General features: G+C 51.4%; 2 protein-coding genes across 2 annotated transcripts; both read left to right on the forward strand.

The window, feature by feature from the left end:
* Positions 1–7,458: 7,458 nt before the first annotated feature.
* On the forward strand, positions 7,459–32,200 carry XPNPEP2 (X-prolyl aminopeptidase 2; the record flags this gene model as incomplete). Its single annotated transcript, XM_079727370.1, has 21 exons — positions 7,459–7,507; positions 9,778–9,848; positions 11,283–11,393; positions 12,337–12,400; positions 13,405–13,509; positions 13,753–13,839; positions 14,852–14,998; positions 18,284–18,385; positions 19,061–19,142; positions 19,426–19,621; positions 20,393–20,482; positions 21,841–21,950; positions 22,637–22,714; positions 23,821–23,892; positions 25,870–25,930; positions 27,232–27,301; positions 27,796–27,900; positions 28,312–28,371; positions 28,881–28,957; positions 31,612–31,701; positions 32,006–32,200. The coding sequence occupies 21 exons, from the start codon at positions 7,459–7,461 to the stop codon at positions 32,198–32,200; spliced, it is 2,022 nt and encodes a 673-aa protein (XP_079583496.1).
* Positions 32,201–42,250: 10,050 nt separating this feature from the next.
* SASH3 (SAM and SH3 domain containing 3) lies at positions 42,251–54,905 on the forward strand (the record flags this gene model as incomplete). The annotated part of the gene is made up of 8 exons (XM_079727644.1): positions 42,251–42,307; positions 49,783–49,878; positions 50,502–50,648; positions 52,046–52,187; positions 53,419–53,567; positions 53,689–53,898; positions 54,034–54,184; positions 54,715–54,905. 8 exons carry the CDS (start codon positions 42,251–42,253, stop codon positions 54,903–54,905), a joined length of 1,143 nt encoding a protein of 380 aa, XP_079583770.1.
* Positions 54,906–66,021: the final 11,116 nt, after the last annotated feature.

Genomic DNA, 66,021 nt, shown 5'->3' on the forward strand with positions numbered 1-66,021 from the left:
CCCAAGCCACAGCTGGTGTGGTCCATGAGTTTGGAGCTGTTGTCTTCAGCAAAGAAGGCAAGCTGCTAGAGCCAGCCAAGTTCCCATCTACTCCTCCTTCTTGAACACTCCACAATCATTTATTGAGCATGAGCATTTGCTGTGTGCAGGGCACTGTGCTAAATGTTGCACATGCATTATCTTAATGAATCCTAGCAACAACCTTGTAAGTAGGTAAAATTATTATTGTCTCCATTTTATAGATGAAGAAACTGAGACTCAGAGAAGTGAATGTCTTGCTTAAGGTCACAGAGCCAGGGAGTGGCAAAGACGTGAAAATTGCCATAGACTCTAACTAGTTTGTCTGCCTCTACTCTCTTCCCTCCAAACCAGCCTCCACACCACAGCCAGTGGTTGAGAACACAAACTTTGTAGCTGCTCTAGCAGCTCACCTTCCTCACTGAAGGAAACAGCTCCAAGCTCATGGACCACAGCAGCTGTAGCTTGGGTATGTCAGGTCTGAATACAGAAGACTGTATGAGCACCAGTTTTGATTAGGGGAGAGTGGAGATGTTGCAGAAGACAACCACAAAGATTTTTAGATGTATTTAGGAGGTGGGTTTGACAAAATATGGTGACTGAATGTGAGGGAAGTGAGGAGGGAACGGTCTGAAATGACTGTCAGTACTCTGGCTGGGACAGCTGGGTGGCTAGGGATGCCAATCATGGAGTTGGGAACTCTGGAGATCATTGGATGAGGAACATGTTGGGGTACAGGAGAAATGAAGAGGTCCATTTTGGAAAAGGTGAGTGTGAGAGATCCAGGTGGAGATTGTCAGTGAGCAATTTGTTTTATGAGTCTCGAGCTCAGGAAAGAAGTCTGGACTAGCATCAACTTAGTAGATGGCTGAGATATTCCAGGGAGAGTGAGCTGCAAGAGAAAAAGAAGAAGGCTGAGGCCAGAGCGCCAAAATTTAAGGCAAAGAATATAAAGGAGTGTAGGTAGAGGACTAAGAAGCAACCATGGAAAACCAGGAAAAATTGTCAAGGATGTCAAAGAAAGGGAAAGTTTCAAGAGGAGGGAACGGTTCTACTAGATCAACTACCACAGAGAGGTCACTACCCTTAAAATGGTCCTTTAAATTTTGTCATTAGAAGGCTGTTCTGGTTATCTATTGCTATGTTTAAAAAAAAGTCACTCTGGTCACAAATCAAGCCTTGGTAAATTTAAGAAAATTGAAATTGTATCAAGTACCTTTTCCAACCACAATGCTATGAGACTAGATATCAATTACAGGAAAAAGTCTGTAAAAAATACAAACACATGGAGGTTAAACAATACACTACTAAATAACCAAGAGATCGCTGAAGAAATCAAATAGGAAATCAAAAAATACCTAGAGACAAATGAAAATGAAAACACGACGATCCAAAACCTATGGGATGCAGCAAAAGCAGTACTAAGAGGGAAGTTTATAGCAATACAATCCTACCTCAAGAAACAAGAAACATCTCAAATAAACAACCTAACTTTACACCTAAAGCAATTAGAAAAAGACTAACGAAAAACCCCAAAGTTAGCAGAAGGAAAGAAATCATAAAGATCAGATCAGAAATAAATAAAAAGAAATGAAGGAAACAATAGCAAACATCAGTAAAACTAAAAGCTGGTTCTTTGAGAAGATAAACAAAATTGATAAACCACTAGCCAGACTCATCAAGAAAATAAGGGAGAAGACTCAAACCAATAGATAGAAATGAAAAAGGAGAAGTAACAACTGACACTGCAGAAATACAAAGGATCATGACAGATTACTACAAGCAACTATATGCCGATAAAATGGACAACCTGGAAGAAATGGACAAATTCTTAGAAAAGCACAACCTTCCGAGACTGAACCAGGAAGAAATAGAAAATATAAACAGACCAATCACAAGCACTGAAATTGAAACTGTGATAAAAAATCTTCCAACAAACAAAAACCCAGGACTAGATGGATTCACAGGCGAATTCTATCAAACATTTAGAGAAGAGCTAAGACCTATCCTTCTCAAACTCTTCCAAAATATAGCAGAGGGAGGAACACTCCCAAACTCATTCTATGAGGCCAGCATCACCCTGATACCAAAACCAGACAAGGATGTCACAAAGAAAGAAAACTACAGGCCAATACCACTGATGAACATAGATGCAAAAATCCTCAACAAAATACTAGCAAACAGAGTCCAACAGCACATTAAAAGGATCATACACCATGATCAAGTGGGGTTTATTCCAGGAATGCAAGGATTCTTCAATATACACAAATCAATCAATGTGATACACCATATTAACAAATTGAAGAAGAAAAACCATATGATCATCTCAATAGATGCAGAGAAAGCTTTCGACAAAATTCAGCACCCATTTATGATAAAAACCCTGCAGAAAGTAGGCATGGAGGGAACTTTCCTCAACATAATAAAGGCCATATATGACAAACCCACAGCCAACATCGTTCTCAATGGTGAAAAACTGAAACCATTTCCACTAAGATCAGGAACAAAACAAGGTTGCTCACTCTCGCCACTATTATTCAACATTGTTTTGGAAGTTTTAGCCACAGCAATCAGAGAAAATAAATAAATAAAAGGAATCCGAATCTGAAAAGAAGTAAAACTGTCACTGTTTGCAAGTGACATGATACTATACATAGAGAATCCTAAAGATGCTACCAGAAAACTGCTAGAGCTAATCAATGAATTTGGTAAAATAGCAGGATACAAAATTAATGCACAGAAGTCTCTTGCATTCCTATACAGTTATGATGAAAAATCTGAAAGAGAAATTAAGGAAACACTCCCATTTACCATTGCAACAAAAATAATAAAATACCTAGGAATAAACACTCAATAGGTGTGGCTCGCGGGCTTTAGAGCACAGGCTCAGTAGTTGTGGCGCACGGGCTTAGTTGTTCCGCAGCATGTGCGATCTTCCTGGACCAAGGATTGAACCCGTGTTCCCTGCACTGGCAGTAGATTCTCAACCACTGCGCCACCAGGGAAACCCCAAAGACCAGCTTCTATGAAACAAACTCTTACCTCCAGCCCTGTGGCCAACCCTACACATGCATGCATGCGCGCACACACACACACACAACCGAGGCAGGGCTGGCTTTTTGTCAAAGTGGGGCAGATGTGATAGAAGGAGCACCCAAAAGCACCACAGCAGCCTTCTGGGGACTAGACAATTGCCCCTCCCCATCAAGGGCATTCCTTCCAGATTAGGGATGGGGGGCTAGTCCACACATTGTTGGGGTTTGGTGTCAATTCACCAAGCTTGTACTGAGCCCACTCTTTGCTGGGCTCTGTCTTGGATTTTGTGGTGCGTACAGCCATTTATAATAGCAAGCTCCTGCTCTCAGGGATGGGTGACCTAGGAGGGGAGAGTCAGGAAAGCAAAGGGTCAAGGCAAGCTTTTAATACAGAAGCTCAAACAAAATGCTATGGAAGCCTCCAAAGGGGAGGGATGAATTTGAGATGGGGGTCAGGGCTTGGTGGACAAGGTGACTTTTGAACTAGACTCTGATGTTTGGAGAGAATGTGGGCAGGAAGAGATGGGTGATGGGACATATAAGGGAGGAAGGCCTTGACCTCTGAGCTATAGAGATTGAATTCTATCCTGAGGACAATGGGAGCCGTGGAGGAACTTCAGGTGGGGGCGACAGTGAGGCCCAATGGAGGGAGCAGGGGCTTTGAAGCCCCCAAAACCAGGTTTGAGTTGCAGTTCTGCCACTGATCAGCTTGGACCTGGGCCACGCCACTATTCTTCTCCAGCCTGCCTCCTCTTCTGCAGGTGAGGACTGCCTGTCTCCCAGGATGGTTGACTAACCTGATGGAAGGGTAGAAAGGGGCTTTGGAAGCAGCAGGCATGTGCTTTGCCCACATGGCAAAGGGGGGCTGGTCTCTCAGCCTTTGAGGTCACATCCACAGCTAGGTCCGAAGTCCCCTCCCACCTGCAGAACAGCAAGACCATAGGCTCCCTTTTGAGGTTTCATCCTCTGTATCTTGGGACATCCCCAGTGGGGTATTTCACAATGCTCGGAGCACGCTTGGGTCTCCAACTTTCCTGCTGCCACATACTGCTCCCGGCCACGGTGCCACCTGCCCATGCTCTCTCGGGCTGCTGTTTATGTCAATGCCACCAATCTGCCCCCAACCCACCCCATGACCACTGCCTGCAGTGCCACTTCTGTGCCTCTCCTGCCAATGTTCGCCCCAATGCTACTCCCCGAGGCTGTCAGGATGCCCTCTGCGGCTCTGGCCTGCTGGCTCCCACTTCGCTCTCAGGCCGTCCTTGGCTTCTACTCTTCCAGAGGGTCCCACAGCAGGGCTGCCTGTGGCCCTGGTGCTAGAGTTCCTGGCATGCTGGTCGCTTTACATGCATTTTTTGTCATACACATGAGATGGGCTTTGATTGTGATCGGCATGGTGGCTCAGGGCATCCGTTTTCACCAAGTGGGAGAAAATGCAAGTTAGGTACGTGCATTCTGATGAAGTCAGGCAGTTCTGGGTACCCAGAGTGGGCAGACCTAGGTCAGAAGGCAGGATGGCAAGCCTAAGATGGGATCAGGGTGCCAAAAAAGAGGCAGGGACAGGAGTGGACCTGAAGAACAAATTCTCCAGTTTCAGAATTTGGCCTTTTGGCTGGCCTTGGAGAGATGGGCTGCCTGCACCACCACAGCCAGACTCCAGTGAGCGACAGTTCATTGAAACAGTGTTGACACAAGGACTCTTGGCCATCCACCCTTCCCGCACTGAATCACTCCTTTCCACATCAGGCCTGTTGCCAACCTGGGTTCAAGTCCCCCAGAGTGATGAGTAAAGACATTGGTTTTGAGATAAGAGAGGAGCTGAGGGTGAAGGGAGGTGAGGTCATCATTGCCACCAGGGCCAAGACAGGGACCCTGGGGACAGAACCACAGGGCTGAGTCCTGTGTGCAGCCTCTGAGACCATCCCAGGGCAGAGTCCAGCAGATGGGGGAGGGATGTCTGCTCAGGTTATTTTTTTTCCAAGGTTGGCACTTCAACCCAGCTGATCTTTGCTAAAACATTAACTGCCATTTCAGCAGTGTTGAATGCCGGGGCAGAAAGAACCAGGTACAGATGAGAATGGTTTGAGTTCTAGTTATGCATTTGATTTAACAAACTCACACAGCCTTTACTCCTTGTGGCAAGCAGGTTCTGAGAGCTTGACAAACATGAATGCATTTAACCCTCATCATATTCCTAAGAAGTTACTACAATTATTACCCATTTCACAGGTGAGGAAACTGTGGGCTCAGAGAAGTGACATCATTTTGAAACTGTGCAACTCAGATTGGGACTTGAACCCATAGCCTTTTAATTGAGATCACACACCTGGTCTCAGGACTTAATGAAGCTCAGGTTCTTGATGTCTCATCGCAGAAAGAATTCAGTGAGACAAAATGATAGGTAAGAAGTGGATTTATTTAGAGAGAAACACACTCAACAGAAAGAGTGTGGGCCCTCTCAGAAGGCGAGAGGTCTCGAAATATGGCGTGGTTAGTTTTTACTGGCTGGGTAATTTCATAGAGTAATGAGCAAGAGGATTATTCCAAGTATTCTGGGGAAGGGGCAGAGATTTCCAGGAACTAGGCTACCGCCCACTTTTTGATCTTTGATGGTCAGCCTCGGAACTGTCATGGCACCTGTGGGTGTGTCACTTAGCTTATACTAATGTATAACAATGAGCTTATAATGAGGCTCAAGGTCCACTGGAAGTCAAATCTTCCGCCATCTTGAACCTAGCTGGTTCTAACGAGTTTTTGTCATGTCCTATGGCTATGTCATTCTTTTAAAGGTTGTGTCCTGCCCCCTTCCCTCCTGTTTCAATTTGCCCAAGACTGTGAGGTTAGTGGGTGACCTGGCTCCCAGGTCACTGGTCAAGGCAGGGCTGTTTGTCCTAGAAGGCTGTCTTCCAGGTCCCTCCCCTGTGTGACCCCATGAAGTCTACCTGCTTGCGGTTGCGGATGGCTAACACAGTGCACAGGGGAGGGAAAGGCCTTTGGAGGGACATTTCCCCAGTCCTTTGGTCTCTGGGCATAACTTCATCCCCAGTCCTAGGCTGTCCTCTGAGGCTCTGGGCTCTGCCTGTACTTTTATTCCTGGAGGTGGAGCTCCCTGAACCTCCTCACTCATTTAGACACCCTTCCTTCAGGGAGTCCCACGAAGGCCCCCCTTCCCTCTTCGAAATGATCTATTTTATGATCCTTGGATGGATTACTTGAAAGCTGCCTTAAACTTGCTATGGATGTAAGCCGAGTGTAACTGCGTTAAAAATAAGATCAAAAGGAATGGGTGGTTTGCCTCTGGGGCCCTCCAGGCTAGGTGGAGCGCCTGCCCATTGGGTCTGTTTGTCTCTAGGAAGTATTCCTTTCTGGTCTAGGGGTGTAGACGGCTCTGACTGGGGGCTGCTTTGGCGCTGGTGCAGTGAGCTGCCCTCTGATGTGGTGGGTGGACACAGGGCTGGCCTCAGTTTGCCCACTTCCCCCAGAGGGAGTCATGTTCGTTGGCAGTGACCCACACCGCAGGGGAACAAAGACCTCTTCTAGAAGCTATGGTAGAAAGGGCATGTCCAGTTAACCAAATTTGTCTTCTGGGAGCCCCCAAACTCCCCTTTCTGGGTCTTCTTCCCTCTTCAATGTCGTCCCCTGACCCCTCCAGATGGGCCTTTGGGCTTTCATTCCCTCGGGTGCATATGGCACTAACAGCTGAATGGACTCCACCGTCCCCACCATCCCAAGAGAAGGGCAGTCTTCCCCTCTGCCAGTGACTGCTGCCACTTTTACAGAAGGGACTCTCCTGAGGGGACCCAGCCCTCAGTCCAGGAAAGTCAGTCTCCGGCTGTAACTAACTTCTCCGAGGGGCGCAGTGGGGCTTCACAGGCACTGGGAAGAGAGGACACTGGCTTTTTCTGAGTCAGGCCAGCTCAGAAGAGGCGGAAGGATAAACATCCATCTCAAAGCAAAAGTGAGGCTGTAGCCAGAGCCTGGGGTGAGGGAGCTAATAGGAAACAGCTTGCTGGAGGGAGGGGGACAGAATTCGGGAATGGCCGGGGCTGGCTGCTGAAGAGGGGGCTGGGAGAAGCAGGCTGATTGAGACCAGCTGCTCCTCCTCTGTCTCAGAGATCTTTGGACTCCGCCCGGGGCAGGCTCACACCCTATTCTGGGTGACAGGGAGCCAGCAGAGGCTGCCTGGGGCAGTCGAGCCTTCTCCACCCAGCCTGACTCCTGGAACCCTCAGAAACCAAAGACCAGAGGACTCTCCATCCACCAGCTGGACACCTCCTCCCCATTGCCAGCCCCCACCCCCTGGCTGCTCCCGTCCCGGAAAGGCCTGGAGGAAGAGGCCAAGGAAACAGCCCTGCCCACTCTCCCTTGACCCTCCATCCACCCAGCACCGACATCTGAAGACCTCATGGCCGGGGCTCCCTGGGGCTGCTACCCCTGGCTTGTCCTCCTCTGTGGTATGTGCATCCCCCGTCTCTCCCTCCCATGCTGGGAGGGCAGGTCCAGCTGGAGAGCAGTTCTGGCCTCTCCCCTGTGGGCTCAGAAAGGGTTGGAGTGAAGGCTGGGCCTAGGTTGTCTCTTTTTTTCCTGGTCCCTCTCTCTGTCTTGAGGAAGAGGAACCCCAGGGCCAGTCCTGGGGACCCTCAAGACTCACCTCAAGTCTGGTTTGGCCTGTTTCCATTCCCACCTGTTAAAGAAAAAATGATTCTGGCACTTGTTAAAAGAGTAAGGAAGATTTTATTCAAGACTATTGCAATAGGGGCGCTGCAGTAGGGGAGAAAGATCAGGCTCAACTCCGGATACAGCAAAGATGGCTGAGGACTTCTTGTCAATGAGCAGAGTGAGGGGGTCAGTGGATGGAAAATTGCCAAGAGGAGACATCAAGGGTGAGGAGATTCTTGCTAAACTGACTTAATACGATCCTTGCTGAAGGCAGGGTGATCAAATATCAAGGATGGGAGATGAGAAATTTTATCAGATATCAAGGTTGATGAGATACTAACGGTGGGGAATTCTCTCTACACTGACTTAGCAGGATTCTTGCTAAGACTGGGCGATGCAGGCCCAGTAAGGACAGGATGGACTTGGAAGTCAAGGCCTAATGGAGAAGAGGGATTGGTGGAGTCTAGCTAAAGTTTGGTCTTTGTCACCCTATGGTGTCCTGTTTGTACTCTTTAGTCACAGCTAAGTGCCCAGCTCAGCATCCTCCACATCCACTCCACCCTGGCCCTAGGGAGGCCTCCTTCCCTTTGCTCTGTGGCAGCAGGACCCTACTCATTCATTCAGTACCCAGTTCCTGACACCTCCCCAGTGTCAGGCCCCGTGCCAGGGACCACAGAGTGGTTCGGCTGCAGAGCCTGCCCTTGGGAGCCACAGCCCTGACCTCAGAGAACAGCAATTGGGGTGTCTAGAGGGACATGGGTTGGCTGTGTCTTGCTTCTTATGTTGGTGTTTTAGCGCCACCATTTTGCCAGATATCTGTTCCTACAGAAATGAGTGTTCATTTTCTTAAATCAACAGGGTGGGTCTCATCTCTCCCTTGAGTTTATGTGACCGGGAGAGACAGTGAGGCAGGGCATTCATGGTGTTAGAACCCAGAGGTACTCCTTCCATCTGTAGCTCAACCCACTCAGAAGGGAAAAGTAGAGTGTCTCCCCAGACTCAGACCCCCATTACCTCTGGGGAGATTCCCTCCCTAAAAGGTGGGGTGCTGGAGGGAAGGCCTATCAGAGACCCCTGGACTTTCAGGGTGTGAAGACCCAGAGCCTGCAGGACTTAGCCCAGTGCCTGGCACACAGCAGGGGCTTAGGAAATGTTTGCTCAATGAATACTGGGTGACTCTTTTTGGGACACACCAAATTTGCGGCAGAGCCCCAACTGGAAACTAAGTCTCTATACATTCTGTCCCTTCTGGGGCACCACCCTTCCACGGTTGGCTTTTTTGTACTCAGATGGCCTGGGTTCAAATTCCTGCTCTGCCACGGACTCACTGTGGTAAAACTTGGGCGAGTAACTAAACGTACCTAGGCCTCAGCTTCCTCTTCTGTAGAAAACAGACAATAATACCCATCTCCCAGGGTTGTTGCAAGTATCAAAAGAGATACTATAGGTAAATGGCTGAGTTCGGTGTCTAGCACATAGTAGGAGCTCTTTAAATGCTAACCCACCTTTCCCCACCAGGGGACGATGTCAGCCTGGGATTGCCTGGCTTCTGTAGCCTGGAATGAGAGGCAGATACTTGGACCGTAAGAAATGGTAGAAGTGGGCCTTGAATTTAAGTAAACCCAATATATATATAATTAGATTTATAGAAGGGTAAAACGAAGGTGGGGTTATTATTTAGCGAGATGCTCTAGAGCATTTAAGAGAAAATCTGATTACAAAAATTTAATTTACACACAACTTTTCCAGTTTGGTAGATCCTGAAAAGACCCAATTAGATTGGAAGGAAAAAATTGATTTAATGAGCACTAAAACCCACCCAAAAGTGGCAATCACTTGTCGATGAAACAAGTTTCTTTGATTGTGACCCAGGGTGCCATCCAATTCAGCCTGATTTCCTATGAAATGTAATTATTTTTATCCTCAAGTAGAGTTGGACAGCATCTCCTGCTTCAAAGGATGGAGGCCCTGCGGGGACCAGGAGGGGGGTTGGGGGAACATGTTCCCGTGCTCTCTAGGACCTATCCAGTCTCCAAGTGACCCTGGACTTTTCTTTGGTTTCTAGCCTGTGCCTGGGGCCGCCCAAAGTCACTGGACCTGAGAGAGGATGTGAGAAACTGTTCAATCAGCCCTCCGGTGAGGCCCTGCCTCCGCCCCGCCCGGGCCCACAGCTCCCACCTTCCTCCCCATCCCCCATGGGCCCAGCTGCTAGCCTCACCCTCTACCAGCCTTCCTCCTGATTTCCGGACTCTGGGGCCACTGTTTCTGATTAACCTCCCTCGGGGCGGGCGGCGCATTCTCAGGTGTCTGACATCTGCCCCCATCCCTCTCTCCCAGCCATTCCCACGGCAGGTCATCTCCTTCCCTTTAAGCCTGAGCCCAGGCAGCCCCTGCGAGAGGGAGGGAGGAGGCCCCTAGCCAGCCTTTAGCCGAGGCTAGCTAGACAGAGGCCAGGAAGAGGATGGGAGGAAAGAAAACAACAATTCTAGAGGAAAGGGGAGGAGGGTAGAAGACAGAGGGCTAGAAGAGCCAGCGCAAGGTCAAGAGGGGGAGGCCTCGGGTGTGAAGACTGTGAGAAGGCCCAGCGTATTAGAGCTCGAAGGTCATCAGCTCCCTATGTGGAGACCAGAGGGATTCTTTCCACAACTAGATGAGAGTGTGAAAGAGCTTCTCCAGACAGGAGCAGGCCAGAAGGTGAGGGCTCATGGGCCTGCCAGCAGGTCACTAAAGTCTCAGGACAAATGGGATACATCCGCTTGCCTCGTCCACTTTATGAGACCACTGGGGCAGGCAGGTAGGTGGGCAAACCACATTATTTTTATGTTAAAATAAACATGGATGTATCCTGGAGTAGAAGGCAAAACAAAACAAAGAGCCCACACTTTTTATTTTTAAGATAAAATAACCTTTAACAAAATGTCTGGCTTGGAGACGATCTTTCTGGACAATGTCCCAAACTGCTGGGGGTACTCATTCACTCTCCTCTGCCATTTGGGACCAGTGAGTGGAAACTTGAAACAAGTCCCCAATGTAGGGCTGCCAGGTGAAACACAGGACGCCCAGTGACATCTGAATTTCGGATGATGAATAACGTGTTTAATATAAGTATGCCCCAAATAGTACTTGGGACGCACTTATACTAAAACATTATTCATTGTTTACCTGAAATTCAAATGTGACTGGGTGAGCATCCTGTATTTTGATTTGCTAAACTGGCCACTCTACCCCAAGGTATCCAAAGAGGGGCCATCCCCTGGCCTGGCCCAGTGCCAGGGCTCAGAACCCTGCACTTCTTACCCACCCCCTACCCCATCCCAGACTCAGGTCCCATTACTGTCACAAAAAGTCTCTCTCCAAGCTCTTAAACACCTCCATCTCCACTCAGCCCAGGCACCTTAATCTAGACTAATCCATAACATCAGCTTCTGCCCCATCCCTCTCCAGGCTGGCCCAGCCTACCCAACCCCAATCCCTGCCTAAGGAGAGGATGGGGGCCCCGGCGACATTTTCTCTAAGCAATGTGTGTCTGTGTGTGTGTGTGTGTCTTGGTGTCTTCCTGTCACCTGTCAGTACCTTCCAGTTACTGTGGTCAATACCACAGCACAGCTCACAGCCCTCCGCCAGCAGATGCACACCCGGAATATCTCTGCCTACATCGTCCCCGACACGGATGCCCACATGGTGAGAGATGGCTCCTCCCACCAACCCCCCACCCCCACACCTGCCCCGAGCCAGGTCTGGCCTAAGAGAACAGGCCACAAACAGGACGCTGTTAAGAATCGGAAGATGGAAGACAGAAAAAGGATTTGACAGGCAAAGGGAAGGAAGTGGGGAGCTTGGACACGGGCTTTTTAGGGCAACTGAAAGAATGTATTCCTTTGCATAGGAGAGAAGACATTGCCAAATCTCCTTGACCTCAGGCAATGAAACTATAAACAACTTCAGAAAGATTTTGATCAGTTCCTAGATGGTGGATCCAGAATGAATGTTTAGGATACCCCTGCCCTAGGAGGTTAGAATGTGGGCTGGGAACTGAATTAGAAGAACCCTGAGCTCCCTTCTGGCTCAGCCCTTCCCATCAGCTGATGGATGGAGCGCTGAAATGATCCAGCATCCAAGATTCCACAAGTTTGGGGTGTAGGCTGGGAGAGGGGAGCAGACAGGAAAGAAGACGGTCTGAGCCAGAACTGCTTCTCCCAAAGCAGCGCCCCTACCCACCCATCCCACCCTTTCCCACCCTGGATCCACCTCCACCCCATCCACCTTCCCAGCAACAGCCCAGTTGGAAGAGAAGGCATTTTCAGTGTCAATACGATTACTTGAATTCATTTTCCCACCTGCCGAAAAGGGCTAAGAAGCTTGGGTAGGTAAGTGTCTGAACTTCTCTGAGCCTCAGTTTCCTCTACTGCGAAATGGGAATAATGAGATCTGTCTCCAAGGATTATGAGAACCCAAACACAATCATGTGTAAAGCTCTCTGCACAAGTTATTTATGATGTACCCATTGGGCTTGTAGGACTGGTTGAAACTGACTAGACAGAAAGAACCGGGATGTGGTTGGGGGCCTTCCATGTGGGGTGTGACTCCATGAAGAAGGCTAATGACGGTGTTGTTGATTTCCTAGAGCGAGTACATCGGCGACTATGACAAGAGGCGTGCGTGGATTACAGGCTTTACAGGGTCTGCAGGTGACAGCCATTACCCGGCCCTCATTGTTTCTGGTGGGAGACCCAGAGTGGTCAGAGAGGCCCTGGTGTGGCTAGTTCTCAGCAGCCAGGAGCCCAGGAGCGAGTGTCCAGAGGCCCCTGCTCCTCTCTCTGCCTCCCCCTTCACCACTCCAAAAGGGGTCACCAGGGCACACATCTCATAGCCCAGCAGCCACGCTTCTGCATGAGGCAGGTGGCCCTCCTGACTTCTTTCCTGTGCTCGCTGCCTCAGCCACAGTCTGGCCCACCCAGCACTCCCTGGGCTCCATTTCTGGGACAGTTGCTACCTCTATATCTAGCCACTAGGAGCCCACTGATTCCCTTCACACAATGGCTCGTTTGGGGACAAAGTTTTACTTTGCTGGTCCTTTTATGAATAACATCACCTCACGTGGCCAAATGAGACACAAACACAGAGGCCATTTATGGGGTCCCAGTTTTGGAATCAGCCTCCCACCTTGATCCTGGCCCCTTGAATGAAACCTAAGCTTCCCTTGCTGATCCTTAAACATCCCTCCCCTGGGCTTCAAGCTGCCTGGCTTGCCCATCACGGGCCCTTCTTCTCTTTGCAGAAGTCGCTGGGTTTGGCCTCTCTGCCTGTCCTTAGCTAAGCCCCTGGCTTAGTGTTCCCATCAGCCACCGCATCTTCATACTGACTGCCACACCATCTTTGCTGAGAGCACCTACATGTAGCATCGACTTTTGGGGATGGCCAAAAGCAGACCCCACTTGTCCTGCTAAATGCCCCCTTAGGAAAGGGCCTCAAGGCAAAGCAGAGATGCCCAACTCAGGACACACTTCCAGCTACCTTCCGCCCAACACTCCCTTTAACGTCTCCTGCCTCACTCCCTTCCAAGGGAGGAGAGCAACTCTTTCCAGAGACCCCCTGTGACCATGTCAGAGCCAGCACCGCATTGCTAAAGGGCTAACTAAAGCCTCGCTCTACACCTCCACCCTCCCCTCCAAGTTTCTCTGTTCTGCCCCAGGAATCGCCGTGGTGACCATGGGGAAAGCCGCTCTCTGGACCGACAGCCGCTACTGGACCCAGGCTGAGCGACAGATGGACTGCAACTGGGAGCTCCATAAGGAAGGTAAGAGGGCGGCACGGATTTGTTCCCCAAGCCCTGGAACCCAGACTGGGTTTGGGAAGGTACAGGTGACGGGGGTGCATGGAAGGCCATGCTGGGCCCCTGTGGGAAGCTCAAGAAATTTGGAGCCGTCCCTAATCTTTGAGGCGGATATCACGGAGGACAGACGTGGAAGGGCTGTCACAGACAGAAGCCTGGCTGGAGGGCCTGGGGTAACCTCAGTGTCCCTTCTTGTCTTTCTCGCAGTTGGCACCACTCCTGTTGTCACCTGGCTCCTCACCGAGATTCCTGTTGGAGGGCGTGTGGGCTTCGACCCCTTCCTCTTCTCCATCAGTATGTTCTTCCCTCAGTCCCTGCGTTTGTCCTCACCGACAAGGGAGATTCAGGCCCTCAGGATGTAAAGAAGCACATCTTGGTAGAAGCAGGTGCAGGGTGACTCTAAAGATAGAGTGTTTGAACTTGTAGTTGCAGAATATTTTGCAACAAGGGTGTATTCCTGGATTGTGTAATGAAAATACATTTAAAAGAATAAACATAGATTTTTTTTTTAAGTCAGGAGTGCAGAGACCCAACCTAGAAGACTCAGGGAATCGTTAAGACCTAGCCAGTGGGTAGACCGGGATGTTCTTAAACCTAGAACCATCCTCTGTGCCCTGGAACTCTAACAATCAGGGCACTAGAATCACTTGGTAGCCCTCTTCTGGAAGGCAGCTTGGAAGGGTCAAAGGAGTTGAGAGGGTTTCTGAGTAAAGAAGCAGAGTCCCTGGGACTTCCCTGGTGGTCCAGTGGTTGAGACTCTGCGCTCCCACTGCAGGGGGTGTGGCTTTGATCCCTGGTCAGGGAACTAAGATCCCTCATGGCTCACATGGCGTGGCCAAACAATTTTTTTTACAAAAAGAAGCACAGTCCCCTCCCCTCCCATCCAGGAGCACAGCTCCCTGAGCTCCAGTGCCCCCACCAGCTGGCCAGCCTGCCCCCAAGGGTGCCGTCCTCGTGAATATGCACTGAAAGGCTCCCACTTCAGATCCGGCTTCTTTGCCAGCCTTTCCAGTGGCCTGAACCTCACCATTCCTTTGGGCTGTGGCATTGAAGTTCAGTCAAACAGACAGGACCGAAAAGAGGGCCCCGCAGCCCTTGGAACTTAAAAGGGTGAGCTTAGCTAATTGACCGTGGGCAGCACTGGGGCGGGCTCAGGGCAAACTGAAGGAGGAAGGCGAGAGGGCACAGCCCAGGCTGCTTGAGCGGGACAGGAGGCAGAGGGGACAAGAACGAGCTTTGCCTGCGTCACAATTTTCCCGGAGGCATACACAGGCAAGGGACAAGTGACTCCTTCCTGCCTCTGCAGATTCCTGGGAGAGTTATAATGTGGCCCTCCGAGACTCTGACAGAGAGCTGGTGTCCATCACCGTCAACCTTGTGGACCTGCTGTGGGGGTCAGAGAGGCCTCCGGTGCCAAGTGAGCCCATCTATGCCCTGCAGGAGGCATTCACAGGTGATTCCTACACCCGTTCTCTTTCCCACCTTGGAGCAACACAGGCCCCTGCTGCTGCTCCTTTGGCTGAAAAATTCATCTTAAGAGGTCCCAAAGCAATGGTTCCATGTGCACCTGAATAGATTGGGATGCTTTTTTAAAATGCAGGTTTCTAGGCCCCATCCCCTCAGAGAGTCTGAATCAGAAGTTACTCGAAGCATATTTAGAAAATGCTGGAATAAAGAGTGTCAGGATTTGAAGCAAGAGGGAACGGGAAGGGGGGAAACAAGGGAGTCAGAGAAAGATGAAAAAGAACCTACCCCTTTGAAGAGAGAAAAAAACATGATATGAGCTGCTTGTCTGGTAGTGAAGACTGGTTTGTATTGAATCATTCAGACCTTGACTTCTGGTCCTCCAGTGATGAGGAATTTAGATGTAAGATGGCTGGGGTCAGATGGGCTGGCATGGACAAAGGAAGCAAAAACTAAGCTCAAGCTCAGACTGTGGCACAGATTAGGGTTCAAGTGTTGGCCGGACCACAAAGGAAAATTAACTGACCCTCAAAATTCTAACATCGATAATCTTGACCCCGTTGACACCATCTAAATATGTCATAAAAGAACAGTGTTCTCTGTAATTCTTGTAAGTAGTAACTAAACTGACTGGACCCAGGCTACTGAGTATAAATCAATGTCTTGGCCACCACCAGCCCCTACCTTCCTAGGAATTCTAAACAAGCCCATAGACTTGGATTCCTAGAAACATTGGGCAATCTGAGAGGTCCCTTTCCACACACAGGTCTATGCACACTTCTTATTTGGAAAGAAATCCCCAAAACAGGAGAGAAATTTCAAAATAGTGAGTCTGATGAAACAAGTCAAAATTGTGTCCAATTTTCTTTATCCATTCTGATGTAACTTGCAGAAACTTTCTGCATCTTGACGCAGTTTTTAAAGAAACTTGCTATCCAAGACAGTTCCATCATAAATAAAACTCATCCCATTCAGATAAAGAAGGGTGCAGTTATGTCAGGAAGAGGAGTGGATAAAGGGGAAAACCTTCCAGGGACTGGGAGAGAATTCACGTGGGTTTTATCACTTCCCACAAGTGAGAGGAAGCCAAGCCATCACAGGCTGCTAGTCTTCAAGGAGAAGCCATCCAGAGCCAGAACTGGGCCTGGAAGCCCAAGAACAGAGTCTCTAAGTTCACAGAGACAAGAGAGACTTTCTCTCCAGCCACTCACAGGTTTTAAAGGGGGCAAAGAGCAAAGGGAAGAACATGAAAAGTTCAAAGATACCTGTGTGTATCAAACAATTTAAATTGGCTTTCATTTGTTGTCTCAAAAATGTATCACATCCATGAACCTTGAAAACATAATTCTAAGTGAAAGAAGTCAGTGAAGGCCCCATATTGTAGAATTCCATTTGTGTGAAACATCCAGCGTAGGCAAATCCATGGAGACAGAAAGCAGATTAGTGGGGGCCGGGGGCTGGGGGGAGAGGCAAATTGGGAGAGACTGCCTAATTGCTACAGGGTTTCATTTTGGGATGATGGAAATGTTTCTGGAATTAGATAGTGATGGTAGTTGCACAATTTTGTGAATGCTCTTTTTTTAAAAAAATTTTATTTATTTTATTTTATTTTTGGCTGTGTTGTGTCTTCGTTGCTGCACGCGAGCTTTTCTCTGGATGCGGCGAGCAAAGGCTACTCTTTTTTTTTTTTTTTTTTGCGGTACGCGGGCCTCTCACTGTTGTGGCCTCTCCCGTTGTGGAGCAAAGGCTCCGGACACGCAGGCTCAGCAGCCATGGCTCAGGGGCCCAGCCGCTCCGCGGCATGTGGGATCTTCCCGGACCGGGGCACGAACCCATGTCCCCTGCATCGGCAGGCGGACTCTCAACCACTGCGCCACCAGAGAAGCCCAGGGGCTATTCTTTATTGTGGTGCACAGGCTTCTCATTGCGGTGGCTTCTCTTGTTGCAGAGCACGGGTTCTAGCCACACTGGCTTCAGTAGTTGTGGCACGCAGGCTCAGTAGTTGTGGCTCGCAGGCTCTAGAGCACAGGCTCAGTAGTTGTGGTGCACGGGCTTAGTTGCTCCGCAGCATGTGGGATCTTCCCAGACCAGGGCTCGAACCCGTGTCTCCTGCATTGGCGGGCGGATTCTTAACCACTGCGCCACCAGGGATGCTCTGTGAATGTTCTTAAAGGCACTGAATTGTGCACTTTAAAATGGTTAAAATGATAACGCTTTACGGTATGTGTATTTTACCACAATACAATAAAATAAACCTAGAAGAAGTATCGCACCGAAAGCTTTGGTTCTTGATGAACAGTTTTACCTGTTTGCATAAAGATTTTTTAAATTGAATTATGTTGTTTATGCTAATCTCTCAGCCCAACTAGGACCCTTAATGCTTATGATCTTCTGCCCGCAAATTCCTATCCCTGCCTAGGGGCAGACTCTTTAGAGGGATTACAGGGAGCAGGAAAAAAAGATGAAAACCAAAGTCCTAGAACCAGGATACAAGCATCCCAGAAAGGACAGCTCTGTGACACTGAGTTTAAGGACAAGGTTGGAGACTAACAAGGTTAGCAAGATAGTCCAATGTCTATACTGATTAAGAGTGTGAACCATGTAGTCAAACAGACGTGTGTTCAAGTCTCAGTTCTGCCCCTTGCCAGCTATGAAAACCATAGATAAGTCACTTTACCTCTCTGAAGGCTCAATTTCCTTATCTGTAAAATGGGCCAAGTAAGGATTAAAACAATGTACACAAAGTGCCTAGCCCAGACCCAAGTGGCTTTAGTAAGTGCTGGGGTTACTGCGAGGAAGAGGATTAAACATGGCCCAGCCCTATCCCTTTGCCCTTCAACTAGGGCTGCTCCCCTGATCTCTGTTTTGCATGCTTATTTATTAATCAGAAAGTTATACCAGATTTTCTATACACCAAGACACAATTCTACATACATTACAAATACTATTAATTCGGACCTCATAACAACTCTATTGAGGTAGACACTATTATTATAATCCATCCCCATTTTACAGATGTGCAAGATAGGACACAGAGGGGTTAATTTTCACAAGGTTGCCCAGCAAGTAATGACAGAGGTAGGATTTAAACCCAGACAGTCTGGGTCAAGAGCCCATGTCCTTAATGATTACACAAGCAAGAGTTTGGTTAAAGAAAGGGTTCTACTGCTTCTAAAGGAATGGAAAACTATTGCCCTAAGGGAGCCCTCTCAGGAACGCAGTGCCAAAGAGAAGGTAGATCACTTCTGCTTTCTTTTGGCTCTTTTGCTTCTAGGAAGCAGCTGGCAGGAGAAAGTATCTGGCATCCGCAGCCAGATGCAGAAGCATCGTGAGGCCCCGACTGCCGTGCTTCTGTCTGCACTTGATGAGACGGCCTGTGAGTATAGATTTGTGGATGCAGGGGGGGTGCCTGCGTTCCCGCCAAGCCCCAAGCCTCCTGGGCTCTGCAGCACAGGACTCCTCCCACAACGACCACTGACCCATGGGTTCTGAGAGCTCCGTGGTCATGGCCTGTGGGAACTAAGGTGAGGGCAGGAGCTCACGTCTGCTCACTAAGGAAACCAGGAAGCCCCGTGCAATCTGGGGCCAGCCCCCGGGCCATCAGAGGACCAGGAAACCACAGAAGCAAAGGCTTCTGTCTCATGAAGGGGAGGAGGCCCAGCAAACACCTCCCAACCTCCTGGCCCCGAGCCCAGGGCACTCAGCTTCCCGGCTTTAGCACCCTGTGCAGCCCTATTCTATCCCATCGTGGCTCAGTGCTTCTTACCTGACCCCAGCTCTGGGCTTCAGGTATTCTGGGAACCCACTGACACTGTGTGCAGACTACTGGCTGGGTATCTGCCTTTCTCTGGGAGAAAGTGCCCCTAGCGCTCATTAGTGCTTCAGAGACCCTGCCCCACTCCGGAAAGACTGAGAAACATTCAGGGGCAGAGGATGCGGGCGTGCGGCTGGGGATCCTTGGAGGCCAAAGCCAACAGTAGGGCAAAGGTGTCACGTGTACTTGCGTCAGGCAGGTCAGCCTCAGATAGTCCCCATCAATTCTCTTCCCCAGGGCTCTTCAACCTTCGCAGCAGTGACATCCCTTATAACCCCTTCTTCTATTCCTACACGCTGCTCACTGACTCCTCCATCAGGTAGGGCTCGTCCTTGGCTTGCGGTCACGGACGTCCTCTAATTCCTCACTGCCCCAACATGCAGCCTTCCGAGAAGCGGGGTGCCTGCCCCAGAAGGACCCTCGAGGAAGCCTCCGATCAGCTTTTCCTGACCCCCTTGACCTCTATTCCCACGTACTCCAAACCTGGTCTGCTCAGCTGCCTGGCGCAGGCCTCCTCTGACCTCCAGGAACAAAGGGCCACTGGTCTTTTGCACCTTCCTTAGATTCTCTCTGGACCCTCCTGGTGTTCCCTGTCCACCTAGGTTATTTGCGAACAAGAGTCGCTTTAGCTCTGAGACCCTGCAGTACCTGAACTCTGGCTGCACGGATTCCATGTGTGTGCAACTCGAAGATTATGGCCAAGTCCGTGACAGCGTCCAGGCTTACACCTCAGGAGTCGTGAAGATCTGGATCGGGACCAGCTACACCTCGTATGGGCTCTATGAAGTGATACCCAAGGTGGGTTTGCCAGGCACCATCCTCCCTACCCCCCAACAGCCCTGATAAGTCTCAACCTAACAGGGGGTGGGGGGGACAGCCCCTGGGCCATTCTGGCAGTTGGTCAGTCAGCAGTGGTGCACTGAGTCCCCTTTCTAGGGGACTTTCTTTCTAGGGTTCCCCAGGAAGAGACACAACATCTGTCCACAGAGAGCTCAGAGATTGTCAGGGAGGCTGGGGGAGTGCAGGCTGGTAGAGCAGAGGCTTTGAGGTCACCAAGCCTGAGACTGAGAACTGGCTGTGCCATGACCCTGGACAAGTGACTTAGTCAATCCGGCCTCCGTTTCCTCACCTGTAAAATGGCACTAAGGGTCACAACCTCAAAAGAGTCACTCTGAGGAGACTTAAAGGAGACAGGGCATGTAAAGCCCGGTGCCTAATGCATGACAGGCGCTCAGTAAGTGGTAGCTGTCATGATATGAGATGTGCAGGAAACACACTGTCAGAACAGCCCGTGGCTGGCAGGGGCCAGGCTCGGATCCAACCCAGAGTGCTGCTGGGATCCAGGACCAGGGAGGGAGGAGGAAGGGAGGGAGGGAGGGAGAGAGGGAAGGTTAGGCTGGAAGGGAAGACTGGGAAAGCCCTGCATAGTCAGAAAGCACACACGGGAAGGGCATTGCCACTCCAGGAGACGTCAAGTCTCATCGGAGCTGGAATTTCCTGCCAATCCTTTTCAAGCACCACCGTGCCCTAGAGAGGGCTCCCAGACCGCTTCCTCTCTGCCCCTCACAGGAGAAACTCATAGCAGACACGTACTCCCCAGTGATGGTAACCAAGGCGGTGAAAAACAACAAGGAGCAGATCCTCCTCAGGGCCAGCCATGTAAGTCCATGGGCAGGCAGACACACGAGCCTCTGGGGAGCTCCGGGTCTGATGGGTTAGAAAGGAGACCCTGCTGGAGGAGCCTGAAGAAGGCCCTCAGTGAAACAGAGACGTGGACACCAAACTCCTGGGCACCCACCTGTGCTCCACCCTGTTGTTCCTAGGGTGGTTCAGTGGTTTAGAGCCTGGGCCCAGGAGCTATGGTATCTGAGTTCAAATCCTAGTTCCTCTACCCACCACCTAGCTGGGTGACCTTAGGTAAGTCACTTCACCTCTCTGGGCCTCAGTTACCTCCTCTGTAAAATGAGGATCATAGCTGTAACCCATAGCAGAAGGTTGTTGTGACGATTAAAGATATATATCTACATTGTATAGTATAAATAATATATAATAAATAATGTATGTTTAAATATATTCATTGTAGTACATAATTAATATAAATATATATAGTGTACATATATGCATTTATTTATCTAATATGTACCTATAAATATATAATAATTACATAAATATGTGATACTTATATAATGACTATATAGTTCTATATGTATAAGTATAATTATGTAATTATATATTTTTAATATATTGCTTTGAGCACTGCCTGGCACATTCCAAGTCTTAAATAAGTGTTAGTTATAATAATTCCTTCACCCCAGGGAGAGGATGGCTTGCCCCTTTGGATATTCCTGTTAAAATTAGGATACACTGCCTCATTTTTGAAAACTTTTCTTGTGGAAAATTTTAAGCATATACAAAAGTAGAGGAGGGCTTCCTTGGTGGCACAGTGGTTGAGAGTCCGCCTGCCGATGCAGGGGACATGGGTTCGTGCCCCGGTCCGGGAAGATCCCACATGCCGCAGAGCGGCTGGGCCCGTGAGCCATGGCCGCTGGGCCTGCGCGTCCGGAGCCTGCGCTCACGCAACGGGAGAGGCCACAGCAGTGAGAGGCCCGCGTACCGCAAAAAAAAAAAATGTAGAGGAAATAGCATAATGATCCCCATCACCATCACCCAGCTTCAATAATCATCAGCTCAAGGCCAATCTCATTTCCTCTACAACCCTACATTCATTATCTCCACTCCCCATCCTCGGCTGCTGGACGATTTTAAAGCAAATCCCATCTATCATATCGTTTCTTCTATCAACATTTCAGTATCTCTGACAAGAACTCTTTTCAAAACATGACCACACTCTGATCATATATATAAACATTAATAAGAATCCCTTAATATCATCGAATAGCCAGTAAGACCCTCATGTTTTTAAAGCTCATCTCCCAGAGCAGTCCCCCCATCTCCTTCATCCCTGAGCCCCGGATGAGACCATTCCTCGGCCCGCCTCTCTGCCTGCCCTGCTCCAGGTGCGGGATGCTGTGGCTGTGATCCGATACTTGGTCTGGCTGGAGAAGAACGTGCCCAAAGACACCGTGGATGAGTTCTCAGGGGCAGAGCTGCTGGAGAAGTTCCGAGGGTGAAGGACCACAGCCATCCTTTTCGGCTGACTGTCTTAGCGTGGGGGTGGGGGAAGGGAGGGGGGGATTGGTCTCCTTATGGGGGAAGGAAGACCCTCCTTGTATCTGAGGGCCCCTCTGGAACAAGGAGTGACAAGTTCTTGGGTGGTCGTGGTCGGGAAGCTGGGCAGAGGTGTTGGATGACATTCCCCAGCTCTGCGGAAAGTGGGACAACTTGAAGGGCCACAACCCAACAGCGCCCCCTAGTGTCTGCTTCAGGCCAGCTCAGGCCAGGTAGGACCTTGGACCACTTGAGAATATCAGGTTGGGGAGGGAGGTTCCCTGAGGGCACACTTAGCCCAGGATGCTGCTCCGGAGTTGAGGGAGTTATCAGATACAGGGAGCTAGGTTTCTTCACTCTTGCTTTACTAGGAACTCACTTTGGGACACAGGCCTTGGTTTCCCCATCTATAAAATGGAGGTAGAGGAGGAAAAATCGGCCTCTACAATCTGCTTCTCTGACCGTGAGTGGTCTATGAGTGACAGGTCAGAGCTTGGGAAGTGACAGGAGGTGGGACTGGGAAGGCCAAATGGAGCCTGGCTGAGGTAGAGGCAGCTGTCACCTTCACTTGCCCTTGTTGGATACCCTGGGCCCAGCCTAGTCCCTGAGCGCATTCATTGATCATTCCTGTCTTGTCCTTTCCAGAGAAGAAGAGTTCTTCTCCGGATCCAGTTTTGAAACCATCTCTGCTAGTGGCCTGAATGCTGCCCTGGCCCACTACAGGTACTTCAGAAGAAAGACTTTTCTGGGGCTCTGTGGAGGACCTGAGTCCACATTTAAGCTCTGAGGCCTTTAGCATTGTGGAGGCTGGAGGTGGGGAATGGAGCCCAGTCGGGTGTTGGGAGTCTCCTTTGAATTAAAAGACTTGATAATTTCCCTGCTTGAGAGGTTGGGACTTTGTGAGCACTCTGGGCAGAAGGATCTGGAAGGGAGATGGTGGGGCTGCTGCTGGATGTTTTTCCTTGGCTTCCTGTGAGTTATTTAATCCTTAAAGCTCACAAGCACATGGGGAGAAGGGCCCATTCACTCTGCCTGAACCAACCAAGGTGGGCCCAAGATGTAGGCTGGCCAGATGTTTGGCTCCGTACAAAACAAACACCTGCAGGCCTGCCTGATGCAACTTGGGGGTGGGGGGGTCGAGCCAACCAGAGGCCTCAGCCTGGCAAGGACAAAGCAGGGAGAGGGCAGACACCCTCCAGTGGCTGGCCTGACCCATCCCAGAATTCCCTCCTCCAGCATCCCCAAGCCTTCAGCTGCCTTAGCCCAGCCCCTTCTCCCTACTAGAGAGTAACAGGGTAGGAACTCCTCAGCCCTACCAACTCCTGCTCTCCAGCTCCACCCTCGGGTACCCTCCCTTCCTGTGCCCTGGCTTCTTGGGGCCCTCTGCTCCCAGAGGTGGCAAGAAGTTAGAGAAAGCCTTAGACTCAGCATCTGGGTTCAGGCCCAGCTCCCTCACGGCTTTCCCTCAGGGCCTTCTGTGAGCCCTTTCTCTGCAGACCTGTTTCTCCTGATGTAAAAAAAGATAGCTCAGCTGGGTGCTCATTAAAGTTCTCCCATCTCCCACCTTCGGGGCTCTTTCCTTTCTCCCCTCCCTGGGGACCAGGGCCTTGCTCAGGGAGGTGCAGGATGAACAGATGTGTGCTGAGGACATTAGCAGCAGAAGCTCAGTAGCCTCCCAGGGCCCTTTGGGGGATGATGGCTTCCCCAAAGGAGTTAGCTAGAAGGCCGGCTCCCAGGGGGGAGGAGGTTCCTCTGCTTTCACTCAGGACCCCCACCTCACCCAGCTCAGGGTTAGGCTGCTCCCTTCTCAGCATCTCTCCCCTTCCCAGCCCCACCAAGGAGCTGCACCGCAAGCTGTCCTCAGATGAGATGTACCTGGTGGATTCCGGGGGACAATACTGGTATGTACTCCCCACCCAGCCCTGGCCCGGCTATCTCAGCTCAGCCAAGAGCCAGCCAAAGCTTTCCCTTCCTGGGTGTGTATCCTTCATCTGAGAAAGGAGAGGCCTGGACTGAATGTGCCTGAGTATCCTTCCCATTTTCACACGTGGGGGTCCCTGCCTGGTGGGCAACAGACAGAGGCCAAAACAGTGGGGATGCCCACAGGTGCTGCCCCGTGAGAATCAGGAAGACTCCCCTTGTGCAAGTAAAATGTTTTTTAAGCCCGAACGTTATTACACAGTCCGAACAGCCGCGTTCAGCAACACTGCCTGGCTGCACAAACACAGCGCCCATATTCTCACCCACTCATGCACACCCTGGACATGTACCGCATGCCACCAGCATGATGCATTGTCCTCACCACCTCTTCCCTCATTGTACAGTGAGGTGACCATGTCATGGGGAGCGGGGGCAGGATCAGGCCTTCAAGAGCAGTAAGCAGGTGAGTGAAGCAACCTCAAGGGACACCTGCAGCACAGTTGGGACAGGGCACACCCATCAGCGCAGGGATGTGTCTGCGAGTAGACATGTGCGTGTTCTTCTGAGTGTGTGCACAACCACAGATAGGGTTATGCGGGGGGGCACTGTCCCGTGCTCCAGGACCCCACAATCTGCGTGTCCACTTGTGTGCTCTCACTGAAATTAGTATATACCCATTCAGTGAATGGCATTTCTTTAGATGTGGTACCTTTGTGCAGTGCACAACCTGAACACCTGGACATGACAGCCATGCAGAATAGACTAAGCCCATTCATTCACATGGGAGCTGAGCTGAGGTGGGCTGGAAGATTTTCCCTTCTCATCTAGGAAGCAGGTGGACTGTGGGAAACTTAGAGTGGGGGATACAAAGGGGTGCGCTGAACTGATGGAGGAGCAAGGAATAGTTTCCCATCCTCTATCCTGCGGTGAATGTGCTAATGATAAAGGCCCTACACTTAGCCTTAACGGGGCTCTAGGAGCCAGCCTGGCAGGCACTCAGCCTAGCAGCCTTCGCAGTCACTGGTGTGGCATTGTGTATACTTGAGATGGCCAGTGTGCGAAGGGGAAGTGAATTCTTGGGGCGTTGCTGGATTGGGGCGTGCTTCAGCAGGGTGAGGCCGGGGAAATGGCCATCTCACTTCCTCTTCTCTCCTTCTGAAGAACTCAGCCACGCCCTGTGACCTGCTCCCAAGGAGGAGTCCCTAGGGCCCTGGGATCATTCCTCACTGCCCCCACCCCCGGGGGTGGCCACAGCGGGCATCCTGAGGGAACGGCTGCAGATGGTGGTTGGGAGTCAGACTCTTTGGCTTCTGGCAGCTTCGGTTCACTGGGACTCTGAGCAAATCCCTGGGGCAGATCCATGTTTACAATGGAGAGAACTGTGCGGAGTCAGTGCTTGCACCAGACCTGGCCTCACTGAGGCTCAGGGAGGGAGATGGCCTCATGGCCTCAATTGCCTCACCTGTGAAATGGGGATAATGACGTCTGCTCTGCCTCCCTCCCTTCTATAAATGGCAAATAAGTATATGAATGTGTGAGAGTGTTATGATCTCTCTGGACCTCAGTTTCCCCATCTGTAAGAATGGGACCATCCCTTCCTACCTCCTAGGAAGCCTGGAGGAAGCCTTGCTTTTAGAGCCAGCCTGGCCCAAGGAAACCCATATTTACAAAACAACCAAAATGGCTGGTATGGGGGTAGAAGATGTATGTGGGGAATTGGGCCTCTCAGAAAACATAGTGATTTTGAATGTGATAGCTTTGTAGAGCCCCTTCATGCATAGATGCTGAGTTTGGGAATTGCATGATGGAAGCCATCCTCTCCCTTTCACCTCCCTCCCCATCCCCATCCCAGCCCTGCCACTCAAACCCTAGTGGAAAGCACTCGGGAAGCACGTGGCCGCGATCCCTACCCCGAGGTGTTCAGAAGAGTTGGACATGTTGATTGTCCTTCTCCACAGGGACGGGACAACAGACATCACCAGAACAGTCCACTGGGGCACCCCCTCTGCTTTCCAAAAGGTAGGCATTGGACCACATTTCCCTACCCACACTCACCCAACGGACACCCAAGCAACCACTCCGCCAAGAGCCATTTGATTGTACAGAGGCTGAAACTGAAGCCCAGGGAGGTTAAGTAGTTTGCCCAAGGTCACACAGCAAATTAGTACCAGAAAACCCAGTGCCCTCAACTACTTCCCCAGAGATATTTCAGGCCCCCAACAGGGTCTCAGCCCAAACTTATCATCATCCCATTTCAGTAACTCAATGAACAAATATTTTTTTAGTGCTGTCTGTGAACCTAGCACTGTGCTGAACAGAAAAGAGGAAGACAGGCATTCCATTCCAGGGGGAGAGAAGGGCACTAGCAAAGTCTCAGAGGTGGAAAGGAGCTGGAGGTTTGCAGGAAGCAGCGAGGGCTGGTCCACTTGGGGTCAAGGCAGGGACATGGTCTGTGCGCATCTGGGGGCTTCTGGGGGGCTGGAGAGCAGGGGGCCACATCTGTGCATTCAGCAAGTGGACTGTGGCTCAGACATTGTGCCAGAGACAGAGGGAAAACAAACACTGGACAGGCCTCAAGGAGCTCAGTTTAGCTGTTAGATCCAATGCCCCAGGCTATCATGCTCAAGATGACAAGCCTGTGTGTGTGTGTGTGTGTGTGTGTGTGTGTGTGTGTGTGTGTGTGTGTGTGTGTGTGTGGTGAAGGGGACTCACCCACGTCGCCACAGGGAGTGACCAGGAGAAGAGGCCACTGTCAGCCCACCTCCCTCCCTCTTACCACAAGGTAACAGCCCTGACAGAGCAAGGCCGACCTGCCAATTATCAGGCCTCAACCCAACCATAAGCCCTTAAGAAAACTAAAGGGTGATCATGATAATGGAAATGAAGGGTGCTGACCCCTATTTGAGCATTTAGTCTGTCGGGAGCACCCGACATGCACGAGTCTACCTAGTCCTCCCAACAACCTTATGAGCTGGTACTATGACCGTCCCATTACAGACCAGGAAACTGAGGCACAGAGCAATTAAAATCACTTGCTCAAGGTCAGATTTGTGAGTGACCATGTCAGGATTCCAGCCCAGGGAGTTTGCCTCCCCAATCCCTACTGTTGTGGCCTCAGCTCACCCCCACCTACAAGCGTCCCTGTGGACCAGCCAAAGGGAACCACATGGACCAAGCCCCAGCTTTGAGCAGGTCCCCCTCGGTCTCCTCCGGCCATCCTCCAGAACCTGGGTGAACACACATGAGCATGCACTCCCCCGAACATCCCCCAACCCAGGCCTGGGCCCACACACCGCATTCCCTCGCCCTCTCCCCATCAGGAGGCGTATACCCGCGTGTTGATAGGAAACATTGATCTCTCCAGACTCGTCTTCCCAGCTGCTACATCAGGTGGGTTTTGCAAACCAGGCTGGACCCAGAACCTCAGGCCCTGATTTCACTGCACTCAGGCCCTGGGAGGCTAGTGGGGCAGGGATTATATCATCATCCCATCCACTGTATAGATAAAATCCAACTGAGAGAGAGAAAGTGACTTGCCCAAGGTCACACAGAGGGTTAGTGGGAGAGCCAGGCCTTGAGCCCAGGCCTCCTGTCTCCTAGTCCAACTCAGGAGCTGGAGCCGGAGCTCAGAGGTGGGGGCGGTCAGTGTGGGCTGCAGCGGTCACGGGGGGATTCCTGGAGGAAGCGGGTGTCTTCACAGATGGGGAGGTCCAGGTAGTGGGTACAACGTACAGTATACTGGAGATAGGGCATGGTTACCTGCCTCTCGGGGGGCCCTCTCCTCAGGCACCATCCTGGTGGTTGGTCTGGAAAAAGAGAGCAGGAAGGGGCAAAGCCAATAGTCTGGGGTCCAGCCAGCTGACCAGAGGTCATCTCTCTTCCAGGGCGAATGGTGGAGGCCTTTGCCCGCAGAGCCCTGTGGGATGTTGGCCTCAATTATGGTCATGGGACAGGCCATGGCATTGGCAACTTCCTGTGTGTGCACGAATGTAGGTATCTCCTCAGCACTCCCCTGGAGTCCCCCCTCTAATGAAAGAGGTGGAGCGTTTCACAGGTGTGGAAATGACCAGGACCCACAGAGGTGCAGTGACCCATGCAAGGTTTCCCAGCTGGTGGGGAGTTGGTGCTCCACAGGGTAAGTGAGAAATGCTGGCAACTGGCCGCTCTGCTGGCATTTAGGATGGCCTCAGAGAGAGGATAGGCAGGTCAAGGCCCAGTGGCTGACTGGCATAGACCCCAGAGAAATAAAAGCCAGAGCCAATCTGGTCTGTACCAGTCGCAGGTAGACGGTGGACACACGCTGCTAGGGATCCCAGTTACCTGCTCTTCCCTGGAACCTGCTAGTTTCCAAGCTGGTGAGTGCAGGAGAGCTGACACTGTCCCTGACTCTCCCTTTCCAGGGCCAGTGGGATTCCAGTCTGGCAACGTTGCCATGGCCAAGGGCATGTTCACTTCCATCGGTATGGCTCTCGGGGCTCCTCCAGGACCGCAGTCTAGGGAACGCCAGCCTTCAAGGAGCACAACCCCACACAGGCCCGCCCCGGCTCCACCGCTGCACTCCCTCACCTCCCCACTCCCAGCCCCGAATGGGTTGTCCCACTCTAACCCCAAGCCCCTTCAGCCCATACCCTCATTTTGCCCATGGGAGTTGGCTTCCAGCTGTACATCCAAACTCCAGAGTCTCCATTCAAGTGCCGGGGTAACAGGACAGTGGCACACAGGGAGAGGGGAGTGCCTCCAGGACCCAAGTGGGCTCTTAGTCTTCCCCGCTGGGTTACAAGGGAGGGTGGGGAATCTGAAGCCTGGCAGTGGCCTCCGAGTAGCCACGGAGCGTCTAACAGGTGCTGGGTCTGCCCAAGCCAACAGCCGGGGGCAGCCGGGCCCTCCAGCCATTCCTCAGTCAGCGTAGGAAACCTGGGCTTGGGTCCCCTCCCCTACTAATGTCACCAGCATCTCTTGTGTCTCCCAGAGCCTGGTTACTATCAGGATGGAGAATTTGGGATCCGTCTTGAAGATGTGGCCCTGGTGGTAGAAGCAGAGACCAAGGTAAAGTGCCACTGAGGTGGGCTGGAGGTGTGGACAGCGTGGCAGTGACTCTGGGCTGCATGGGGGGTAAGGAAGGTCAAAGGAGAATTTAATGTAGGGTCATGAATTTCTTTATTCCTTAGTGCCAGAATAATTCCATAAATCAGTTTCTCAAACCTGTTTGCACATTAGAATATTAGAATCATCTGGAGATTTTTTTTAATGCTAATGCCCAGGTCCCACTCCAAACCAAATGAATCAGTATCCCTGCCCTAAATCACTGGTTCTCAATGCACATAATAATCACCAGGGGAGACTGTTAGGTATAAAGATTCTGTATAATAACAACCAACAAGATAAAATACCTAGATATAAACTTTAAAAGACTTACACGGAGAAAATCTCTACTGAGGGACATAAAAAAGATTTAAGTAAATGGCGGTCTCTGGAAATAAGCCTCAGTATTATGAAGATGTCATTTCTCCCTAAGTTACTCTATAAATTCAAGGCAACCTCAATTTCAACACTAGCTGGATGCTTTTGTAACTTCACAGAATGATAGTAGAGTTTATTTGTAAAAATAAACATGCAAAGATAGCTAGATAGCTAGGAAGATTCTGGAAAAGACCAATAAGGGAAACTAGCCTTTGCAGATATTAGCCCACACTACGAAGCAGCCATCACTAAAACAGTAAGACACCAGAGATGGGAAAGATGGAACAGTGGAACAGAATAGTCCAGAAATAGACCCTCTAATTTCCATAAACAAGATGGGAATTTAGTTTACTATAAAGCTGGTGCTTCAAAACAGTAAAGAAGAGGAAGATTGTTTGATAAATGGGCAGGGGGGACAAATGGCTAATAATTTGGTGGGGGGAATTAAACTGAAGAACCTCACTGTTACACTAAAATAAAATTCCAAATGGATCGAGGTTTAAAGGTGAAACCATAAAAGATCTAGAAGGAAACCTATCTGAATTCATTTATAATCCCAGGGAGGAAAGGGGCCTTTCAATGTAAGACTCAGGAGTCATGAAGAAAAAGATTGATAACTCTGACTCAATTAAATAAAAAACATCTATATGGGAACAATACCATATACAAACTCAAAAGATGTATGACGAGTATAGCACGTATGTCAGAGAAAGGGGGAATGTCCTTTTTACCACAAGCTTTTAAAAATCTAGTAAGACAGAAATAAGGAAAACGGAAAAAAATGGGCAAAAGACGTAAAAAGACAATTCACTAAGATCAACACAAATGGTCCATAAATGAGAAAAGATGCTCCACTTTATTCTTAAAGAAATACAAATCAAAGTGACAATAGAATACCATTTGATTGACAATAGCGAAATACTTTGATGACACCCAGTGCTTGTGAGTTTGTGGGGGAAAGAACACTCTCATACATTGCTGGGGGAAGTAAAAATTGGTACAACCTTTTGGGAGGGCAGTTTGATAATATCTATCAAAATACATATTGAAAATGCCTATACCTTTTTTTTTTTTTTTTTTTTTGCGGTACGCGGGCCTCTCACTGTTGTGGCCTCTCCCGTTGCGGAGCACAGGCTCCGGACACGCAGGCTCAGCGGCCATGGCTCACGGGCCCAGCCGCTCTGCGGCACGTGGGATCTTCCCGGACCGGGGCACGAACCCGTGTCCCCTGCTTCAGCAGGCAGACTCTCAACCACTGCGCCACCAGGGAAGCCCGAAAATGCCTATACCTTTTGTCTCAGCATTCCCACTGCCAGATATATTCCTTCTGGATATAGTCCCAAAACGTCACTTTGTATATAGATGTTTATACGATGATGTTGATTGTAGCAGTGATGGTAATCGTTTTAAAAAATGGAAGCAGACTAAATATCCATCACTGATTAAATAAATTATCATCTGCGCACTATGGACCCTTAAAAAGAGTGAGGTAGACCTCCCTGTGCTAATATGGAGCACTCTCCTAGGTTTACTATGGAAGCGGGGCGGGGAGGTGCAGAAAAGCGTATAGTAGGATCCATTTTGCGTGAATTTTTAGAATATACACATATATATACTATATGTGCCAAAAATGTTTTCAGGAAGGAAACCAGGCAGGGAGGAGACTTTCCATTTTTATTGAGTATCTTTTTGTACTTTGAATTTTCTAAGCACATACATGCAAGAGCTCTCTGGGAGATGGGAATTATGGGCTATTTCTTCTTCTTTAAATTTATCTCCAAAGATACATCAATGGATAGAAACATAGAGATATGGATAGAGAGAGAGCTGTAGATAGAGATGGAAATCAGATAGAAAGATATAAAAACCTAATACTTACCTTAAAATTATTGAAATGTAGGTTCCCAGCTCTGCTCTAGAGATTCTCACTCCAGTGATCTGGGGTGTGGACCCCAGAATCTGTCTACATGTTTAACAGGCTCCCTTGGCGCTCTGGAGGCACACACTTTGAAAAACACAGGCCTAAGTCTAAACTTCAGGAATCATGAGGGAAGCACCAAAGGCGGGTGCCTAACTGGTAGACGCGGGGGTGGCCAAGGGCACTGTGGAGGGTTCAGGCTTGACAAGGTCAGTTCCCCATGCCCAGGGCTTCTGGGTGGACTGTTCCCTCCATCCCTTCAGCCTAGCTCCTCCCCCTCGCTCACTTTCTGCCTTCCTACCTTCCCTGTGCCCCGCCCCAGTACCGAGGGACCTACCTGACATTTGAAGTGGTGTCGTTGGTGCCCTATGACCGGAACCTCATCGATGTCAGCCTGCTGTCCCCCGAGCAGGTGAGCGAGCGGCCCTCGGCGCTGTTTACCCTTCAGCCCTCGAGTCACTAACTGCCTTCTCCCCAGCCCTGGGCCTCTCTCACCTCTGCCTCCCCTAAGCCAAGACCCTCCGCCCCTTCCCCTCCCTTGGGAGGGTCCACACTGATGGCACCTATAGGCACACACTGGGGTATCCCTCCCCTGCTCACCTGATGATGGCTGGGGACCTGTGGGGACCTGGGCCTAAGTGACACTGGATGGCACCAAGCTCCCACACCTTGACAGCTTGGCCTGGGGAGGCCCTTACCCCTCCTACCTTTTGCAGCTCCAGTACCTGAACCGCTACTACCAGACCATCCGCGAGAAGGTGGGCCCCGAGCTCCAGCGACGCCAGCTGCTGGAGGAGTTCTCCTGGCTGCAGCAGCACACGGAGCCCCTGGTCGCCAGGGCAGCGCCCACCGCCTCCTTGGCCCCTCTGATGACAGTCTCTGCTCTCACCATCCTCAGCTGGAGCGTCTAGCGGCTCGAGGCTCCCCTCCTGACCCTCTCACTCAGCTCCCCTCACCCCCCAACCCGTGCCCCAAGAGCCCCTGCTGACCCATTGCTTGGAAACCACCGCCCTTAGCCTCCTTCTGCAGGGCCAAGCCCTAGGGGTGCAGGGCTTCTGGGTCACAGCTTCCCCGCCCCCCCAGCTCCCCCCCACACCTGGGCTTCGACATTTCACCCTCAGCTCCCCACCCCCAAACCCCCAGCCCCAGGATACAGGAGCCAGCTAGTCCCTTTCCTCCCATGAGCCCGGTAGGCCTAGCCTGTAACCTGGCAGAGGCTATTGTCTGCTCCACCCCCAAAAGACCAATATAGGACACTGCCCTACCCCCCAGGGGCTCCATGGCCCTGGGAGAGGCCCACCTTGTCAGCACCTGCTGGAGAGAGCCAGACCCACACTGGCTCCTGACCTGTTGGTCTCCCCGCATCCTTGAGGCCACCTCTGTCCACCCCCACTGTCCCTGGCCCTGCAGTGGCCTCCTGGCTGCAGCCCACAAGCTGAAGGAACAATTGCTGCCTCTGGGCTCCCTGCTGTGCCTGTAGAGGGAGAGGAGGGGATGGTGGCTGAGTCCTCCGGCTGTGTTACTGCCAGCCCAGGGTCAGGGAGACCAGCCAGGTGAGGGGCACATACACCAGCGCCCCACCCACCCATGTGTGAGCCTATCACTCCTAAACCCTAGGCAGACTCCACGCCAGTTGACAGCATAGGGAGTTAAGCCGTAGCAATCTGGCCATGGGGTAGGAGAGGACGCGGGGAGCACTCTGGAATACGGCCCTACCCAAAGTTAGAAACAACCTGAGGCACAGTGCCCAATCACTCTCCCAGACCTCCTGGCACGTGTGTCACCCTTTGAGCTTTCCAAAGTGCAGCCACTGGGACAAGGCTGTTAAATCCTCCACACTCTTGGATGACCTTTAACCTGTGTGGGTAGAATCTGGTTTCCCCATTTTACAGATAAGAGAACTGAACTCCAGATGGGGTGGGACCTGCCCAGGGACACACCATGTTTGGTGGGAAAGTGGCGGGGCCAGAATGGGTCAGCAGTCCAGCTCTTTTGCTCTTCGGCACTGTGCAGAATCCTTTAGCCTACCTCCCAGCCCCTTCCAAGTTTGCCAAGCTGGGGCAGGGGGAGGGTGGGGGAGAGCTGTCCCTGGCCAGCCCAGCCGTTAGCCACCTGGGCTCACATCCTGCTGAATGCTTAAAACAGCCTGGCAAGGAAGCCTGCCTCTGGGTTTTGCATTGTCTGCTCTGCAGCCGGGGACTGCTGTTACCTGTGGCTTTTGTGGTGGGAGAGGAAGGGGAGGAGTTGCGGTGGCGGCGGGGATGTGAGGCTCCCAGAAGCTCAGTTGGGGAGCACATGTGTTTGAGAACGTGCAAGTGAGCATGCGTGCGCATACGTGGATTCGCATGAATGCCACGCCCAGCCAACCACCTCCTGTGCTAAAGGACGGGTAGCCTTGTGGACCGGATGAGGGGAGCCCCATGCTGGAGGACTTGGCAAAGGTGGTCACGGAAAGTTGGGGCCAGCAGAAGTGGAGCAGAGTCGGGGGAGGAGGGAAGCAAGTCTCTGGGGCAGAGTGCTGGGCGAAGGCACCAGGCCGAGGAGTCCCCCAGACGGGACCACCAGGCCTAGCTTGCCGAGCATGAGGGTGACCTGTGACAGTTATCACCACCGATACTTGCACCCAAAGGCCACAGCTCTGAGCCATCCTCACTGAGAGCCTGTAACACCCAACAGCGGGCCTCTGTCTGCTGAGTCATTTGTTCCCCCACAGGATCGCCCCACAAAGACAGCTGCTCATAATAAAATTAGTGGCCATCGTCGCCGCCGCCATCATCATCATCATCAGAGCTACCATCCACTGAGTGTTTACTATGCTCCAGGCACTGTGCTTTACATGCATTCTTTTACATTTTTTAAATTTTATTGTGGTAAGAACATTAAACATGAGACCTACCCTCTGAAATTTTTAAGCGTACCATACGTTATCCCATTTTCCCATTTCATCCCCACAACCTCTGAGAAAGTACTTTTAGGGTTCCCATTTTACAAGTGAGAGGACAGAGCGAGGCTCAGAGAGATTAACCAAGTCGCTCAAGGTCACGCATCAAGGATATGAAAAAAGCAGGAATCAAACCAGGCAAATGACTCCAGGACCCATTCTCTCAAAAAAGGGCAAGGGATCTGGCTTTCCCTGTTTTACAGATGAGAAAACAGACTCAATCAGGATCACGTGGCTGGTGAGTAGCACTTAGCTCATGTTCTCCACACCATCCTGCTTCCCCAGGGCCTTCCCGCCCAGGCCTTTACCTTTGACCCCTGACACTTGATCCTGGGGTTCCTGGGCAGCAGGAGGGCCTGGGTGCCTGGCCAAGACCCACTCGCAGGCCTTTCAGCCCAGGGCAGCTCACGTGCCGCCCTTTCCTCCCTTTAGTGCAAGACCCAGGGCTGCGCCTCATCTCCTCCCCACAGTTTAACTGCCTCTTCTAATCCACCATTTTTGAATTCAGAAGCCTGGCTGCAGAGGGGGCCGCAGCCACCCGAGCGCCTCCCCTCCAGGGCCTCAGGTGCCCAGCACATGGAGCATCCTGCTTCAAGGGCTTCCCTCCGGATCAGGCAGGGAAACGGTCAGGGCACCCACAGCAGGGCTCCTAACACATGCAGGGCGCTTGAGACATCATTACCGAAGATAAATAAATGTCCCCTTGGGCTCCGGTCCTTGGTTTTTGTGCTGGAGGATAGAGCTTACCAAACCCCTCCTCGCCTGCTGATTGCCGCTGTGGAGCAGGCCATGTGGAAAACTCCCTTTTCCTAAGCGTTAGGATTCTAGGGTCCTTGTACCAGCTGTGTGGCCTTGCTCAAGTCACTGCACCTCTCTGGTGTTCAGTTATTCCTTCTGTAAACTACCTGGACCGCCTTCCTCATGAGGTGAGAAGCCTGTAAGATCCAGATGTGACAGCGCTCTGTAAGCCAGGAAGCCGCACAGACAAGAGATGAAAATGCTATTATCTGCCCACTTTTGGAGGGAGGTAAGGAAAACGTTTGGGGCCAAAATTTTACATACAAATTGTCAAAAGCAGACAGACTTTTGAGCAAGTATCTAATCTGTTTTCCCAGCTATGCTTCCCAGAGCTCAAGGCTCCTCAGAAATGCCACAAGGCAAAGCAGAGCCCCAGTACACCTGAAAATGATGCAATGTTGTCAATCAACTATACTTCAATTAAAAAAAAAGGGGGCTGGATGGGCTTCCCATAAAGTTGTACTGGAAGCAATTGCAGGGCCACCTCCTGGGTGACTGACTGACCTGTGCAGTCGTGCAAGGCCCTGTGCTTAGAAGGGCCCCACTCTTGATGTGATGCTCTGCTGTCACCATCTTGAAATCTTTAAGAATTTTTTTAACAAGGGGTCCTGTACTTTCATTTTGCACCGGGCCCCACAAATGCCATAGGCCGTCCTGACTAGGAGCTCCAGGACCAAATAAACAAAAACCAGGTTTGGTCCCTTCAGTGTCCAGACGGGGAAACTGCAACAGCAGCCCAGAGAAAGGAAGGAACTTGCCCAAGGTGACACTGCCCTTTGGGGCAGGAGCTGGGATGAAGTCCCCAGCATTCCTGACTCAGCTCTGTGCTGGCTCCCCTGTGCATCTCAGTGTGTGCCTCTGTCACTCCCTTACTGGCGCTAATGAGCAAAGTGAGGCCCATGGAGACCTGTTTGATGTCACACAGCTGTGACAGCAGTGGTGATGATGGGATTGAGCTACACTTTTGACCCTTTAAATCCTTTCTGGAATAGGAAAGAGCGTGGGTAAGATGACACATACATACATACCTGCACACGTACACAAAGAGTCTAAATGGTTCACTTTCAAAATGATAACTGTCGGGGTTCCCTGGTGGCACAGTGGTTGAGAGCCTGCCTGCCGATGCTGGGGACGCGGGTTCGTGCCCTGGTCCGGGAGGATCCCACATGCCACGGAGCGGCTGGGCCCGTGAGCCTTGGCCGCTGAGCCTGTGCGTCCAGAGCCTGTGCTCCGCAACGGGAGAGGCCACAGCGGTGAGAGGCCCGCATATCGAAAAAAAAAAAAAGATAACTGTCAGTTCTCTCTCATTTGCCCGCCAGCTGCTCCAGCTGTTCATGGGCTAGGACCACAGAAGGGGCGGGGCTCGCTACTCTTCACCAGCTAAACCACGTCAGCAGTGAATTTTACCAACTCACTGGGCACTTCCTCAGTGGTTGGGCACTCTTAGTGCCAAAAAATAGGAATATGAAAGAGTCAAGAGCAACTGTTTCCTCTCTGTCCATCTCTGTCCTCCAGGGTTCTCTCAGCTGGGAGTGGGAGGCACTCCCCAGCGCCAGCCCTGCTCAGCCAACCCTTGCCTTAAGGCTGGCCCATCTCCTCACTTCCTAGTTTCTTTGTGAAACAGGAACTGAGCAAGCAGCTCAAGTGAGGTAGGCTGAGAGGTTGAGAAAGCCCCAGTGGTCCCTGGCAAGGCCCTGAAGCTGAAATGCTAATTTCCCTCCCAGTGGTCCTGAGTAGTCCTAGGCTGCCTTGCTTGTCACATCTCCTGTGTTCTAGAATACCTTGGGCTGAGGGACCCTGCCCTTGACAAGGTGGAGACACACAGGATATGGGCCACCAGGTCACGGAGCAGAGATTCAGCTGGGGCCCAGGTGAGATGTAGAAGCAGGTGCCAAGGCAGGACTGGAGGCTGGAGTGAACATCAGTGGAGTCCCCCACCAGGGACCAAACTTTCCATGCACTGGGCACCGGGCCAAGAGCACTCTCTCCAGACGTGCCATCTGGGTAATGCTGGTTACACTTACACACACACACACATCACACTCCTCCCCCCTCCCCCCCCAGCAAGGCCCACATTATCATTGTCATTATCTAGAGCTCATTGCCCAAAGTCACTTGCCCAAGGTCATGCAGTCAGTAGGTGATGTATGGCGATGAATTTGAATGCAGTTCTACCTGACTCCATTTCTTGGAGATGTTATCCTGCTCTTCCTCTCCTAGAGCCCTAGACAGCTGTCTCCAGTCCCTCCCAGTCTCCCATAGAAAGGCCTCCAGTGAGTCCCGAGTGTGTTTTTATTCAAGCACCAAAGCCCAGCCTCCTCTTCTGATGCTAATTGCCACAGCTGCCTGCAGGTGTTTGTTTTTATTTGTTTTTAAACCAAGACCTTATCATGAATTCAGAGATTCAGAGATGACTGTCTTTCCCTCCCATCAGCCCCTGCTGCCAGGGGCTCCCTAGCGTTCCCAGAGCTGCAAGCTCGTGTGTACTGTCTGTGTGCGTGGGAACGGCTGCCTCCTGCCCTGGCCCCTTGCCCTCCTCTGCCCTCCTCTGCCCTCCTCCCACCTGCACTTCTGCTCTCCTTGCCCTCCTCTGCCCTCCTCTGCCCTCCTCCCACCTGCACTTCTGCTCTCCTTGCCCTCCCTGCCTAAAATGACCACCATGAAGTCTGATAAGGGCTCAGGCTACCACGATGGACTTCACCTTGGAAATGCCCAGGTATTTCCAAGGGGACTATGTGGTCTCTGTTTGAACATTTCTAGAGACGGGGAGATCACTACTTACCAGGGCTGAGCTAGTACCATCTGAATATCAAAAATGTCTTCCTTGAAAGGAACCCAAACCTTCCATTTACCTCTTCCTCGTCATTCCTGGCCACCCAGAATACATCCTCCTCCTCTACACGACAGCTGTTTGAAGTCAACTTGCTTCCCAACGCCAACCCTCTAAGCCAGATATTACAGATGTTGAGTACTCCCCAGGCTGACAAGGGCTCCCCTACAGATCGCTCCCACTTGATCAACCCTAACTCTCCATCTGTTGTGTATATGATGCCGCTTCCAGATGCCCTCCCCATCCTCTTCACTCCCCTCTGCTTCAAGGTGGCCCTGTGGCACCCCAATCAGCGTAGGGTGTCGATTCTCTCACATCCTTGTTCAGGAACTCTGCATCAGAGGCACTTGAGCCTAGTGGTTAACAGCACGGGCCCTGAACCCAGACCAAGCCTGTGCTCAAAACTCAGCTCCCATCACTTCCAAGCTGTGTGGTCTTACATAGTTTGCTGAACCCCTCTGATTCTCGGCTTCCTCCCTGGAAAATGAGGATGACAGCAGTGCCTGCTTCATAGGGTTGTTGTAAAGCCCACCGCCTGCCACGTAGTGTTCTTACTTTCGACTGGATATGTGTGGGTGGCAGGGGGAGGTGAGAATAAGAATTGTTATTATATATATAATATATATATAATATATATATAATTATTATATATATAATATATATATTATATTATAAGAATTATTCAGGAAGTTTTCCAAATGTAGATATCGCTTATCTGAACTCTTACTCTCTCAACGCAGGGTTGTACCCATTCGCAGAGTGAGGGATGCTTTCGTACATGTCTGGGTCCCATCTGCCCAATATTCCACTCATGATCGTCTACCAAATTAGAATCTCTTGCAGGGAGGTGCAGGTGGGGGGCTGCTCTACAATGACCTTTGTATCTCTGGAAGCCCAGTATCCACCCTCTGAAGGTTCAGACGGGTCTCACTATCGGTGGAACACCTCGTACCCCACCACACACACACACACACACACACACACACACACACGGCAATATTGCCGTTAAATCAAGGCTCTCCTGCCCCACGTTTATACTGGACACATCTTTGCCATAATAATCCCAATTTAAACTACTTACCCGGGTTGGGTGGGGAGCCTGTGCCGGGATTAAATAACGTTTTTGAAGTGCCTGATGCAGTGCTTGTCAAAGAACAAGTGCTGGGCAATGTAAGCTTGCCGCCCCACCTAGGATGTAAGCTCCCGGGTGCAAGGGACCTTGACAGCTATTTATCTTGCATCTCGTCCGAGTGCCTGGCACAAGGACCCAGAGCTAGCTCCTATGTCCTCTTTGCCAGCCCATTATCAAGTTTGAGGTGGCCTTGTTCACTGAACTACTGACCTGGATCGCTTCTTTAGTTGAGGGCTTTATGTACCTGGATCAGAACCTATAAAATGCAAATGTGTTGCTTGGAAGGGAAACCTATTAAAAAAGTGTTTAGGGCCCATTAGCCAGCTGGGGCCTGACCTAACGGAACTGGGGCCAGGGCAATCTGCTGCGAGAGAAAATTCCGGGAAGGCAAGTCAGGATGAGGGAGCCCAGGACCCCCGGAGTGGAGACTTCTTACCAGAAGCGACAGATATGAAAAGAAGTCAGAAGGGAAAGGCTGAAAACACCCGCTCCCTTCTGTCCCGGGGGCTGGTCGCCTCTCTGTACTTCTCTCGAGGTGCCCCTCACCCCGCCCCCACCCCGCCGCCTTTTCCCAGGCCTCGGCGAGGCGGTCGGGGCCGCCCAGCGCTGGGGTTAGGTGGCTGGCTGCCTTTGAAGGCTCTGTGGTTAGTGTGTGAGCTCGGCTCTCTGCCGGGACTGAGCAAACAGGAAGCCGGCACATCCTGCGCGGGGCCGGGACGCGCCGTCGCGGCGCAGGCCGGGAAGGTTCTGCCCGACGGCTCCCTCCCCGGCCGCTCCGGCCGCCGGCCCCCCAGGAGCCGCGAACCCTGCAGCCGCGTCCCCCACCCGGCGCCCCCGATCGCGCCCGCCACCAAAGGCCCGCCGGGTCCCCGACACCGCGCCGCGCAGCCTCAGCCGTTCCCGCGCCCGCGCCTGGGGCGGCAGGGGAGGGACTTTCAGTCTGGAAAGCGCAGGCCCGGCGTGGGGGGAGGGGACGGGGGAGCGTGGTCTTTTCTCGAGTCTACCCAGCAGGCTGAGTAGGACGCAGCCAAAGAAGTATGGTTTCAGCTTGGGGGAGAAGGACCTCGTCTTTCCTGAGCTCATCCCCACGGATGGATGCTGGGAGGGCGTAGGGCAGGCTGGAGAGTAGGGGCGAGGAAGTCGCCAGAACATCTTGGGAACAGCCTCGGATTTCACAAGTGTCCCAGAATGGAAAGCCTTAAAAAGATGCACACCTTTCTTTTAACCCAAGGATTCCCCTTCTGGAAATCTATCCTGAGAAAAAATTCGTGGCTGTACACGAATATTTACTTTAAGGATGTACAATTAGGAGTAAAAATATCAAGGCAACGTAAGTTCATCTGTAGGGGCCTAGTGAAATAATCGTGGTGCATTCGTACAATGGGCTGCTCGGCGGCCATTACAAATCATGTCGTAGAAGAACATTTAATGGCAGGAGAAAATCTTGAGCCTGTGCTCAGTTTGACAAGCAGATGCAGTGTGTGAAGTGGGACTTTAATTTTTTTAAATTTAAAAACAGCTTTATTTAGGTATAATTTAACTACAATAAGCTGCACATTTTAAAAGTATACGACTTGTTGAGTTTTTACATATGTATACACCGATGAAACCATCACCACAACCAAGATTGTGAACTATCCATCACCCCCAAAAGGGTCCTTGTGCCCCTCCTGATCTCTCCCTCCCCTCCCCATCCCCCCAAACCACTGATCTGCTTTCTGTGCAAATCATGCTGCAGAGAGAGAGACAGACAGACAGACACACACACACACACACACACACACACGCGGAGAGAGAGAGAGGTTAAATGCTCAAAAACAGAAAAAGATATTCATGCAAATAGTATGGAAGATAATTTCGGAGAATTTTTGAATTTTCTTTTTGTTTACCCTTGTTTTCTAAATTGTATATGATGCATATGAATTGCTTTTGTAATAAGAAAAAGTAATTAAGGTTATTAAAATATCTGCCACAGATAACCCACAAAGCGAACATTCTAAACTTAGCACATAGACATTCGAGAAATGCCTGCTGAAAGGGACATTTGCTGGTGGTGTGGAGTTGCTTGCAATTGCTTTTTTTTTCATGTTGATGGCTGTGGTGGTGATAAATATAAGTGGTGATGGCCAAGGGATGTTGACTCTAGGTGTGACTGCTCTGGTGAGAATGGCTGTAGGTGTGCCGGTGACAGTGGAGATGACAGCTGCAGGGTGATGGCGGAGGGGAGATGGCTCTAGGAGTTATGGTTGTAGGGGTGAGGGCATCAGTGAGCATGACTGGCTATAGTGATAGTGTCTGTAAGGGTGATAGCTATGAGGATGATCACTGTACTGGTGATAGTGGCGGTGGTGAGGCAGAGAGAGACAGATGGCTGAGGGGTGTTGACTATAGGGGTGGTTGTTTTAGCAGTGATGACTGTAGTGGTGCTAATGGCAGTGGGAATGACTGCAGGGATGATAGCTGAAAGGTGTTGGCTGCAGGGGTGTGGTGATGGTTGTAGGGGTGATGGCTGTAGGGATGATGGTCGTGGGGTAAGAGTGTCACGGGAGTGACTGGCTGTAATCTCCGTAAGGATGACAGTTGAGAGGATGATGGTTGTGACAGTGATAGCAGCAGTGATGACAACTGTAGGGGTGATGGCTGTAGGGATGGTTGTTCTAGCAGTGGTGGCTGTAGGTATGCCAGTAGCAGTGGAGATGACTTCAGGGCTGATGGCTGTAGATAGGAGTGACGGCTGTGGGGTGATAGGAGAGGTACTGATAGCAGTGATGACCTTGGTGATGCAAGGTGACTGGGAGCATTGGCCCCCCAGGCAGAGAGATGGCCCCGCTTCCGGTTTCGGGACTCTGGTCAGTGAGATAAAGGGCTTGAGTAGGCCGTATAATGTCAGGTTGACTGGCCGAAGGACCGGCAATGGTTGCCATGAGATGGCAGGGTAGGGACTTTTCTCTGCTTGTTCAACCCAAGAGCCGTCTGCATCAGAATCTCTGGAGACTGAAGCTGGGACTTCCTTCCTCCCTAGGGGCCGGCAGGGGCTGCGATTGCTGTAAGAGCAGGTCACGTGACAGGGCTTCCTGTATGCTGCTGCCGCCGGGTGTCCATGGCCCGCACCCCCAAGCTGCCAGTGCAGCAGTCAGAGTGGCAGCCAGAGGCTCAGTCCATGCCGTGCCCCCTGGACGGTGCTGGCGAGGCTGAGCAAGAGGCCTCCGCATCTCGATACCTAGGAGAGCAGGGACGGAGTATCACCAGGGTAGAGGACCATGTTGCGCCGTAAGCCCTCCAACGCCAGCGAGAAGGAGCCCAGTCAGAAGAAAAAGGTGAGGAACATCTTTGGGAACTCACTGCTTCCTTCCCTCCGCTCTCTCAACCCGTCCTCTCCGGGACTCACGGAAGTGGGAAGAGCCAGAGGCCTTCTGTTGAGTCTGTAGGTGCGGGCCATTCTCCCAAGGGCATGGGACATGGGCCCAAAGGTAACTAGAGTAACAGAAGTACAGAAGAGACTTCCCAAATTCTAGAGAAACGGAGTTACAGAATGCGTTCTTAGAAGTCTAAAAGTTGTAGGATTCAACCCGACGATGATAAGACAGAGACTTAAAATTGGGGACTAGAATCCTAGACTAGAATTCGAGAATTATAGAATACAATTCTCAAGTGGAACCCTAAGACCGTACTTAATTCTCTCTTCCCTACACCGGTCCCGCCGGCGGGAGCCATCTCACTCAAAGGGCTCCGCTGGGCCGCCCAGCCAGGAGCCATGATGCTCCCAGGGCCCCCGCCCTTTGGCCAGAGCCCAGGCTCTGCCCACATGGTTCAGCTCTGTTGTAGATCCCGGGGCCCAAAGGAGAGGGGGCCCACCTGAAGATGGGGGCCAGCGTGATTTCCAGATTTAAGGAAAGGGCCTCCAAACCTGCAGTGGGATGCTGGGGGCATACAGGTTCTTCCCAGGTGGAGAGAAATTATTTGTGAAGAATGAGAAATGAAGGTGCTGAGATGATGAGTAGGAGGGAGGGCTGAGGAGGAAAACATTCTGTGGGGGAGGGATTTGAAAGGCCAGGAAGAAAAGCAGCTGCCACAGGCAACTGAGGTGCTCATCTTCCTGGAGTCTTGAGGCCAGACTAGAAGATTCCTTGAAGGCTCTGCCACATTTAGGTTTCTCTAGTTGGATCTGAGGATTTCTAGACTTAATTTTTTGACTCGATCGTCAGATCCTCCCAGGCAATCAGCAGGTACTTCCCGCACAGCCAGCAGGAGCCTAGGACCATCCCAAAGCAGGCCTGAACCAGGTCCAAGAGGCCAGGCGTAGCCACAGGCCAAGGACCAGGGCCTTCAGGCCCTCACTGCGCCCCACTGGTTTCCCGTGGAGCCCAGTTCAGGTGCTCCGTGGGGGAGCCCCTTTGTCAGGGGAGTAGCTTCCAGACGGAGACTGAACCAGCTGAGAAGCCGAGCATCAGGGCACTGGGGTGTACATCCTGCCCCATCTCAGGTCCTGGGGTGGCTGCCACTTCCGGCTGTACTCTCCCCACTCCAACTGCTTCTCTAAGGTTGCAGTGGAGGTGGGCGGGTGGGAAAGAGATTCATGATTCTTCACACAGGCTCTGTCACCCCTGTCCAAGCCCCGCACAGCGCCAGCCCCCGGCAGACTTACCACTGGCTGTTCCTCCTCAGTGAGTGGGTCCACTTCCCCTTGCTGTCCGGCTGATGGGGGTGGGAAGCAGAGACCGCCCTACACACGCTGGGCCCCAAACCACAGGAGAGCTGAGCTGGAGGAAAGAGTCTGAGAAAGAGCTAACACTGCAGCGCTGGCACCCCGTGCCGCCTCAGGTGGAGGTGCCCGGAGGCTCACAGAAGCCAGAAGTCCTGTCTTCTTTCCCCACTTCCATTATCCAGATTCTGTGTTTGGTGACTGGGCCTCTGGGATTTCCCACAGGCCTCTCCCAGGAGAGTCAAGGCCATTGTGGCACTCTGAGGACCATGTCCTCTAGGGCAGCATCGTCCAGGCAAACCCTACCTCACCCCTGCAGAGCCTGGGCCAACCTCCAGAGCCACTCTCCAAGGCCCATCCCATGGAAGTGCCCTTAGAAAAGCCAACTTTCCAGAAGGTGGAGACAGCATCTTCCCCAGGCCCGGAGGCAGCGGCGCGGCTCCAGCACTGTGACTTGGGCAAGTCCCTTTCCCTCAGAGGCCAAGGTGACGTGGTGGAGGGGAAAGCACAAAGACAAGAGAGGCCTCCGTCCCTCTCCTCCTTTCGGGCCTACCTAGTGGAGAATGTGCTGGGCAGGGGACAAGAGAGCAGAGTTGGAATCCTACCAGGTTCCAGCTGTAGGACCCTGGACAGTTCACTGACCTTCCTTGGGCCTAAGTTTCCTCACCTCGGAAAAGGGGGATAGTTCCTGATCTGCCCACCTCAGGCGGGTGTGTGGATCGCCTGGAACAATACGTGTGAGTGCACTGTGTCACATGTGTACATGCGTCCACGAGAGGGTGTACGCTACAGGCGTGGGTGGGGGTGGGGAACCCACCGCAAGGACCGAGCTTCGGTCCCAGCCCTGAAGTGGAGAAAACAGCACCTAACAGCTCAGCAGGTGCCAGGTGCTGTGCTGTGCACTCCACCCATCCCTTAGCCCGCTGGCTCTTCACGACAACCTTGTGAAGTAGGGGCAGGCATTATCGTCATTCTATGCCTGAGGCTCAGGGAGGCGAGGTGACTTACCCGAGGTCACACAGCTAGTAAACTGCAGAGCAGAGTAAACTGCAGAGCAGAGATCTAAGCCAAGATTTGTCAGTGTCCAGGGTCTTGACCCCTTCTCCCTCTACTCTCTTGTCTTCCTACTGATCTCAAAAGCACTGGAAGAGTCTGATGAGCATAAAAGACTCAGCCTATCAGCAGGAGAGCTCTGCAGGGCAGGCCCAGATGGCCATGGAATGAGTGACCTTCAAAGCAGCAGAGCAGAGTCGGGAACAGGCCCTCCAGGATGGTGGGGTCAGGATGTGTCACCTGCTATGCATCATGAAGGATTGGGGAGACGCCCGGGATGGGGGGAGCAATACCCCTTGGCTGCCTTTTGGAGACTTTTGCCTCCATCAAGTGTCTCTCTGCACTCTCTTTGGTCTGTTGGAGTGTAGGTAGTCGACAGGGGTTTGTCCTGGGACCTACCTCCCCTAAGGATGGTCCTACCCCATCACACCCCTACTTTTCGCTACATCCCAGACCTCTCGCCAGGAGAAATGGAGAGGAATCAAGGCTCCCATTTGAGTGCGCTGCTGTCCCGTCCTTCCAGTCTCTCCCTGCTCGTCTGTTCCCCAACCCCAGCACACTACTTCCCCCAGGCTCCCTTCTTACAGCACACACCTGGCATCCCCCTCCACACCAGCATGCAATTCATATTTCCAGTGGCTCCTCATTGCCCACAGGCTGATGCCATGGCTGGCAAGGGCCTTCTGTGGCCTTTTATGCTCCGCCGCCCACCCCAAGCACTGGCGTACCCACCATTCCATCGCCCCGCCTGGAACATCCCTAACTCTCACTCTTGACAAACCCTTCCCAACTCCACCTGGAGCAATCCTGGCTCCCCTGCTACAGCCCAGCTCAAATGCGCCTCCTTCTCCACAAAGCCCTCCGGAGCCCTTCCTCCTCCATGCTCCCACCTGCTCTCCTGGTAGCTTCCTCCAAACAACGCCTGCAGCCGCCATTGCCCTTAATCCACTTCTATACTAGGGGGCAACTTCTTGAGCTCTGAGCACAGGAACAAGCACAGGCTTCCAGAGCCACAGACAGGGGTTCAAAGCCCTGTTCCTCCCACTGTCAGCTGCGCCACTCCGCCTAGGATGCTTCATTTCTCCGATTCTGTGTCCCCAGATGGGAAGTGCGATGTAAAGACAGGGCTGCAGTGAAGCTGAAGTGAGCGGACACACACAAAGTGCTTGGCAGGGCACCGGGCACAGGGGCAGTGCTTGACCCCTCGTTACTGGATTCCCACACATGCACAGGCCTGTGCCCAGAGCCCAGAGGGCGCTCGGTCTTAGGAAGCAGGGGAAGAATGTGCCAGTGGGGGCAGGGTGAGGCTCTGAGGGGGTGATCAGGGAAGGCTTCCTGCAGGGGGCAGTGCCTTTAAAACCGGATTTGAAAAACCTTTTTTACTGAAGTATAATATCCGTAGAAAAAGTGCATAAATCATAAATGTAGCACTCAGTGGAGTTCCATTAAGTGAACATCCCCATGTAGGCAGCACCCAGATCAAACAGAACACTTCCAGCCCTCCAGAAGCTTCCCTCATGCCCCTGCCAGTCACTACATGACCCCTTTCCCCAAAGGTCACCACTCTTCTGACTTCCATGGATTAGTTTTGCCGGGTTTTGAACTTTCTGTACGGGGAACCATATAATATACTCTGGTGGTGGGTCCCTTCTGCCCAGCGGTGTAGCCGTGAGAGTCACTGTATTGTTGGGGAGAGTTGCATGAAGCTCGTTGCCATGTGCTTTTCCCTCATGTGACTCGGCCACAATTCACGAATCCACTTTACAGCTGATGAGCATTTGAGTTGTTTCCGGTTAAACTGGATTCTGAAGGATGGGAAAAACTACGGTTGACACAGAGAAGGGCAGAGTGTTCCAGGTGGGCAGCGCAGGGGCTAAGAGCCTGGAGGTGGGCTGTTGGAAAGGCTAAGTAAGCCTCCCTGAACGTGCCTCACGGGGCTGCTGTGTCCCATGCTCACCCCTGTCACCCACCCAACAACCCACTGAGGTGTGTGCTCCGGTCTCCATTTCACCCATGAGGAAACGGAAGCCCAGAGAAGTTGAGGAATTGACCCAGCTTTACACAACTGGTCAGTGGCAGAGCCAAGATGTGAACTCTGGCTAGCCGACCCCAAGTAAAGAGACTGAGGTTTGGGGAGGTTAAATAACTCACCGAAGGCCGCACATCGCAGAGTTGAACTCAGCAATGTGTGACGCCAAAAAAGTAGCTCTTTCCAAGAGGCCCATATACTCCCCTTAGACACGAAAAAGTGGCCGACGTGTACGGTACGACCTCCCACCCAGGACCCCCAGGAAGGTCTCACCCTAAAGGGAGGCCAGGCAGAAAATCCAAAAGGGCCCAAGGATGTCCACTCACACCTGGCTAAGGGGGGCGGGTCACTTCAGGCTCATCGAAAGGCATTCAGGATATTTGAGGCCGCCCCTGAGTTTAGAGGTGGGCGGGGCAAGAGGCCCCCCAGGGCAAACGGCCCTCACCCTTAGTCACCCAAAGAACTTGTCTAGCTCTTTCCCCGTCTCTGTGCTGAGGAGTGGCCGGCCAGGCCCACGTCCCAGCGCCACCCACATGGCCCTTTTAGGTGGTTTTCTCCCATTTTGAGCTAAAGCTGGGACAGAGGGGCCCTGACAAGGTCTCACGAGCCAAAAGTCACTTTCCCAGCCACCCCCCAACCCCGACTGAGCTTAATGACAGAAAAAGGTAAGAACTGCAATTAGAGGGCAGCCTGGCGGTGAGTCTATTCTTCCTCAGCAACGCCCACTTCCAGCCCCACGCCTGCCCTCCTGCTGGCTTTCCAGGATCACTGGTCCCTGGGGCTTCAGGGGCGACTCTTGGGATTGGGATTGGTGAAGGGGAGGCCACAATAGGCCCCATCGGCCTAAAAATAGCACCCCAGCCTGCCCTCCTTGGGCCCAGGCCAGCCTGGTGCCCATCCTCTCTCTGTTCCCTCTTTTCCAGGCAATAAAAGGAGGAAGTTATCCAGGCAGCTGCATCTTAGCCATACAAGAGGAGGAAATGAATGGAAGGTGGAGGAGAGAAGGGGAGAGCAAGGAAGAAAAAGAGGAAAGAATAGCGGGCAGGGAAAACCAGGGAAGGAGGATGGAGGAGATGCACGGGAACAGGAGCGGTCACCCCACCGCCACGCTTTCCCCTCCCTGTAACCCCTCAGCCCCCTTTCCCAGCTCCCCAGCATCCTTCGGAAGAGGCTTTCTCCCTGAGGCTGCAAGTGCGTCACCCAGGAGGCCTTCATGGTGGTGGTGTCTGCTTGGCCTGACCACTGACCTAGTTTCTGGTCAGCTAGCTTGCTGTGACCTCTAGGAAGGTGTGGCCGCTGTCCCTGACTGCTGACTTGCTTTTGGTCAAGACCCACCAAGAGAACTGAAGTGTTCCACTGCAGTCCCCAGGAGCTGGGGCCAGTTGTGTGTATGCTGAGGGGGCAGGTGATACTGCCCCTGCCCTGGGGGATTGTCACTGGACCCCCCTTTTGTAGGAAAGAGGATGTGAAACTTTCAGCTTTGAGCGGGTTTGGGGCTTCGGTTCCTCAAGCCCTTATCTCTGGTGTCTGCCGCCGACCTGCTCTATCTGTCTGGCCATCTGTGAACTCTGGTTCCTGTGTGTATCTCTGGTCTTGACTGTTGATCTTGATTCGGGCTCAGCCTCCACCTCTTGTGTCTAAAGTCGGCCCTCCTTACCTGGCCCGGTTTTCTCCTGCTATTTTGCCATGTGCGTTGCACATACAGTTAAGAAAGCTCATTTCCTGAAAACAGGCTTATCAGCACTGTCGACTGAAAAAAAATGCATAACCTAAAGGTTGAGAATTATGGTTTATTCGGCAGACTTTCTGAGGGCTTCAAGCCCCGGAGGCAGCCTCTCAGAGAGCTCTGAGGGACTGCTCCCAAGAGGTAAGGGAGAAGCCAGGATATACAAGGGTTTTTGCAGCAAAGACCAGGCAGTGGGAACATCAAAAGATTACTGTTAAAGGAAACCAGATATCCCAAGTAGTTGAATTTAGCCCTTTTCTGTGTATGGAAAGATGCAAGAGTCAGGGCTTATTGAAATCATTCCTTTGCTATGCAAAGATAAAGGCTAGTATCCTGTTGTGTCCCACCCAGTGTCCCCTCAGGGTGCACCGCTGGGGGCTTCACAGAGGGCAGCCCGTTTGTCTCCATCCTGAGTTCCCTCGGGACTCACCATCAGGGCAGCGGTTGTCGATGGCTTGCTGGCCGCAGCATCCTTTGTTTGCTGATATGGCTGGCAACATTTTTCATTCACAGCACAAACAATAGGTCGGGGCTACAAGTCTGAACACTGGCACACGTCTAGTGTAGCCAGCTCGTCGCATTAGCGGCTAACTTAAGTTAAAAGCAGAGATGAAGACAGACAAAATGGCAGCTTTCTTTTACTGTATTCAACCCAATCATTTGTATCTCAAATCTGCGGGCACCTTCTCTGAATCAGTCTCTCCTGTGGCTTTCCAGAACGCATAATGCCAGGTCTTGCCCCTGGGGGGATTGCCTTCCTCTTCTTGGGGCACAGATGCATCAGCCTGGAGGCCCCAATGTGTTTGCCGCGATCACCGTCCCAGGAAACCATGCTTGGGGAAGACAGAGCCTGGAGGCCAGGCTGCGGGGTTTGGGAGGGTTTGCCCTGTTATATAAATAAAGGTGATGCTGCGGTTCGTGCTGAGATATGTCTCCAGTAGGAGATACGCGTTTACTCAGACTCATTTAGTCTTTCACCACAGGGTTCTGGGGACCAGACTTCAGGTACTGGTGGAAAGCCAGGCTTAGTCTGAGACCTGACTCGGGTGGAGGCTCCTGAGGTAGGGAGCTTGCTCTGCGGCCTGCTTTAGCGGCTGCTCACAGCTAAAGAACAGGATGAAGCCCGGTAGCCAGAGGACGTCTTGTAGCTTCACCTCCATAGCCCCGTGGCCCTGTCCAGCCCTGGGGTACACGCGGTGTGTTGGGAGCCGGGACAGCTTTTGGCTCCTGACTCGGCCACCATTTTTAGTGCCACTGATGGCGACACCTCTGCTTCCTCCAGCTCTCGCTTCAGCGCTCCAGCAGCTTCAAAGATTTTGCCAAATCCAAACCCAGCTCCCCAGTGGTGAGCGAGAAGGAATTTAATCTGGATGATAATGTGAGTTTCAGAGCCTCCTTGGGGGATCTGGCTGCGGGCCCTGGGTGGGGGAATGGCGGGGAGCTGGGGGGCGGGGAAGACCCTTTTCGGATTGTTGCGGCAAAGTCTTTTTATTTATTTTTTTTTTTTTTATTTTTATTTTTTTTTGCGGTACGCGGGCCTCTCGCTGTTGTGGCCTCTCCCGTTGCAGAGCACAGGCTCCGGACGCGCAGGCTCAGCGGCCATGGCTCACGGGCCCAGCCGCTCCACGGCATATGGGATCCTCCCGGACCGGGGCACGAACCCGTATCCCCTGCATTGGCAGGCGGACTCTCAACCACTGCGCCACCAGGGAGGCCCGGCAAAGTCTTTTTAAATACAGTGGGCCCATGTCTCTCACCCACCAAAATTCTGGGCCCTAAAACCTCACCTGCATTCTTTTCGATTGCAAATTAATTGTCAAGTTAAATACAAACGAATAGGGCCTAGGACAGGTCTGGGGCTAAAAGGGAAGGGGTGGGGAGCTCTCCTCCCCCTTCCAGCATCTGCCAGGACCCAAAAGCCGCCTTCTGCTCCCAAGTCGTGGACCCAGACACGGGTCCAGGGTCACTAGGGTTCCTGGACCTCCACATTTATTGTCACAGATTCCAGAAGATGACTCAGGAGTTCCGACCCCAGAGGATGCTGGAAAGAGCAGCAAAAAGCTGGGGAAGAAGTGGAGGGCCGTGATTTCCCGAACCATGAACAGGAAGATGGGCAAGATGATGGTGAAGGCCCTGTCGGAGGAGATGGTGAGGCCTGGGACCCATGGGAGGGGGGACAGGGAGGACAGGCACCGCTCTGGTAGGGTTTGAGCACGGCCACTGTGACAGCCACGCTCAGGTAACGATGCCTGGCCCCGTACAAGCAGGAAGGTCACCTTGGGAAGGGAGCTCCCTCAGCCATGGACATGGCAGGAAGGCATGGATGGTCCTGAGGGAGCAGTAGTGGGGTCCGAGGAGGGATGAAGTTCTGGGTAACAGAAGCTTCCTGGGCAGGCAGGTCTGAGGAGATGAGATCACATAGCGCAAACTCATCCACCGCAAACTTTTGCTTGGAACCAGCCCCTGTGATTGGGAAGGCTTGGTTCAAAGAGGCCCTATGAAGGAAAATCAAGAAGGCTGGCTTCGGCCCAGGGAGGGAGGGCAGAACACACAGCTGTGGGGCAGGCACATCCAAGTAGCCAAAGTCACACAGCGAGTCTGGTTTGCTCCTGGTTCTTGGAGGAGGTGCCCTGGCAGCAGTGTGCTCACTGGCTCATGCCAGCTCTGGATAGCAGTTGGTCAAATTTTCAGGAATTTTGTGAGCCAGGTGTGAGATACAACCATTACTGAAAATTAACTTCTACCAACTTAGAATTAAATCTATTATTTTAAAAAAAGCCTAAAGTCAGTCTTCAAAACTCATTTCCTAATTCTTGTACTACCTTTCACTGTTCTCTGTGCCCTTGAGGTTACTGGCTTCTACAGTCTTTGGGGGGTGGAAATAGCCGATGATGCTACTCATTCAGTGACTCCAGAGTGGTAGCTGTCTGTTGGACATGGTGGGGAATATTTACAATACAGGAGTTGGCAACTTCTACAAATCAGGGCTTTTATTGCCATTGAGTCATTTGTGAAAGTTACCACCGCACTGAGGTGTGGGGAGGCCCAGGAGCCCTAGTGTCAGACCGACTTGTCTGTGGGCTGCTGCGTGGCCTCGGGAACGTTCCTCCATTACTTCTCATCTGTAAACTTGGGATGACCGAGCACATATCCTCAAGTGAGGATTAAATGAAATCCTCTGTCTGGCACATAGGAGCACAGTCAAAAGTAGTGACTCTCCAGCGCCGTGGTCTGCCTGGCTACGCCCTAGTAACAGCTCTGAGTTTCAGTTCTGGCACCGAGGCCTTTTCTGTGTGTAAGTTGGCACTTCAAGCTGACAAAGTGCATTCACACGGCACCCCCGTTGAGCCTCATTCCATGACGTGGGCAGGGCAAGGACTGTCAGTCCCACTTCACAAAAGAGGAAACTAGGGCCCAGAGGGCGCCATGCAGCCCGCAAGAGGCAGAGCTGGGGCTCCAGCCAGGCCCCAGTTCTCCCTGGAGCCCAGGCCCATTTCCTCTGCACCCGGGACTGCTCAGGGCTTGCTGCCTCTCCTCCCCTCCAGGGAGATACTCTGGAGGAGGGCTCAGCCTCCCCGACGTCTCCAGACTTCAGCCTGGACAGCCCTGGCCCTGAGAAGATGGCGCTGGCCTTTTCTGAGCAGGAGGAGCAGCAGCTCCCAGCACTCAGCCGCCAGGCGTCCACAGGTGAGGAGGGGAGGAGGGGAGGAGGGGCACACCTGCTGAGTCTGGAGGAAAGGGCGGGGTCTGGGAGGGTGTGGCAAAGAGAAATGAACCTTTACTGTTAGCCTGCTGGGACCTTTCCCAGCCCTCTTCACGTTAAATCTTCACAACAATCTCATGGGGCCGGTACTATTATTATCCCCACTTTATTGATGTGAAAACTGAGGCTCAGGGAGGTTAAGTGACTCGCCTAAGGTGACCCAGGCTTGAACTTAGTTCTGCCCTAGAGGAGCCTCCACTTGCTGGAGGGGGCCAAGGGCACAGGAAGAGCCCCATTGCCCTCTTGGACCAGCCCTCCCCCACCTTCCAAGGGGAGCTAGAGGCTACGGCTCCCTGGGCCTCTGACATCCGAGGCTCGAGTGGGGGTATAGGGTCTCCAGCTGTGAAGACTCAGCCTCATGGACACCAGCCCTTGGTTTTCTGGGCTCAGGGTGCCACTTGGCATCTTCTAGATGTCCGTGGGGCTGGACAGGAGCTTCCAGCAGCCCTGCCTGGACAAGGGGCTGCAGGCTTTGCGCTGCAGACCTACAGAGGCACTGTCGTTCTCTCCCTTCGGATTAGTTCCAAGTTCTCTGATCTTTCTCTGGCTCCAAAGACACCTCCCTACCCCCACTGAAAGCCACTTAGGCCCTCACCCTGCCCTTCCCAGAGAGAAAGTCTTGAGTTTCCGTGTGATGTTGTAACTTGACACAGAGTCTTATTAAGGAGACAAAGTAAAATATTGATGCACGATGTGGCTTCCTGGGTGGAAGGTGGCTTCCAGGAGCACTGGAGTGGGAGTCAGGAAGCCTGGAGTCTAACAGACCCAGTGCTGCCAATTATAAGGTGAGAGGCCTTGGGCAGGTCACTTGGCCTGTCTGGCCTCAGTTTTCCTCATCTGTTCATTGGGGTGTTGGCCCAGTTGTTCTCTAGAGACCCTCCCAATTTGCCCAGTCTTTGATCTGTGAGCCATTCCTCCTTCTATGGTCAACTATTTTCATGCCTGGGACGCCAGGAGGGAAGCTATGCTCCTTCAGGGTGGCAGAGGGGTTGGGTCAGAATCCCATCTGCAGTGTGAGACTTACTAGAGCTCGGTTTTCTTCCCCAGCATGTATCCTTGGGATTTCTAGCCAGACCCCCTGGAAGGTACCTGCTGGGCACTGCCCCAGCTGTCCAGGGACAAAGGTGACCTTCCTCCCTGTCCCATTTCCTGCAGGCAGTGAGCTCTGCAGCCCCAGCCCAGGCTCTGGCAGCTTCGGGGAGGAACCACCTGCCCCCCAGTACACAGGGCCCTTCTGTGGCCGGGCACGAGTCCACACCGACTTCACTCCCAGCCCGTATGACCACGACTCACTGAAACTGCAGGTAAGGTTGGCATCCAGGCCCCTGCTGAGCCTGGCAGGCTGTACCCCATACAGGTAGAGGGTACAGGAGGCCAAGGGGCCACCTCGCCCCCGCTCTGTTCCGTTCTGCCCTCCTCCCACAGAAAGGAGATGTGATTCAGATCATCGAAAAGCCGCCTGTGGGCACGTGGCTGGGCCTGCTCAATGGCAGGCTGGGCTCTTTCAAGTTCATCTACGTGGATGTGCTGCCCGAGGAGGCTGTGGGACCTGCCCGCCCCAGCCGCCGACAGAGCAAGGGCAAGAGGCCCAAGCCCAAGACTCTGCATGAGCTGCTGGAGCGCATCGGCCTTGAGGTTTGAGCTGGCACCTAGTCTAGTGTCTAGGAGCAAGGGATGGGGGCCAGGGCAGGTCAGCTCTGCGGGGAGAGACGGGTCCTAGGTGGGGGCGGCTTGTAAGCGGCCGCGCTGGTGGCCTGCTTCTGCCCACAGGAGCACACGTCCACCCTGCTGCTCAATGGCTACCAGACGCTGGAGGACTTCAAAGAGCTGCGGGAAACACACCTCAACGAGCTGAATATCATGGACCCACAGCATCGGGCCAAGCTGCTCACGGCTGCTGAGCTGCTGCTGGACTACGACAGTGAGTGGCCTTAGGAGTGGGGGAGGGGGCGTAGCGCTGGAGTCGGGTGTGTTAGGCAGGGAGGCCTGCCCGGGTCCTGCCCCTGCACCCCTCTGCAGTGCGCAGGCACTTTCCACGCTTGAATTCCAGTCTCAGGCAGAGCTTGTGATGAGAAGGGGTTTTAGGAATGATCGGGCTCAACTCCCTTTGGGATCAAACGGGAGACTTAGGGCCGGAGAAGATACGGCATGGACTCAAGGCCTCCAAGTTGGGTAACGACAGAGCCACGATTCAAGAGCAGGTGTCCTGGCTACTAGCTCAGTGCTGAAGAAGTTTGAGCTCCTGGGCGGGAGAGTTGGCCTGGAAACCACTCCCACCAGAAGGGCCGAGAAAGGGCAGGGGTGCTTGGTGGTGGGTGACCAGAAGAAGAGACGGCCTCCAGCGGGCTTCCCAGGGTCCCTCCACCCACATGGGGCCCCCAGGGTTTCTGAAGCCCCTCCCAGCTAAGGGCCAAGCCCCCCACATTCCTCTCCCTCCCTGGCCCCTGGCAGCCGGCAGCGAGGAGGCGGAAGAGGGCGCCGAGAGCAGCCAGGAGCCAGTGGTGCACACGGTGGCGGAGCCCAAGGTGGACATCCCGCGTGACTCGGGCTGCTTCGAGGGTTCAGAGAGCGGGCGCGATGAGGCAGAGCTGGCGGGTGCCGAGGAGCAGCTACACGGCCTCTCCCTGGCCGGGGCACCTTGAGGCGGCAGTGTGGGCCGAGGCTGGGCCCGAGCAGCCCAGGCCACGGGGCTGGACCCAGCCTCCCGCGGTGGCCCCGGGCCGGAGGACTGGCACCGAGCCCGGCCCCGCTCCCCCAGGGGTGCCTAGGGCAGCAGAGGCAGGCCAAGCCCTACAGGCGCGGCTGGAGTGCACGACAAGCCAAGCGGCCGAAGCCGGGCCGCCTCCCTCCACCAGCTACTTGACAGCACAGCCCTTCCAGCTGCGGCCGGAGCAGGGGGGGCACTGAGGGGCCACCGGGCCCATGCCCCTCACCACCAAGGCCTCCAAGCCCTCCTTGCCTCCACACCACCTTCCCCTGTCGCGCTGCTCCTGAAAAGGGGGCCGAGTCAGTGGTTCAGGTCAATCTCAATACCCTAGGGAACCTGGTCATTGACAAGGACTCTAACTGATCACAGGTGAATCCAGATTCTCTAAATAAGGTTTGAAGAAAGCCACATGTACATGTATCTTCCTACTTTCCTTCACCTTAATTTTCTTACAGGTTTAGCCACTAAATCACTGTGCCACTTGAACCGAGTGCCTTCCTCAATCTGGGTCTAGGATGGGTCAGGATAAGAATGGATAGTTGCTGAGGGCCAACTCTGACATTCTGTGATATTAAACGTCTGCTGTCCCGTTACCTGTGGCCCAGGACACCAGTGGGGTTTACTAAGGGGGCTGGAGGGGCCTTGGGCTCCCAAATGAAACATCTCCTGCTCATCCATTCCACACTTCCCCACGTAACTCAAGCCAAGCTGCAACTCCCCCAGCTTAAAACAATGCCCACATCTCAGACAACAAGCGCCCTCCCCTTCCACTCCCAGCCCCTTAAATGACACTTCCCCCAAGGCCAATGGCAGATGGCCCGACCTGGCTTCCAAGGGCCGACCGGCCCCTCAGAAGCAAGACTTGGCCTCTCATGTGGGTCCTTACAAGCAAAGAAAGCACAAAGCTTGATTCTGGGGAGTCTACTATCCCACCTTTACTCTGCTAAAGGTTTTGATGTACCTTGAGCTCCAGAAGGGGAGGGAGAATCAAGTATCCTGGTACTTGACCCCAGTACCAAATCCATGCCCAGAATTCCCAGAGTAACCCTTTCCCGGGGCCCAAGTGGCCTGAGGGCAAACAGTGCCCGCCATGTCTTGGACTGCCTGTTTAGTGGACACTTTTGGACCTAGTACCAGGAACTCTGGTAGAAGCCATCTTGGGGGCGCGGTTTGGGTGTAAATATGAGGGGGGTGGAGGGAGATGGGTTGGTAGCAATAAACAGGTAGAACTAAATTACCGTCTCCGGTTATCTTTTCTATGGAGAGATCGTTGGGGGGGGCGGGTGGAACAGACCAGTCTCCTTCAAAGCTGGGCTCAGCAAAATGTCCTCCACTGTCAGGGCCGTCTGTCCCTTCCCCAAAGATGCTCAGTGCCTTGACCCTGCTGACCACTAACCAGCCCTCCTCAGAGCTCCAGTTCCCGTGGCCACCAGCTGGCTGGGGTCTGAGGGTGGGGGGTAGCTATTCCCCTCTTCCTAGAACTATTCATTGCCCACCCTGCCCCCCGCACCCCGCTACAAAGGGCCTGCTCCGAGGGTTGTCCAAGAGAGGGAGATCTGCAGTGAGCAGGACCTTCCCTCTGAGGTCACCTCTTCCTGGGTCCCACCGTGTGCCCACTGAAGCTACACCATCTCCTGGGAGGTGGGCTGGAGACTCCTGGCTTCCTTTGGTTCTCCAGCATTAACTGCACTAGGGAGGGCAAACTGGAGTGTGAGCTTTGTTCTCAGCTGCACTCGTCCCACTACCCTTAGTGGCTTCGGGCAGCCCAAATGGCCTCACCGCCCTAGTGGTACTAATAGTTGCTGTCATTTTTCGTAAGCAGCGACATGTGTGCTGGGCTCCACGCACTTTGCATGTATCTCTCCTGTGATCCTCATGCTATCCCCTCCCCCTGAGGTAGTACCACCATCTTCCCAATTTGCAGAGGAGGAAACTGAGGCTCAGACAGGTTGAAGATGTTGAGTGGGAAGCCCAACAAGCTTTCAGAGCCCCGCCAGCCTTCCGGAGGGCAATCTATCACTCTGTGATGTGCCTCTGACACCCTTTGACCCAGCCATTCCCTTCCCAGGACTCCATCCCTACAAAGAGCCACACGAGTGCCCACAAATATATGGACAAAGATATTCACGACAGCTTTGTGTAAGAAATTGGAAACAACGCAAATGGGGAATTAGTTAAGATACCTTATGGTTCATTCATACAGTATCATTAAACATGACGTTGTAGAAAAATATTTAATGACACGGGGAAAATCTTTGTGATTTTTTTATTGTTTAAATTGAAATTTTAAAATTATACAAATAATGTACAAACGTTCTTGTAAAAGAAGTCTGTGCAATATCATGGGGGAAAAGTGAGTAATAAACTTTATTTATAGGGTGATTCCATTTTTATTTAAGAAAAGGAAACATACACAATAAAGACCAGAAAAATCTGCACCAAATGGTTACCAGTGATCTTGTGAGGGGGTGGGTGGGATTAGGGGAGCGAGGAAGAGAAGTGTTCACTTAATACATTCTTGTCTTATTTGAATTTCAAAAGTATTATTTTTATATCTATAAAAAGGAACAATATTTTAATTTTTGAAAACGATGAAACTAAATAAATAAATAGGCCTAAGCCTCCAATTTATGGTAGCAGCAAAGTCATGATCCTGCTGCCTTTTGATGCAGGCTTTTGGAAAGATGGGGGGTGGGGGTGAATAAGACCCAAAGTGCTTAAAATCCACATACACCTATGTGAGGAGCCTATCAGAGGAGATTCCTAAACCTTTTAAACCCCCTGGGTAATACCAATCTATTAGCTCCAAGCTGGGGAAAGGAAAATTTCAGAAAAAGAGGAATGACTGAGAAAATGATGTTTTAAAATCCTCTCCTGCCCTGGGTGGGGTGTGTGTGTCTCAGAGCTACGGGGCTTCAGTTTGGTCTGTAGGCTGAATACAGGCTGAAAGTAGGTAGTTGTGCAAGGGCTCCAATGATCACCAGACTTATGGAGGGGCCAGTGAAGAGGGGCAATGAGGAAATGTAGACTACAGGCCAGGGCCCGAGGGTGAGGAAGGCAGTGCCTCTGTAGGTCTGCAGCGCAAAGCCTGCAGCCCCTTGTCCAGGCAGGGCTGCTGGAAGCTCCTGTCCAGCCCCGCGGACATCTAGAAGATGCCAAGTGGCACCCTGAGCCCAGCAAACCAAGGGCTGGTGTCCATGAGGCTGAGTCTTCACAGCTGGAGACCCTATACCCCCACCCGAGCCTCGGATGTCAGAGGCCCAGGGAGCCGTAGCCTCTAGCTCCCCTTGGAAGGTGGGGGAGGGCTGGTCCAAGAGGGCAATGGGGCTCTTCCTGTGCCCTTGGGCCTTTCCAGTAAGTGGAGGCTCCTCTAGAGCAGGAAGGTGAAGACTAGCAGTTAGGAGCTCTGGCTAACCTGAGTTCAAGTCTTGGCTCTGTCACTCACTAGCTGGGTCATTTTGGACAAGCCGCTTAACCTCCCTGAGCCTCACTTTCCACATCAGTACAGTGGGGATAATAGTACTAGCCTCATGGGGTTGTTACACAGATTGAATGAACTAGTGTATGTAGAATACTTAGCACAGTGTCAAGCACAAAATTCACGCTCAGTGAATGATAACAAGTCACCACCCAGCAACCTCCATTTCATTCCCTTCAAGGCTAGTCTCACCTTGGACCCCTAGCTAGTGTAGTGACCCAGGGCAAAGGCTTTGGCATTCTAAAGTGTCTTCAAATCCTGGCTCCACCGCTTACTAGTTAGTTACAGAATGTGAGGTAATTACATACACATATATTTCTTTTCTGTAAAATAAGAATAATGATCTATATTGCGATATATAAATATATCAAGTGAACACACTGCACACCTTAAACTTACACAATGTTATATGTTAATTATATCTCAATTTAAAAATAATTTAAAATAAATAAAAATTAAATTAAACAAAAAAGAATAATGAGCTAATAATACCTACCTCTTGGGGTTAACAGAGAAATAAATGAGATAGCATATAAAGTTTCTGGCACATAGTGACAATACATGCTGGGGATTTTTGAACTTTTTTGTAACCTCCAAGGTACTGAGCTCAAGAATGGGCACAAAGGCCACGCTGACATGTGCTTGTCTGCAGACTAACTGCTGTAGCTCAGAGACATGCTATATGAAAGCTCCCAGAGGGTGCTAGGATTCAGGGTAGAGGGTGCCAGCTCTGGTGTCCGGAGAGGCTGGTGATGGGGAGAAAGCCCACCTGAGAGCCTGGGACAGCCCTAGCTCTGCCCAGCCTACAGTACGATGATCAGCCCTGGGTATCAGACTTATTTTAGGCAATTCCGCTGGACATCCATGGGCTGCTAGAAGGAAGAGGATAAAGGCCAGATTCAAAAAGAAAAAGTGTAGAGTCCAGCCAGCTCCTCTCCAGTTCAGGATTAGAGATACCTCCCCAGCCCATCAGGGGAAGCAGCTGGGGGTATCAGCACATTCTAGCTAAACCATCACCCCTGCCTGTCACTCCTTGCCTTTATTTCCCCAGATAGGTCCTGATCAGCTCCCCCCTCCCCCCAACAAACACGGCTATCGCCTCCACAAACTCCCTCTCCTGTTCCAGCCCAAACTCTCGAGCAGCATGGTCTGCCTCTCACTCATAGAAACCCCGCCCAGGCTTTTCACAGAAGTGGAGGCCTCAGTGGGGCCACTAGAGACCAAGGGCACTAAAACAAAAGCTAAAAGAGGTTTGTAAGGGGAAAATGGGCACTGATCACGGTGGTCTCAGTGAGGTTCAACACCTTCCCCCCTCCCAAGTCAGGAAATTCAGGATGAGGTATGAGGTTTCCCAGCTGGGGAAAAGAAGTGGCTCTCCCACCTCTCCTTCACAATAGAGGCTACCTTGGCTTCTCATACAACGTGGGCCACATTCTATATTATTCAGCCAACAACACAATCAAGTGGGAAGGAACTGCCTCCCCTCTAGACCCAGCCAACATTCCTCCTCCAGGAAGGTCCTAAATAAACGGAATTCTATAGCACTTGATATGTAGGCTTCACCTTTTCCTAGAACTTCACAGTTACCAATACAGCATTTGTATACCATTGCCTCTGGGACCTGCCACGGATAGCGTCAGAGAGAGCCCGGGGCAATGGCCCTTACAAAGGGACAGGCGATTTGACTGTGGGAACTCGGCAAGGCAACTTCCTGACTTTCTGTGCTAAAGAAACCCCACCATCAGTTCAACCTAAGTGCAGGGGTCTGTAGAGAGATTTAAGAGATTTAAGTCTAAAACAAAAACCCAACAACTACCCCCATATCAGTCTGACTATATATAGTCAGCCCTCTGCATGCCTAAAAGGGAGAGATCATTGGTAAAATTCATCCAAAATGGCAAAAAAATCTTAAAATCGTTGCTGTTTCTCAACTCACAAGAGAATGGGGTCAGCAATGCCATTTCTCCTAAAGTTAACCCTAGCACATGGTCAGTTTTCAACAAGTATTTATTGAATGTTAAATGAAGGAAAGGTTCATTTCATTCAAGTGACACTTGGAATTATTCAAACTCCTTTCTCTGTCTACACCTGCTCGACTGAGGGGCAGGGGGTTTTGCCAGAAAACTCTCTGGACTGGGAGTGAGGACATCTGGATTCTGGTCTCTGCTTTACCAGTAACTGTCCACGTGACCTTAGATAAGTCACAGTACTTAATTTTCTGATGAGAGAGAGAGAGCAAGAGTGAGCACAAGCAACGTGGACTACATGATCAGTGTTTTCCTTTCAGGGGTGCCATGGCCAGAGGCCAGGTTTTATGACAATCATATCTCTAATTTGGGGCACAAAACTATCACCCACTTGGCCAAGTTGGGACAGTCAGAAGCTGAAGATGGGCAATGGCTGGCAGAAAAGGCAGTGGAAGGGGGGCTTGAAGAAAGCGAAGAGGCATGGAACTTTAGGGAGGTAATTCTGTGCCGTGCTCCAGAGTTGTAAAACCACTTCTAAATCAAGGCCCCTTCACTTCCCGGCCCATGGTGCAGGGTGAGCTCCAAGCTTTCATTTATTAATTGAGTAGAAAAACCCCTAATACAAAAAGAAAGATAAAGGACTTGGAAAGCCAAATAGCAAGAAACATAAAGCAGAGGGGAGGTGTGGAAAATGTTTAACCTCATTATTAACGGAAGAAATAGAAATTAAGACATGAAGGCGTCAAGATACCAGTTTACAGCTAGCTACTAAATTACCAAATGTTTAAATGAGGTGTGCTGAAGGAGGCTCTCTGATACAAAGCTGGTAGGACAAACTGGGACAGCCTTTCTGTAAAGCAATTTGGCCATATTTATCAAGAGCCTTTAAAAGAGCGCTCCCTTTGACTCAGTAATTCCACCTCTAGGAATCTATCCTAAGGAAATAAGATATGCCCATATATAAGGAAGTTCATCACAGCAATATTCATAATAATGAAAAATTGGAGACGCCTAAATGTCTGACAATAGGGAAAAGGTTATGCACATATTATGGAGTCATTAAGAAGTATTTTCAAATAATTTCTAATGATATGGAAAATGCTAAGTAAAAAAAGCAAGATTACAAAACTATATTTATAGTTGAATTCCAGTTATGTTCAAAAATATATATGCACAGAAAAAAGACCAAAAAGAAATACAACAAAATATTAACAGTGATTATTATATTTGGTGATGCGTTTATGAGTGATTTTTCAATCTTCTTACTTTCCTGTACTTTCAAAATTTTCAACATGTGCTACTTTTAAATTTGATGAACATGTGTTACTTTTAAAATTTAAAAAGCACATTAAAGGTATAAGGGGATGGGGGGGTGTTTGCTGATTTTCTAAATTTTCCAAATATTTAGAGGTAGAAAGGGACCTTTGAGATAATCTAGTCCAACAGTTCTCAACCCTATCAGCCCCAACCCTCCGTTGGTATATACAATATTCTGCAATGTACCCTTTGCCACCCTGAAATGAATTTCATAGTTAATATAAACTGCTTATACACATAATTTCCAGAATAGCAATATAATACACTAACTACAGTATAAAGGAGAAATAAAAGGAAAGTCATTTATAATCAGATAATAGATATTTCAGTATGTAAATGCCTGCACAAGACTATACTAAAAGATCTAACAGTCAGATGCTTCCACTTATATATGTAGATTCACTGCGAATGCAGCTGCTACAAAGGAAGACTAAGTATTGGCAACTTAAAAATCCATGAATGGCATTGCTACTGGCGACATGATTTTCAAAAGTCACAACTCTTGGTAAACTTCTGAATAAAATAAAGTACCATCTTCACTCAGTTTACACAATTGTTGCATTACTGGAAATTCAGTGTATGATATTAAAACTATAAAAATATGTTAGTTCCCATTCCCCTTTCATATTTATCCAAAACATGAAATCCACAATGACTCCCTTTTTTGTGAGTTGGGCTTGCATCCTTTAAAACTAACCATATTTGCAGTTCTAGCCTTTGATACTGTTTCTAAAACGCACTGCTGAAGAACAGGAAGCAATTCCTAGAATGTATTCTCAAAACTGACACAAATGCTCTTTGAATTATCGGAAGTACTGGTCTTCTTTAGTATCACCAAGGCACAAGAGCAAATTATCATTAAAAACAAAATTTACTGTGATCCCTTGGTGATTTTCCCTAGCCTGGCCCCAAGCCTCAAGGGGTACAGAATGAACTGAGCTAGAAGAAAAGGACTAACAGGGCCAGGCTATGGGGAGAGGGAGGAGGGCTAGGTTGCTAGGTTACCACTTGAGCCAATCCAAGTGGTCCCAGAGGGGTACCAGACACACAGTTCAGGTCCCTCTCTCTGCCCCACTAGGCTGAGGGCCCTCTCAAAAGAAGGGGGTCAAAAGGTGGGGGAGGGGTCCGGTCACGCACGCTAGGCACAAGTAAAGAAATGAGGCAGAAGCACAAAGAAACAGACATCCCTGTATTTCTAAAACCATTCAAGTCTCCTTCATTAATTGGCTTCCCCCCGAAAAGAAGGATTTCTTTATTACGAAACACCAGAGAGTGAAAAACCCAGCACACATACACATTTGTAGGCTCACACAAAAGTGCAGAGATTTACATATTAAATTGTATTTAAGTTAGAAAATAGATTTAAAAACAAAATACTTCTTTTTCCCCCAACAAGGTAAAGAGATTTGGTCAGTAGGAAAAGGGGCCTTAAGGGTAAACGCAGGAAGGGCAGGGCAGGAAGAATGGAGTTTAGCTGCTATAGAATTAGAACCCACTGCTGCCACTGGTGAAAAAAGCAAAGGGGGAGATGGTGTTCTCCACTGTGGCAAGCAGGGCCCCAGGGCCAAAGGGACATGAAAGAAAAAAAGAGGCCTCAAAGAGCCAAATTCCACCAACCCCCAGAGGTTTTGGATCCGTGCCAACCATCCTGGTCTGGGGAAGTGGGGTGCATAGGAAACTTAAGGAATGGGGAGGAAGGGGAGAGGTGGAAAGAATGTCAGCCATTGAAAAGAGCAAACAATTTAAAGCCTATTCCCCTGGGAGGGACCAATTCTTCAATCTCCCCTCTGATCAGAACTCAGACTAGGAACAGTCCCAGCTGGTGCATGGTATGAACGGGACAGATCTTCAGGCCAAGGTCTTAAATGCAGAAGATTTATATAGGAAAAGAACAAGGGTAGGGAGTAGGGAAAAGCAGAAGCTTTTTTAAAAAAATCATTTCACACTAATGATAAGGGGTTTCCATTCTGACCCTTCACCTCAGAAAAAGAAAGGGTCAACAGAAGAGTGACTGAGGTAAGTTGAGGGAGGAGAGAGGAGATGGGCTAAGACAGGCTGGGTTGAGAACTGACTAAGGTCATCTGAGTGGCAGGTTAACTGGAAAAACCTAATATCTTCCCAACTCTCCAGGCTTGGCCTTATTTTGAACTAACTAAAATCTAACTACAAGGACAAAACTGAGAGAGCCAGAAAAAGAATGAGAAAGAGGAATCTGAGTCAGTCAGAGTCCCAGTCTGTCTCTCTGTCTCTCTAAGGATTGCTAAACTCAAATCCTGCTACAAGAAAATAGGAAGACGTAGAGAAAAAGCTAGGAGCGGCCGAATTTCATTACTTCTGATTAATTGGGAAGAGCGAGACAAGAATTGGTAAGGAATCTTGATTACAGACCATTTAAAAAGAAATATATACCATCATTTGTAAAAGATCACTAACAAAATATTTCCAACGGGAGGCCCTGAGGAGCCTGCTTTAATAACCAAGACTCATTTGCAATTAACAGCATCTATCTGCATAAAAACAATATCCTATTAAAGAACTTGTTCTCTTAATTTAATATAACCCCTGACCCTCCCAATCTTTCTAACACTGTTCATGGCCTTGAAAGGCCTCTTTTCATAGTCCAGAATAAGGTAAACTTCAACTCAGAATGTAGTATAGGTCAATGGAGAGTTGGGGAGCTACCTCTCCAACCCAAGGGCCCCCTGGAAAATGGAAGTATGCGTAGTAACAAGCACCCCCTTCAACCCCCACCCCCACCCCACCCCCCCAAGATATTCACACCCCCATGGTGGTTCTTGAAATGGAAGGGGGAAGGAGGAGGCAGGCAGTTTGCATTAGACACAGTTTAATCGCCTTCAAATAGATTAAAAGTTCTGGTTTACACTCCCCCCCTCCCCGGAAGTCATCCAGACAGGACCCTGGCTTAGAAAAACACAGGTGCTCTAGGAAATATAGCCACATATAATACATAAATCTTCTTCCCTGAAATAGAGCAGGTCCTGAGTAGAGCTGACTGGGGGCCACAGCCCACCCCCAGGGTGAAGCGGCTCTGGGACTCTGCCGGTGGAAGTGCTGGAAGAGCGGGGCCTGGAGGAAGCCCCCGGTGTGGTTACCAAGCCCGCGGTGGGCCAAGGCCTTGGGGTGGGTCCCCCAGGAGGGCAGCAGTGCAGGGCTTTCCCTCCTCACTCAGCCGAGGCCTAATGGAAGTACTGGTTATCCTTTCTTTTTCTTTTTTTTTTCTTTTTTGAGGGGACATAGGGGGAGAGGAGAGGAGAGCCTCTCTGTGCCTTAGTTTCCCCATTTGTGCATACAGGGCCTCTGCAGGCCTCACACAGGGAGTCTGAGGGGGTAGTGTTTAAGTGAGCACTCGGGCTTCCTCTGAGGAAAAGGAACCACCAAAGTGCAGACTTTTATTACTGCCGTTCCTGCTCCCAACGGGAACAAGAGTCAAAAGGAAAACAAATTAAAAGGGGCTAATGAGGGGCTTCCCTGGTGGCGCAGTGGTTGAGAGTCCGCCTGCCGATGCAGGGGACACGGGTTCGTGCCCCGGTCCGGGAGGATCCCACATGCCGCGGAGCAGCTGGGCCCGTGAGCCATGGCCGCTGAGCCTGCGCGTCCGGAGCCTGTGCTCCACAACGGAAGAGGCCACAACAGTGAAAGGCCCGCGTTATGCAAAAAAAAAAAAAAAAAAAAAAGGGGGCTAATGAGAGAGGAGGAGAGATGAGACAGAGAGTGCGAGGGGCCGTGCCGTTGGCATCTCATAAGTTCTTATGGAGAATGGCACAGGTATTAAAAAGTTTCTGGGTAGTCTACAAGAAATGTGAATTGTTATCTATACTGCAATTACTTACATATATCTCACTGAAAAAGAGTGGGGCTTGGGTGTTAGAGAGTGGACAGGGGACAAAGGAGAAGCTGCACGAATAAATACAACAAGTGGAAACTGCCTGCCCCATTCCTGAAAGGATTTGCTGGCAATGTTGGCACTTTGTAGCCAGGAGAATCTTCCAACCCCACTCTCCATCCCCCTCCATTCTGAAGGCCTCAAGAATCCAGTTAGAATTCCCTAGCCAGAGTTCTCTGTGACTGCCCCTGGACTCATGAGGTGCAGCAGCCTGAGAGGATTTGAGCCAGTCTCAAGAACCTTTACCCCAGAATTGGGCCAGTGACCCCAAGCAGGAGAGCTGGGATCTGGGAAGAGAGGGGAGTCCAAGGAGCCTCTGTGGCTGAGGCCATGGAAAACCAGTGCCAGGGCCCAAGGGACCCATTTGTCCAGTTACCAGAGGTGA

This window comes from Hyperoodon ampullatus (genome assembly GCF_949752795.1).
Source record: "Hyperoodon ampullatus genome assembly, chromosome: X".
Taxonomy (NCBI): domain Eukaryota; kingdom Metazoa; phylum Chordata; class Mammalia; order Artiodactyla; family Ziphiidae; genus Hyperoodon; species Hyperoodon ampullatus.